Source organism: Ambystoma mexicanum, chromosome 1p (genome assembly GCF_040938575.1).
Source record: "Ambystoma mexicanum isolate Mex_15411 chromosome 1p, UKY_AmexF1_1, whole genome shotgun sequence".
Lineage (NCBI taxonomy): Eukaryota > Metazoa > Chordata > Amphibia > Caudata > Ambystomatidae > Ambystoma > Ambystoma mexicanum.
The window spans coordinates 1,104,595,832-1,104,667,920 of NC_090921.1; positions in this window are offsets into that span (position 1 = coordinate 1,104,595,832).

Here is a 72,089-nt window from a genome sequence, read left to right on the forward strand (position 1 = left end):
AGTTCACATCAAGGCTCTGGTACAAGTGAGTTTTATAATAAACCTCAAACCCTATATAGTGAGTCCCAGATTTTCGGTTGAACCCTTGCATTGAAAACTGACACTTGTTGTTGGTGTGTTTAATGTGTTGCTATCCATTGTCGTGTACCACCATTAGGACTTGCCCATTACTCGTACATCTATGACGAAGTTAGGGGTTCATAAGTGATATGAGTCTGGGCACTATGGCCAGTCATGGCTCCTTGGTGAGTCCTATAAATATAAAAGGCTAAGGATGTCTGTGCAACCTCTGATCCCCGGCCACTGCTTTGCTCCTCACAGGGCATCCCCACCTCTGCCATCATACACAGTGAGGAAAAACAAATGGCAGCACACACCCAACATTGAATGTCAGCACAGAGTCAGACACCCATCCACCAACCAAAAGATGGAAGCAAACACTTGCACACAACAATGGATAGCAACAGGCATACAACCGCAAATCACAGCACCCACCGAAGCAAATACACTGGATTGAAGTGCACACTCACCAAAAAAGAATGGCAAACAAAAGCAGAGGATGTCAGAACACACATACACCACCACCACCAACACAAGAGCGTGGCAGCACACACACCAACACCCGTACACAACTGCTGCTACTGCCTAAGACCTCCCAACAAGCACCCTCTGCCCAGCTACTGCAGACTGGAAGACGGATAGGCGGAGTGAACTATGCCTAACCCGTTAACAGGACACATGCCGCTTTATGAACGTTGAGTACGGTGCTGGCAGCTAGTCATTATTATTAATTAATTTCTATTTCAGGATTTTGAAAAAATCATGCCACTATGTTAAGTTCATAATACAGTCAAATATGTCCTCTCGTACCGAAACCAATGAACAATTCAATGTCAGGTTATGAGAAGTTCAGGTTAACACATTTGACAGCAGGCACATTTAAATAAAATGCCTGGCTGTAGGATACATCAATACCATACACAAAATGCAATCACATTGTTGAGTCACGCATACTGTGTGTAAAAGCATTGAAAATGCAAAGTTATGCATGCAAGTAATTCTGTTTTCATGTATATTCACCTTTAAACACGGGCGATGATCTAATATCCGTGTTACAGAAATGAATGAAAGAAAAATAAAAGCACACTGATAATAAGTTGCATAGTTGACAGACAGCTCCACAGATAAATACACTGATTCTTTTACTCACACATACAATATTCAAAACACCAAAAAAGAGCAAGGTATTACTGATTTGGATAACTCCGATGACATAAACCTACACACCATAAATAATCCATTTTCTGAAAGAGAACAGAGGAATAAATGGCGGCCTCTCTGGTGGGTGCATTTGCTCCACAAATAAAACACGCATTCATTCGTTCCGTCATGACGTCAGCATTCCTTTGTTGTACGTTTTCCCTCTCAGAGTTCTGCTGAGAGCGCCTTTAACCTCTTTGTTTCTGAGACAATAGATGAAAGGATTTAGCAGAGGTGTGAGCAGAGCATAAACCATAGAGAGGAGACTGTCTACATCTTGGGAGTAGCGGGACACAGGCCTTAGGTAAATAAAGGAAACTGTGCCGTAGAAGATGGTGACAGCAGACAGGTGCGAAACGCAGGTGGAAAATGCCCGGCGCTGCCCCACCTTGGATGGAATTCTTAGAATGGCAGAGAGGATATACCCGTAAGAAACAATTGTGAAGAGCGAGCAGGGGAAGCCAACAAATCCACCTACCAGGAACATCGCAAGCTCGTTAGGGGAGGTATCAGTGCAAGCCAGCACCAGCAGCGGAGGGATGTCACAAAAGAAGTGGTGGATGATGTTAGACCTACAAAAGGGCAGCCTCCATACAAGTGCAGTCTCTATCAAGGAAATGAAGAACGCACACAGCCAGGAAACTGTAGCGAGCAAAATGCACACTCTGTGGTTCATTACCACCATGTACCGCAAGGGGTTGCAGATGGCCACATAACGATCATATGCCATAGCAGTCAGGAGGAAAAACTCCACCCCCACAGAGGAGAGCAAGCAACAAACTTGGGAAAAGCATCCTGGGAATGAAATGGCTCCATTTTCAGAGACTAAGTCATGGAGCATCTTGGGCACAGTGACTGAGATGTAACAGGCATCCAGCAGGGACAAGTTGCACAGGAAAAAGTACATTGGTGTGTGAAGGAGTGGATCTAGGCAGATTATAAGAACTGTGGTCATGTTCCCCAGCACTGTGACCAAGTAAATGTTAAGAAATAACACGAAGAAGACTATGCGGAAATCCTGGAAGTCTTTAAGTCCAGAGAGGATGAATTCAGTCACTGTGAAGTTCTTCCAGTCCATGTTTGTTTTGGTATTTTCACCTGTAAGAAAAAGAAATCACGATAAAAAAATCAATAATTGTGTATCTTTTCTTTAACCATAGAAAAGGTCTATGTGTTTTTTGACCAAGGAAATCCATTATGTCAATGGGCCAGGTGCAATTGTTTTCCTTACAAGGCGATATTTACATAAACTGGGCTGGAGCACCGGTACTCGAGCAATGTCAGTGTGACTGCATGTGTGCTACTGTAAACTCCCAATGTTGCAGAAGGTGGCCATACTGCACATTCCAGCAGCAGCCGAGCCGCGTGCAAATTAGCCCTGTCCACTTATGCACACTTCGATTCATTGGAGTCGCGAGCTATGCACTGCGGACTGCAGACATTGGAATATGGGTCAGAGAGATCCAGCAGACCTCCTGGAATGAAGGGGTGGAAATAGAGAGAACAATCTGCTTTAGCACTACTCTATCACTGTGCACTTGTTCAAGTCACCAGGCAGGTGCACTCACATGTGCACAAACACACGAAACAGTGCATTTCTTAGAAAATGGCAGTTTATGTAAAAGTGACATAGATGTGTCACAAAAGTGACACATTTCCAACCTCAAAAGACAGGTCCATTAGCTACCCGTGAAGGAGAGAATCATCTTCAAAATTCTCTCCCTCACGCACAAATGCCTCCATTATCTTGCTCCCTCCTATTTGGCTCAACGCATATCCATGCCTAACCCCTCTAGGCCGTCCAGACTGGCCTACACTAACCTGATCTCCATGCCCAAAACCCGTAGAGTAAGTGCAGGTGGCTCCAGCTTCCCAGCCATGGGTGCCACACACTGGAACGCCTTACCTACGCACCTCAGGAGCATTGTCTCTCACCTAGCCTTCCGCAAAGCCATCAAAACCAGGCTATTTGTTTGATCGGTTCACATCAGTGCTCACTGAACCTCACCTAACTTTTTTGTATTCTTTTGCATTTGTGCACCTCTTATCCTCCACTTTGTAACCGTAATCTTCACCATGTATTTTTGTCTCTGTAACTAAGCAACTACAGTCTGTAACCGCAATCTTGACTATGCACATTTCCTGCAAAAGCACCTCAATGCCTGTGGGCTGTAGTGCGCTATACAAATGTAAAAATAAAAAAATAAAAATAAAGATATGGCGTCTGGCGTCCAAACAATAATCTTTAGGGTGCTCTGCCCCTGAGGGCCCAGAATGCCAGGGCTGAAAAAATGTTTTGCTTGAGCTCACCATGACTTGTGTGGGGTGTAGGGTGTGGGGGGTGGTGCATAGCTTTCTCTCCCCAATAATGTAGGGTCTACATATATGTATCTTATTATACTCTTCGGGATGTAAAAGGGTTACGTTATATGTCACACTGAGCATACATAAAAGATATTTATGGAAATTACCTCTGGAACTTGACACCTCTTGCTCCCTCTACCGGCCCCTTTCACATTCTCTCCCACGTTTCCCCTCTCACTTTCTTGCATGTGTTCCCCGCTTTCTTCCTCTATTCTCTCTCTCTCTCCCTCTCCCTCCTTCACTGTCTCCCAAAATTCTTTCCCTTACAACCCAGAATTGCATGTCAGTAATCAGCAAGATTGTTGATCTCAAACTTCCTATAACTATTTAAAGGGGCACTGACATGCATATTGCATTTGAAGAAATCATAGGTTGCACCATGGCAAAGAGCACATACTTGTAAAAATGCCTTAATATACTTCAGAAATAAGCCCTCTGGTTTGCTTCTATTGGAAGAGATTTTGAGTTAATCTTTCTCTCTTCCTAGTTTCTTTTTTAAACAAAGGTTAGGGCTGTGGAGCTCATGTTAAGAGGCATCAAACTAGATGTGACTTTACTGCACTTCAGAGATAAGACATTATTTCCCACAATCAAGTCTTTTATTGGTTCTTTGTGACATCGGCTCCAGGCCCCTACTCTTTGTTATAGGGTACACAGCCTGTGAGACGTTATTTTTCCTCACAATGTTGACGTTGTGCTCCAGAAAGGTTACTTGTTTTTTAATATATAGCACTGTGTGTACAACTCTTTTTTATGCTCATGTACTAAAGGTGCTAATTAAGCGCCAGACTGGGGGGCGTACCTACCAACTGCGAGAGTAACGAAGGGGGGCGGTGGGGGCAGCTACACAGAAATGACCCAGGTATTATAAGCCACAGACACCCTGTAAAAAGGGTTTCACTGGGAACGGTAGGAGGTAACAATGCATTGGGTGTATAGATAGTCCAAGAAGGGGAAGGACAAAAATAGCGGCATCATAAACACACATCATGGGAAATCCTTTGGGCGGGCTGGACCTGGGAAACCTCGATCTGAAACATGTGACCAGTATTACAGGGATCTACAAAAGGGGAGTGGGGCTCAAGATGGTCATCACAAGAAAACTAACATAGCTAGAACTGGGTGATGTAACTACAGGGCAGTCAGAAACACTAGCCGCCCTACACAACAGCGGGGAAGTGGCGCTGTACCAGTGCACCAGTTACATGACCACCAATGCCCATCGGCAGGCGGATGTGGGAAGTAAACACGTGTCAGAGTGGCATTCCTGGGAGACGGTAAATTCTCAAGCTCTGGGGAGGTGGCCAGCCTCCAAAGTATCTACTACAGAGATCACAAAGGTCATCATACAACAGGTATTGTGTGAATGTCCCCTTTCCCACCAGCTGCAGGGTGTCTCGTGTTCCGTTCTCAGTGGTGCTGACCAATGGCAGTGTATTAACGTTCCAGCCGTCAGCACAAATGTTACTTCATTAAAGGAATGGTTGAGTCAAAATTTTTTATTGCCCCTACGGGTCGGCCATGTGTTTTTAAGCCTAAGTCGCTCGATTTTAGAAAAATTTCCTATGGACCTTATCCGAGTTTTCGGCCATTAAACGCATGCGAAAACAGGCATCAGGGAGCTGCAATTTTGTGATAATCCTATCATTTCCCACATCGCCCTGGCTGACCTGCTTTTGTGGCACTAAATCATATCCCTCGCCCCTGAGCCTGACATTATCAAAACATTCATATTGCCCACCTCTCTCCATGACATTTCTGTGCTGCGTAGGCAAACGCGCCCAGTCGTCTTCTATGCGACTTCACACAGAACCCGGAAACCAACACAGATCAACTCACAACACAGCGCGCCACAATTCGGAATATGAAACTGTACTTTAAAATCAAACAGCAACACAGTACATTTGGTAAAGTACATTTATTTGACATTGAATGTTTATAGAATATTCAGCAATTGCCATATGAACTCCGAATGCCATTTATTTTCTTTTATCTCTATCCGCAAATCCGTAAAAGTTTATCGTGAGTCACGCGCTGTTCCTTTATGGTACAGAGGGTGTTGGTTTTCGTTAAAAGAAGCACTTTGGTCGCACGTTGAACCGCAAGGCTGTTCCATCAAGTAGGCACTAGGCCAGCGTAAAGATTGATATGTTGCTTCTAGCCGCTAGTACCGCGTAAGGGCATATGGGCCCTTGGCGATCGTTCCATAAATTCATCAAAATTGTGCAGTTGTTTACATTAAGCTGCAGCTGGCGGTTGAAAAAACCATCTGCCGGTGTCTGAAACTGGTGGCAGTAGCAATAGGGAAGGATATACCTGTTTTAAAAACACAAAATGTATAATTAGTCTCACCAGCCGATCTTTATTAATATTATTCATTTTATTTATTATGGCCGAGCTGAAACTATTTGCTTTCAAGGATAGTGCAATGGAGTATGTTTGGCTCTAAAATCAATGCGAAAAGTAACGAAATAAAGGTTAGTACACAATGAGAAACAACTTTTTGTCTACATGCGTGTGGAATGTGGACCTGCATGCCCATGTGCCCGCTACAAGGACGATCCCACAAACGTTTTCCAAGCTCTTCATTCATTCATTTATTCATGCATCCATTCATTAATTCTTCATTCCGGTACATTATATTTGCAATTTCCATTGTGTCTCTGCGTAATGCAGTCCGTAAATCCCACTGTGCTCTTCACAACGATTTTTCGTATACTGAACTAACATGAAACTCGGTCTAGTTTCAGAATTTTCTGCCTTATCGTCTCTTACGATATTGCACCCCCCCCTTCAAATGAAGTTCTTTCGGCATGGTCCCTGTCTCTCAAGGTCAAAAAACAATAGAACCTTATACTGCCAGTGCGAGTTGTGGGCATCTTCAGGGCGCGAGCTGAAAATCAAAGCCGCTGACCTTCACTAGAAATGAGCATACATTCTTTCTTTGCAACATCCCGTAGTAAAGCCATCTGTGAGAACTTCAAGTTTCGAATCCATCTATGTACTGCGCCTCAATGTGCAAATGCAAACTGGCTTCTCTCCCATCTGCAACGGCTCGCTTGGCGCGTTCTATGGCACCCAATTTTGTAATCGTTGTCTGCGAGCTTTGAAGCCCCAAAGAACCATAACTATTGAGACTTTAATTTTTTGTGGAAGGTCAGGGAAAGTATAAAGTACCCAAGGAGTTGAGTTGAAAGTGAGATTTATTGTTTGTTTGTTTTATTATTTGCAATACGCAAGCCTCCCCTTGGTTAACAGTGCGCAGCATTTACAAGAGATTGCGAAAATTAGTTACATCAACAAAAATATATACATACACATATAGACAAGGTCAGCAATATGAGGTGAATAGAGAGAGAATTCAAAGATGACACCCAGGTTGTTCGCCACCCAGGATGGTGAAGGTAGGGGTTAGGGTTAGCGTACTTTGTATGCACACTGTACAATAACATTTATTTACAAAAAGACAATCGTATTACAATTATTTAAACTGGGATTTGTACTTCACAACCAGCTCTCCTTTGGGTGGACATGGCACAGTGGCAATGTTGGGTGGCAATGGATCAGTGCTCTGCACAGAAACATTCAAAATTCCATATCTGTGCTTCTCTAATACAGCAACAATAAGGCTTTTGACAAAGTCGAACTCCATTTCCTCATCGACTGGTTTGATCACCCATTGCTTACTTCTTTTTGAAAAGGCCTTAGTGTAGCGAGGCTTCCTTACATTACCCGTAGTCCTAGATTGTTCACGGCCGAGATTCTCGTTATGGGCCAAGACGGCAAGTAGAGTCCTATGTCTCATGCCCTGTATGCTGAAATGCAAACGCTTTGGCCTATACTTTAGGCACATATTGTGGAACACCTCCAAACCTCCTGTGTGACAGAATTCTGTCAGTCCCCTCAAATCTCTTGATAGAGTTTTATCGAAAACAATCTTCTCAATGGCTTTGTGTGTCGGTGAAGATGGATTCAACCACTTCTTCTTCCGTGCCTCCACTGGGGACAAAGGGCCATGTTCACATTGGCGGAAATGTAGGTTTTCTGACCAGCGGTACACGTTGGTACAGTGGTGCATCAGTGACCGCCATTTTTCAAGTAGTATTTCCACTGACCCTTCACAAGTTTTGGAGCTCCACCAAAGATGGTTGCTGATAGACTGGGACCACTCTGAAATACTTTGCAAACCTTTTTTTTCCCTGCAGCCGAGATTTTCTTATTGATTGATTTAGCAAGATGCCATACGTCAAATTGATGTTTAATATGTGGGAACTGCTCTCTCATTGTCTTGGCAAATGAAATGTGTCTGTCCGTGGCTATGAGGTCAATGTGCATTCCCCTCGATTGTAGATATTCCACTGATTTTATAAAGCCTAGTTTCTCCATGGCCACTGAGGATGTACATTGTGTTACCTGCACGACCACCAAACTCACGATTTTCTTACTATCCATGTCCTGAAAGTGGTAGGTGCAGTACTTGGCAGAAAATCCAGGGCTGTCGCACTGTCCATCGCCAGCTAGCCTGAATCGTTTGCCTTTGAATGTACTTGCTAGAGACAATTGTTCAATTTTCCAAGCATCACTAATGGCCGGAAACAGATAATCATGTTATCATGTAGTACTGCGTTTTTTAAATGAAATGAAGTCCCACAAACTGAAAGAAAGACTCTAACTTTCTAAAACTGGAGCCACTAAAAAGTGATGCAGCTGCACACAGTAGATTGTCTGCTGGCAGTTTCCCCAGCATCGGTTGTGCAGACCATGAGAACGTATGATGTAATCTACAGGCGGCATGTATTGTGACGTTACTGCCTTGTTTTTGACGAGTCACATGAATCAATGGCTTCCCACATACTTTCCCTCTGACGAAAATGCCCACATTTCAGCATACTTATAATATCCATCAAACAACTGTTGAATACTATGTATTTGCCCTCTTTCATTAGACTGTTATCCTGCGTCAAAGTTGTTTCGGCCTGTGACATTGAGGACATATCACCACATTTGAAAGAAATATTGCTGCTATCAAGTTCTGATGCGTCGGTGAATTCTGCTGCTGGTTCATTCTCTGTCATTTCAACATATGCTACCTCAACATTGATGGGAGACCACAACAATGTCGACAGCTTTTTTGGTGGCAATTTTTCGGCGGGTGTAGATTGTGTGAATTGATCTGCGACTACTTCAGAGCTATCTTCAATACATCCAGTATCATGTTGTTGCGGTGGTACGGTCGGACTGTAGCAATGGTCCAATACAACTTTGCTGGATTTTCCGGACACATTCATTTCATGTACTGGCCATTGGACATGAGCATCCTAAGTCTCAACATGCTGCGTCTGAATTAATAGTTCCTCCATAGCCTCCATAGTGTAAATGGTCTGGCAAGCAACATCTCTCATTCGCTTCACTGTCTGTGTATTTATAGTTCGTAGACCCACGGGTAACTAGAGGACAGATTGGAAAAGGGATGTTCAGTTTAAACACAAGATAAAGTATAGTACAATTGACTGGAAAAAACATAAAATAGTCCCCAGCACAAAGAAATGTCTAAAGTTATGAACTGTTTGTAAATAACCTTATTTTTGTTTCTTTTCTTTGCAACTTTTTTGACTCGACCTTCAACATCTGCACGCTGTTGCTCCGATTCGTATCCGCATGTCTCCCCTTCCTCTTGCGCTGCAACAACTATATTTTCTGTATCCGCATAGACAGCACGGAATGAGGCTCCATCGACTCCCTGAAACATAGTATTTTCATTACTGTGTATCAAAATATTGTTAGCATAAAACACACGTGAGGACAAACACACATGTACATCTCAATAGCCAAACACGATTTAAACATTGTGTGGAACAATCAAACGACAAGTATTCGAGCTCTGATGACCTAGTTCAATGGAGCTGTCAGTATCCATACCTCTGGCTCTGCATGGACTGCCACGAATGATTGTATTGAAGAGGAGGCATCAGCAACTCCCTGAAACACAGTACTTGCATTAGTATGGTTTTCAATATTGTAAAGATAACACACACTTGGGGTCAACGGCACAGGTACATATAAAGAGATAACCACAAATGTTGCATTGTCTAAAAGAATCAAGGAATATTTAAATATGATCAGATTTAATCGACTTATTTCTCCGATTTCTTTACATCTGCATCATCTAAATGGGATCTTGTGATTGCATGGACTGCCACGAATGATTGTATGGAAGAGGAGGCATCAGCAACTCCCTGAAACACAGTACTTGCGTTAGTATGGTTTTCAATATTGTAAACATAACACACACTTGGGGTCGACGGCACAGGTACATATAAAGAGATAACCACAAATGTTGCATTGTCTAAAAGAATCAAGGAATATTTAAATATGATCAGATTTAATCGACTTATTTCTCTGATTTCTTTACATCTGCATCATCTAAATGGGATCTTGTGATTGTAGTGGAAGCTCCATCGTCTCTCTGAAACACAGTACTTGCGTTAATAGGGAAGAAAGTATAGCAAATGGAATCACATTATATGATCACGCTCGATGGAGCTGTCAGTATCCATACCTCGTGCTGCTGAAGAATATCTATGGATGTTGTAAATGTGGTGCGCACTTCTGAAAGCTGTTGCGCCGATTCGTATCCACATGGTCCCGCTTCCCCTGGAATTACCTGAAAGTCAGGCTCTGCATCAAGTGCGTGGGTTGACGCTTCAACAACTGCCTGAAACATAGTATTTGCATTAGTAAGGATTACAATATTGAAAACACAACACACACTTGGGGTCGACCGCACAGGTACATATCAATGGCTAACCATGAATGAAACATGGTATAGAACAATCAAACGATAAGTGTTCCAGTCCTGATGATCACGGTCGATGGAACTGTCAGTATCCATATCTCGTGCTGCTGAAGAACATCTAGGGCTGTTGTCAATGTGGTGGACGCTTCAGCATCTCCCTGAAAGACAGTACTTGCATTAGTATGGATAACACTAATTATAACTGAAAACAAACACCAGGGGACGACAACTAAGGTGTATATCAATTGGAAAGCACTAACCAAACAATTGGTAAAATAATCACACGATACATAAAAACTATTACTTGACATGCATAAAACAAGCCTGTAGCGGAATAGCCAAGTATGATTACCTGATACGCGCTAGAAGTGGTTGATAACTGCGAGCACGTCACGGAAGTAGAATGTTCTTGCTTCAGATTCAAGGGATAGTCAAGAAGTTGTAAAGGTAAATTATTGTTTGATAATGAAATGCCAATATTTAAAATTGCCATGTAAGGAGAAAGAATACTTGAGAGTAATGCTATTGAAAAGGCGCAATATGGCACAGTTACCTGTGACCATATATAGATTTCCTTTGGGGGTTATAAAATCGAAAAATAATTTATTGATAAATGTCATTATTCAAAAAGCTATACACTTATATCAATATCGAAAGTATTACAATGGAGTATTGCAAGGGACACAACACCTAAAATATCATTTAATCCATTCGGCTACCTACACACTACCGCAAGGCCTAAAGCTAAATCCGGACACTTGACTCACCAGTGGTAGAATGTGGACGAATAGAGTTGGAATAGCGTTTGCGAGCAATTTTCGTGTCGTTCGCCGTTTATTCTTCTTTGTTACCCAAGATGTGGCGTACATGTTCGAGGAAAAGTGCCGGCTGCAGATGCGGTATCGATCACCCCTCTTGTCTTCTAAGACTTGTTGGACTCTACTTTCCAGCTCATCCAGTGGATATCCGCAATGTCTGACCCATTCTCTTATTCGATCAACAGTTTTCGGGAATACATGCATTGTAGTGCCTTCAGATTTAGCATGGGTCTTCGAAGGGCAACCGCTAATCGAACAGGCAGGCATTGTTGAAAATTTTGAAAAGTAAATATCAAGATTATTATAAAACCTTGATGAATAAAAATGTAATAAAAAAGTAAATGAACCATACCATGCTCAATGCAAGGTTTGTTTTGGTCGCCGGAACTATACCAGTTCATCATATGCGGCTTAGTATTTGCATAAGTTACAGAAATGTTTTAAATTATGTGACTAAACTCTGACCATGTGACTCGTCCCTTGGATGTTCTGTCTTGCACGAAAAGGAAACATGCTTACATTATAGACTGGACCCCCGAAAGGATGCAATTCGATGACAATTGACACAGATGAAAATAAATAGATCTATTGATAGCATAACAATTGAAACTCAAGTCAATAGCAATGAGACCAATGACCATAGCTCTATTGGGTACTGTAATCGCAAATAGATTGAAATGTAAAAATTACCGAAATAAGACTACGATACATGGCCTTACCTTGACCAACAAACAGTTGGATTCAGCAGGCCGAGCAGTATGTTGCAGGAGAACAGGTAGATGGCCACAGGTAGCACACTGACGAGTTTGCTCGAAGCGGTCACAGATAACACGACGACGAGTAGATTGGCATAGATCTCAGTGCTTCTCAGGTAGAAGGTTCAGGAATTGACTTGCAAAGCACAAAGATGTTCTCATGAGACATATCAAGTGGTTTATAAAGTATTAGAAACAGGGGTCTGTTTGTGAAAGAATGACGTGTGTATGTCGTGGTATAATGTGGTTTGCAGGGGGCGGCCTGCCTCAGGGGAGGCCTGCCTGGAGACACGGGGTCTGAGGAGGCCATGTGAGCGATGGCCCCTGGGTGTGGGATACCTTTTGAAGTGCACATGCTGTTTGGCACCTTGGCCGTTTGCGCCCGTGACAGCCCCCCATGCCAGCGCTCATCCCCGGGTGCGAACCGCCTTTGATAGAGGGGGTGGGATGGATGGGCCTGGGGCGTGCAGATAAGGCACAGGAAGACTGCTGAATGGAGACACACTTATGTGGATTGCAGGGGGGCGGCCTGCCTCAGGGGAGGCCTGCCTGGAGACACAGGGTCTGAGGAGGCCATGTGAGCGATGGCCCCTGGGTGTGGGATACCTTTTGAAGTGTACATGCTGTTTGGCACCTTGGCCGTTTGCGCCCGTGACAGCCCCCCATGCCAGCACTCATCCCCGGGTACGAACCGCCTTTGATAGAGGGGGTGGGATGGATGGGCCTGGGGTGTGCAGATAAGGCACAGGAAGACTGCTGAATGGAGACACACTTATGTGGATTGCAGGGGGGCGGCCTGCCTCAGGGGAGGCCTGCCTGGACACACAGGGTCTGAGGAGGCCATGTGAGTGATGGCCCCTGGGCGTGGGATACCTTTTGAAGTGTACATGCTTTTTGGCACCTTGGCCGTTTGCGCCCGTGACAGCTCCCCATGCCAGCGCTCATCCCCGGGTGCGAACCGCCTTTGATAGAGGGGATGGGATGGATGGGCCTGGGGCGTGCAGATAAGGCACAGGAAGACTGCTGAATGGAGACACACTTATGTGGATTGCAGGGGGGCGGCCTGCCTCAGGGGAGGCTTGCCTGGAGACACAGGGTCTGAGGAGGCCATGTGAGTGATGGCCCCTGGGCGTGGGATACCTTTTGAAGTGTACATGCTGTTTGGCACCTTGGCCGTTTGCGCCCGTGACAGCCCCCCATGCCAGCGCTCATCCTAGGGTGCGAACCGCCTTTGATAGAGGGGGGTGGGATGGATGGGCCTAGGGCATGCAGATAAGGCACAGGAAGACTGCTGAATGGAGACATACTTATGTGGATTGGAGAGGGGAGGCCTGCCTGGAGACACATGGTCTGAGGAGGCCATGTGAGTGATGGCCCCTGGGCGTGGGATACCTTCTGAAGTGTACATGCTGTTTGGCACCTTGGCCGTTTGCGCCCGTGACAGCCCCCCATGCCAGCGCTCATCCCCGGGTGCGAACCGCCTTTGATAGAGGGGGGTGGGATGGATGGGCCTGGGGGGTGCAGATAAGGCACAGGAAGACTGCTGAATGGAGACACACTTATGTGGATTGCAGGGGGGTGGCCTGCCTCAGGGGAGGCCTGCCTGGAGACACGGGTCTGAGGAGGCCATGTGAGTGATGGCCCCTGGGCGTGGGATACCTTTTGAAGTGTACATGCTGTTTGGCATCTTGGCCGTTTCCGCCCGTGACAGCCCCCCATGCCAGCGCTCATCCCCGGGTGCGAACCGCCTTAGATAGAGGGGGGTTGGATGGATGGGCCTGGGGTGTGCAGGCAAGTGTGTGGGAGCGAGGGGCCATCAGGCCCCTCTCATCCTTTACTTCTCAGTAGAAACTCGGACCAAGTGCCTCCAGTAGTGGGTTCGCCCCTTGCCCTTATGTGATGTTAACTTTGGTTGACAATCGCGTAGATGGGACCACTGAGCAGGACACGGGGCATCCATTTTTGTACCCCCTTTGCACTCCATCTTGGTGACCAGGCCTCACTGCGCAGAGCACATGGCCCCCACCCTCGTTCCCACTCTGACTGGAAAACTCCAGAGGTATTTGCAACAGCTAATAAATGTAACACATCACTCTTCCTCTGAGATCACTGTCCTGCATGTGAACCAGCCTGAACTAAGCACATAGCTCGTTCATCTCCACAAACGTGTCCTTGCCCATGCATCCTCGCCAGTGGAAACTTACTGCCATTCTGACCCTGTGTCCCTGCAAGGTATTTGTAACGCTCACCTGATTCCCGTAGAGGCGCCGGTCTTGACTGGGCATATACCGTATCTTCAAAGGTGATGTGTAACACACGGCTGGCTCTTTGGGCTGGACCTTTGTGCACTGCATGTCTGACTTGAAGGGTAAGATGTCTGCAGATAGAAAATATGGGATTAAGGAACTGGGTTATTGAATGTCTCTCTCTTCTTCCCTTTCTCTTCTCCTGTAGAACCCCAAAGGTTAACGCTCTCACCTTAGGTAAGTGAACGCCGTGCTCTCCATCTGCCTCGGGGCAGGGTGCTGTAACCAGTTTCTTCACTGGATAAGGGGAGCAGGCCTCTATACTTCAGAGGACTGCTGTCCGTCGTTTACTGCACGAACGGTAAGTTTCGAGTAATTCTAATGTCTTTAAAGTCTTTAGTAATGATGTTTCTTGTTTTGCAGGGTTCCGGCGATGGCAGATGACGGGCTGAAGTGAGTTGAAGATGGAGCCCGTGTGATGAATAGAAGCGCCTGGAAGCACGTAAGTAAGCGCTTGTTGTCTGCTTCACGATGCGCTCTAACTGTCTTTTTATTTTGCAGGTACAAGTTCGGAGCGGCTGCAGGGTGCCGGAATACCCACTGGGTTAGATGTGAAAAGGAGTAATGGCACGTGAGTATTAAAGTTCCCCAATGTCTTTAAACGCACCTTGTTTTGTCTTTCAGATGCGGGATGCAGCGCCGAAGGCCTCCGGAGCGTGCGAAGAGTTGGTAAGCTTTTGTCTTTCAGATGCCGGAATGTAGTGTGAAGACCTCCGGAGCGCACGAAGAGTAGGTAAGCCTTTGTCTTTCAGATGCCGGAATGCAGCACGAGGCGTTGGTGACAGCCGATGGACCAGGTAAGTGAAGAGCTGTCACTGAAGACCGTAATGCTAACCTGTTCTTTCTTGTCTTTATAGGTGTTGCTGAAGACTGGATTCAGGATGGTAAGCCTTTTTCCTTAGGCCCAGGATCAGATGCAGAAGACACGATGAGCGTTCTGCTGCAGAGGATGCAGAATAACGCAAAGCAAGATTCATCCATCGGGTGTGGTTTAAATAGCCTCCTGTAGTGCTTAGGTGTCTCCTTCCACAGCCACGCCTAGGTAAGAAAAGAGTTCCTGCTTTCCAGAAGAGTTCCAGTGTTCTGAATCTAGGGAGAGGCTCCTGCCCCATCCAACAGGAAAAGTAGTTCCAAACAGAAGAGGATCAGAGGCTCAACTGGCAGGCAAGTAAGCAGCATGGTCTGCTGCAGGTAAGTCCACCCAAGCATTATGAGCCCGGCGCTTCCAGCGCTGGGACTGGGCATATTTATGAGCCTGGTGCCATTGGCGCCAGGACTGGGTCCAAAAGGTCCCAATTGGGACTGGTTGGCACTCGGAACCTGGGTTATGGGTCTGCTTCCAAGGGAGTTGGGAAAACCCTGACCTTTTGGAAGCAAAGATCATGACAGTACCCCCCCTCAAGGCCCCTCCCAAACCGGGCTTCTCCGGGGGTTTTGGCTTGTCAGGAAATGTTCGGTGAAATCTTTTGATTAGGCGAGGAGCGTGGACATATTCAGCAGGTTCCCAGGATCTCTCTTGGGGGCCGTAGCCTTTCCAGTCAATTAGGTAAAATAGTTTAGATTTGGAGATCTTGGAGTCCAGAATGCTTTTGACTTCAAACTCGAGTTCTCCATCAACTAGGATAGGTTTTGGAGATTTAGTTAGTCGGGTTTGAGGTTGCACGGGTTTTAATAGAGAGACGTGGAAGACCGGATGTATCTTCATGTGCGGGGGCAAGTCCAACTTGACCGCTACTGGGTTTACTATGGTAGTGATGGAATAGGGACCAAGGTATCTTGGGTTAAATGTGCGTGGCCCTTTTAGAGGTAGATATTTGGTGGATAACCAGACTTGATCCCCTACTTGATATTGAGGGGCTTCCTTCCGATGTTGATCTGCTCCTTTCTTGTATTGTTCTTTAGCCCTTTGAAGGTGAGAAACAGCTTCCTTAAAGGCTTGGGTGATTGTAGAATGCAGGTAGTCTACTGCTGGTGTTTCAAGATCTTGGAGGGGATCCAACTCCGAGGTTCGAGGGTGACTGCCGTACAAAAGAAAAAACGGGGTTTTCCCATTTCCCGAATGGACAGAGTTATTGTAGGCATATTCGGCTATCCAAAGGATGTCTTTCCAAGTTTTTTCAGTTTGTTGCAGCATGCAGCGTAAATACTGTTCCAGAGTTTGATTGGTCCTCTCGGTTTGTCCGTCGGTCTGAGGGTGGTGACTGGTCGATAGTCTCACATCAATTTGAGCCGACCGACAGCAACTTCGCCAAAAATGAGAAATAAATTGACTACCTCGATCCGAAATTAGAACCGAAGGAAAACCGTGCAGTCGGACGATGTTTTCGAGAAATTCTCGGGCCAGAGTTGCTGCTGTTGGCAAGCCTTTGAGCGGAATGAAATGCGCCATCTTGGAGAATAAGTCCACGATTACTAGAATCGTATTGTATCCGGAGCATGGAGGTAGATCGTTGATGAAGTCCATAGAAAGCGTATGCCAAGGGCGAGGTGGGATGTCAATAGGGCGTAAGAGGCCTGCTGGTCTTTCCTTTTGACTCTTGTTTTGGGCGCATACTCCACAGGACATTATAAAGTCTCTGATATCTTTTTTCCAAGACGGCCACCAGAAGTAGCGCTTGATCTTTTCTGAGGTCTTGGCCATACCGGGATGTCCTTCCATTAAAGAATCGTGATAACAAGAGATTACTTTTTTCTGTAAATCTGTGCTGGGTAGGTATAATCGTTCTTTGAAATACAATAAGTTGTCCTTTACTGCAAAGTCCTTTCCCTGCAGATGCCAATTCTGTATGTCTGCCGGAGTTACAAGTTGCCTGGCTTTATCCTTAACTTCCTCTATGGATTCTGTGGCGATTACACCCAGAATTCTTTGTTCGGGAATGTTTGGTACAGGTTTAGGGTTGATCAAGTGTTCTTCCACTCCCATCCGAGAAAGGGCATCAGCTTTACCGTTCTTTGTACCAGGTCGATAGGTAATTATGAAGTCAAACTGGGCAAAGAATAATGCACAACGGAGTTGTCTAGAGGATTGGGCTTTTGCGGTTTTCAAATATTGCAGGTTTCGGTGATCCGTAATCACAGTAACGGTGTGTCGGGCCCCCAGCAGATAATGCCGCCAAGCCTTAAAGGCAGACTTGATAGCCAGAAGTTCCTTGTCAGTAATCGTGTAATTAATTTCAGGAGGCGAGAATTTGCGGGACCAAAATGCCACGGGATGCAACTGATTGGTTACCGGGTCCTTTTGTGATAGAACTGCCCCCATGGCAAGGCTTGAAGCATCAGTTTCCACGATGTAGGGGAGTTCGGGGCGAGGGTGTTTTAAGATTGGTGCACAGATAAATTTAGTCTTCAAATCCTGGAAAGCTTGTTCCGCCTCGGTAGACCATTCAAAACGTTTGTTTTTCTTTAACAAGGCAGTGATGGGCTGGACTATTCGAGAGAATTGGGGGATAAACCTGCGGTAAAAGTTAGCGAAGCCTAACATGCTTTGCACACCTTTTACGGAGGATGGTGATGGCCATTTGAGAACTGCATCGACCTTCTTTGAATCCATACGCACTCCGCCAGGTGATAATATGAATCCCAAGAATTCAACTTCAGTCACGTTGAAAACACATTTTTCCAACTTAGCGAAAAGTTTGTGTTGACGCAATCTTTCGAGGACCATTTTCACGTGTTTCCGATGTTCAGATTCCGATGAAGAATAAACGAGGATGTCGTCAATGTAAACAACAACACACACATCTATGAGCTCTCTGAGGACATCGTTCATAAAATATTGAAAGGCGGCCCGGGCATTGCAAAGTCTGAAGGGCATGACCTGATATTCAAATAGCCCATACTTGGTGCGGAAGGCCGTCTTCCATTCATCGCCCTCTTTTACTCGTACCAAGTGGTAAGCTCCTCTAAGATCCAGCTTTGTATATATGCATGCTTTTCTGACTTGGTTCAGGAGTTCAGGGATCAAAGGTAACGGATATCTATTCTTAACGGTGATCTGGTTCAGGGAGCGATAATCTATACAAGTTCTAAGGTCTCCTTCCTTTTTTGGAACGAAGAACAAAGCTGAAGAAGCAGGGGACTTGGAAGGACGAATAAACCCATTTGCCAGGTATTGATCCAGGTATTGTCGAAGGTGAAGGTTCTCAGGCTCGGTGAGGGCATAAATTCTACTACAAGGAGGAGTAGATCCAGGTATCAGGTCTATCTGGCAGTCATAAGACCTATGAGGAGGTAGAGAGTTAGCCTGATCCTTCCGGAAAACATCTTGGTATTCTAGGTATTCGGGAGGTAACTGGGGAGTCTCTGAAGAAATTGCTGCCAGTGCAACACCAGGTGGAGGGTGACAAGTAGAGACACATTCTGGAAACTGGACCGTTCTTGCTCGCCAATCGATCAGAGGATTGTGTTTCTCTAACCAAGGTATCCCTAGAATAATCTGAAACTGAGGGGCCTTGATCACATCAAACACGATCTTCTCATGGTGTCCATCTTGACTTACTAGCGTCACCTCTTGAGTGGTATGCGTTACTGGCCCGGAGGCTATCTCCGTACCATCCACCGTAGTAATGACGTCCTTTACAGCCTTGGGACAAAGAGTTAGATTCATCCTCAAAACCATTTCATGATCCACATAATTGCCGATGGCACCGCTGTCGACGTAAGCTTCAATTGCATGTAATCGATCCGGATTATCAGGGCTAATGAGGACCATAGGTATCACGAAATGCGAGGTCACGGAACTGGTTTTCACGCTCGGCAAGAGGACCTCTATTCTTGTCGGGCGAGGTCGTTTCCCTGCTCAGAGTTTGTAACTTTGGTAACTGCAGCTCCTACTGCCTTCTTGGCAGGTTTCACCGGACAGTCTCGAAGAAAGTGCCCTGAGTTTCCGCAATAGAGGCATAATTGCAACTGTTTTCTCCTTTCCCGCTCCTTTTGTGTTAGAGGACCTTTCAGACCCCCTATTTGCATGGATTCCCCGGAGTCTACTCCTTTGGAAGGAGTTGGCGGTTTGGAAAATACTCGAGCATCAAACTTGGAACGATCGGCCTTCCTGTTCTGCAGTCTGTGATCTATTTGAACGACTAAGTCTATATAGTCCGAACAATCTTGTGGGGGATTCACTACTTGGGCTAACACATCTTTGAGCTCTCCACGTAGACCTCTATAAAACAGCGTAATCCTTTTGTCCTCAGGCCATTGAGTTTCCACTATCAGTCTGTTGAAAGACGCAATATAAGCCAAAAGGTCTTGATTACCTTGTCGCAACGAAAGAAGCTCATTGTCCAAGGCCTGCCCCTGTGAATGTCTTGCGAACAGTTTTTCCATACTGAGCTGAAAAGCTTGAAAATCATGGAGGACCGGATCATCTTGATTTACTAGAGGGATCGACCAGTCTGCCGCATTGCCACTAAGGTACGAAAGCACGAAAGCTACTTTAGCTTGATCAGTTGGAAAGGCTGCTGGCCGGCATAAGAAATGCAACCGGCACTGATTGATAAATACTGCAAACCTCTTTGGGTCACCAGAAACTCGTTCGGGCGGAGCCAGAGGTACATTCCCAGGTAGGTTGATCTGCACTGGATTCATAGAGGATGTAGAAGGAAGATTTCCCCCAGATGCGGGTAACGGGGTCTGTCCGGCTTGTGACTGTAGCAATTGTCTAGCGAGATCATCTGTTCGCTCCTTGGAAATAATCAGTTCCCTTCTTAGAGCGTTCGTTTCCTGACGGGCTGCATGCACTTCTGCCCTTAGTTCCCCAAGTAACTGGGCTAGCTGGTCCAACTTAAAGTCATTTTCTGTATCGTTATGAGCTAACAAATGGATCACAAGTTTACACTGCAAATTACTAGTCCTACTTTTGATCTGGGTTCATTAGGTCTAACACAAATCTTTATAAAAGCCTTTCCCCATGTAGATTAAATTACAAGAGCATTTCAAATAACAGATGACATAAGGCGTTTGACAATTTGAGAAAAAGTCTAATCTTAACAGAACAAGTAGCACATCTGTAATGTCCTTGAACTAGAGAAAACATTTTGAGATGATGGCATGATATTTTCATTCCGGTATGTGTTACTAATGATTGACATGAACTTTGCCTTCGTTGAGGCAAAACAAGGTTTAACTCTTTTTCTTTAAGAGTAAAAAGGGTTTCACGAAATGTATGCCAAGTCCACTTCCTAATTTTTATATTTTTATAAATCCCTGATTGATTAGCTGGACATTGCTGTTTAAAATAACTTGCACTAGCTGAGAATGAAAACCAGATCTCCCCTTTGTCAGCATCAGTGCTATGTGGTATGGCACTGGTCCATCAGAGCTTGTTGAAGAGAAGACACTGTTGAAGAGAAGATGTTGCATACAGCACTTTCCTACTGCCAATGTTAAACAGACTGTATATGCTCACAATCTTTAATGTACCAGGACAGTTGTTATTGTGTGGTGTCTGTCTCATTAGGCCTTTATTGGCCCTATTGGTAAGGTTCACATATTTTAAAATAAATGCCTAATGAGACAGACTCAACACAATAACAACTGTTCTGGCAAATTAAAGATTGTGAGCATATACAGAAATTTGAGGCTCCACAACTAGAAGGAATATTTAAACACAGCAAAATATATTTATTGTGAGTGTCAGCCTAAATCGCATAGAAATGTTAACTTAAGAATATACACATTCAATATACTTCAGCTACACAATCAGGTGGGAGGTGCAAATTGTACTCGATGGGATATTTTTATGAATGCGATGATGGCTGCAGTGCTACAGGCAAGTTCGGCACCAGGCATTTATTGATTGATTGTTTATTTATATAGCGCATATACACAATGTGTTTCAAAGCGCTTCAAGGAGGGAGGGAACATGGGAGAATACAATTACATTCTTACAAATCCTTGAAACAATTCAGAATGTGAAATAATCAGCCTGGCGACATTTCCGATAGTGCAGTGCAAGGAACAATTAGGGAGGAGAAGGGAGGGGAAATGAGAACAAGACAAGCAGTAACACTACTATGCCAGATGACAATTGATGTAGTGAATGAGTATAACAAGGAGGGGAGTGAGGGGTGGTATTGAGTGAGGGGGAAAGGAGAGGAACAAACAAACGACTATCATACAAGGTCAGAATGACGATTCAGAATAGTGATGGGGGAGTGGGTGGAGAAGACAAGGATGGAAGGGGGGAGAAAGACAAGCTGCTATCAATGATCACATGACAAATGATAAGAGTAAGTGCTAATGGACATAAAAGGGAGGGGGGAGGAGGAGAGGGCAAGGTGGCTGCGAAAGACAGGTGCCTACGATTACTATGCCTGATGGCAATTGAGGTAGTGCCAGACTTTAACAAGAGGAGGGGAGGGGTGGGGGGAAGAGAGGGTAGGTGGCCGCTAAAGACCGGCAGCAATGTTTACTATGCCTGACGGCAATTGGGGGAGTGCCAGGCTTTAACAAGAGGAGGGGAAGGGGTGGGGGAGGAGACGACAGGTGGCTGTGCACGACCGGAAGCTATGATTACTATGTCTGACGGCAATTGATGGTAGTGCCAGAAATTAACAGGAGGGGGAGCGGGAGAGGAGGAGGAGAGGAGGGAAAAGGTAGGTAAGGATTAAAGGAGGGGATGCAAGCAACAACATGCAAAGTTAGAAAACCTATCAAGTCATGCTAGGGGGGAGGGGAAGGAGAAGAACAAAAGGGGGAGTGGGACATAGACATTCAACCATCATACAGGTCAATACAATAGACAAGTAAGAAGTAGCAAAGTGCTGGAGAAGGAGAGGGGGAGAGGGAGGGAAGAACCACAAAAATGGAGAACAAACACGGGGGGGCACAAGGAGAATAAAGGGAGGCAAGTGTGGGGGGGGAAGGAGACAGTCACAGGGGCATGAAGGTGGGGGAACAGAGACAATCACGAGGGGCATGAGGGTGGGGGGAGCAGAGACAATTAAGGGGGTAAGGGGGAGGGGGCAAGAGGCAGTCACAGGGTCATGGGGGTTGGAGGGGGAGCAGAGACAATCACGGGGGGCGTGGGGCTGGGGGGAACAGAGACAATCACAGGGAGCATTGGGGTGGGGGAAACAGACAATCACAGGGTGAATGGGGGTGGGGAAGCAAACAAAGACAAATTGGGGGCATCATAGCAGGGGGAGACGGGACACACCATTTTGGGGGCAGGGGACACACACACACACACACTGTTGCGGGGGCCAGGGGACACACCCACACCATTGCAGTGGCAAGACACACAACACACACCATTGTGGGGGCAGGGGACACACACACACCGTTGCGGGGGCAGAGGGGGACAGACCATTGTGGGGGCAGGTGGGACACACACCATTGCGGGGGACAAGTGACACACACACACCATTGCGGGGGGCAGGGGACACACATACACTGTTGCAGGGGGCAGGACACACACATACACACTATTGCAGGGGGCAGGGACACGCACATACACTGTTGCGGGGGCCTGGGGACACACACCATTGCGGGGGGCAGGGGACACACACACAATTGTGGGGGGCAGGGGACACACACACACCATTAACGGGGGCAGGGGACACACACACACATTATTAAGGGGGGCAGAGGACACATACACAACATGCGGGGGGCAGGGGACACACACACACCTTTGCGGGGGCAGGACACACACACACACTGTTGCGGTGGCAGGACACACACACACACCATTTCAGGGGGTAGCGGGGAAACACACCATTTCAGGGGACACACACCATTGTGGAGGCAGGGGGAACACACACACCATTGCAGGGGGCAGGGGATACACACACACCTTTGCGGGGGAAAGGGACACACACACACCGTTGCAGGGGGAAGGAGGGACACACACACTGTTGCGGGGACCAGGGGGGGGACACACAACTGTTGCAGGGGGCAGGGGACACACACACACACCGGTGCGGGTGGCAGGGGACACACACACACCATTGCGGGGGGGCAGCGAGGCATTGTACTGTGGTGACAGTGGAGGACAGGGCCTTAGGAGTGGGCCAAATGTAAAAAGCCCCAGCCAATCCGGTACAGCCAATGAAAATGGCCATCTTAGATTGGCGGAATCAACGTACAGATGGCAGGTGAAAACAGCGTGGCACAGAAACAGAGCGATATCAAGGCTAAAAAAGTCAAACATTGTCGATGGTGCAAATGTCTAAGCAGGCAAAGTTCAAACAATGTTCATCAGAATTCCGTGCACTGTCGCGCGCCTCTCTTAGTAGCCCAGTGGTGTGGGGCTTACCTTGCAGGGAAGTCCATGTCGTGCATGCAGGCACAAAGAAGAAGGCAGGAGAAGTGAAAGCTGCAGCCGCTCGGGCAGCAGCCGCAGAAGGAAGGAAGGAGAGAGGAAGGTGCACAGTGAGAGAGCCAGGAGTTGGCCTTGTGAGAAGGACCCTATGTTCTGTCACCTGCAGAATTGCAGCAATGGAGGCTCCTGCATGGCAACTGCCTCAGGACTGACTGAAGGGGCTGCTTCCCGCTGTGAGGCATTTCTTCCTCTCCTGCTAGGCCCTGATGACTGACTCTTGATCCCATGTTAGGCCCTGGAGACAGCTCCTCTTCTCCACCTCCTCCATAACCCAGTGGACACAGCCTTGCTGGTGCTACTGGGGCCTACTAAATATTTAAATAAGTGGTTTAATTGTAACTAGAAATAGATGGAGGGTGATAGCGAGTGCTTATGCCCTTATAGGCCTCAGGAAGGGTCATTATTGCTTGGGATATTGAGCTTCCCCAACTTATGGTACTCGTCTTCGCCTCAGGCGTCACTTGGTGGCCATTCATTACCCCATGAAAATGACCCTTCCCTCAGGCTATGAGGCTATATTAACTATATTAATAGTATGCCAGGGTGTATCATAATTACAAAGACATCAGACATCCCCAAGAATACATGTAAACAAGAAAGGATACAAAGATATACATAGTGTGAAAAGCCTAAGGGTTTTTCCCTTCCCACCTCCCGGGGATCTTCCAAACAGGTGGCCAGGGCAGGGCCATCGCTTTTGGATCCACAGAAAGCCAGGAAGGCAAAGGAGAGTTCGAGAAGAAGAGATGGTGAGCAGCTGAGCAGAGGCTACTGAGAACCAGGCTTGAGAGAATGGGATGAAGAGACTCTACAAGGCTGCAGGTTAAAACAGGAGAAAGCATGGCGAAGGAGCCGTGTCTCCAAGAAGCTGATAGGGTTTGTCAAAGGGAGCTGAGAAGCTGGCTAATCTCTACGAACATTGTGCCAATAGATTGCTTGTTTCCCTGGGACAGGAAAGCTGCCCAGGAAGTTCTGAGGTGCAGGAGGGGAGAGACCCTGACCTCGGATAAAAAAACCATGAAGGACACAAGCAAGGATATGCTTAAGAAGCGAGACACATTGAAAGAAACCTTTGATTGTTTTGAACTGTGATGAAACAAAGTAACAGAGTGGTCCTTTGGAATACTGCACTGTGGAAAGTCTCTGTGAAATGCGAAAGTTAAACAAAGTATCGCTGAGGTAAAAAGCGAGCTGAATATAGTTAATGGAAGTGAAAACCAATGGGAAAGGATAAGGAATAGAATATTGAGTAAATCAAGATCCCAATAGGGATTGGATGAAACAGAACTCAGTGATTAAATGAATTGACAAGAAAGTGGAACTTGTAGGGGTGCTAAGGAGCACGGTTGAGATGGACACAAGGAAGTAGAACTTCTTGTGGTGCTAGAAGGTACGCTTGATGAAAGACTAAAAGAGTATAAGGAATACAATAACCAGAATGCAACAGTGTCGGACTGGTCAGGCATGGGGATAAGTAAAGCTGTGCAATTTGGAAAGTCTTTGACATAAACCATATCAAGATGATGAAATGTTGTAATGTAAAATACTAAAGAGTTGATGTAAGCTCCAGTGAGGAAAACTGGAAAGATCCACCCAGGAACATTATTAAAGTAAAACTGTGTTATGCTAGAAAGCATTAATTTAGGCGAGGTAAGACTAAGAAAGAGAAAATCATTAAAGTAGAAGTGTGTTATGCTAGAAAGCATGAATCAGGCAAGAGAAGCCTGAAGAAGAGAACATTGTTAAAACAGAACTGTGTTATACTAAAGAGCATTGAATCAAGCAAGGGAAGCCTGAGAGAAGTACATGAACTGTGCTGAATGAGAAAACTATTGAACTGCCTTTTTGTGAACTGTTTGGAGAGAACTGAACTTTTGGAGATCCCGAGTGACTTCAGGTTGCTGAAGGGAGTTGAGAAGTGTGAGAAATCTGAAGGTGCCTCACCCGCTAGTCCCCGGGGATCTATTATCCTTGTGGCCAAGGCACCACCATCGCTATTGGATCCAGTTCCTGGGGGTGGACCAGTGAGGGAGGATCACCTAGATGTGGGATCCTCGGGAAGTTGAAGTAGGACACCGACGGGTGAGACATGGTACCCCCTTCCATATGACACCTTTTCCCCATCCTACCCCGTAGGATATTCAGAAGTTCTAACCCCCCCCCCCCTTTTCCAACACAAACACTTTCTTACACTATGACAGACAACAGACCAACACCAGAGCCGTTTACCTCACATGTCTCAACACAAGGGTCAGGCAGAGTCAGGCAATTGACCATAACTACGCACACCTAATGGCCCTTTCCCTTCCCCACAGTGATAAAAGACAGAGTATGAAAGCACACTTTGAGCAAGGCTGAGCGCAAGAGGAAGCAGCTAATCCGGACCGGCAGTTCAAACGGAGGAAAAAGTCAGAGACACCCGGAGGGATGACGAGGAGGGAAATGCCCTTACCCTTTTCAAATCAGACCCGAAAAGCCTCCGAAAGGGAAATCATGAGACCAGGAAGTTCAACTGGCGTGTGGTGTGACAGGTGTCAATGGCACACTGGGCCCTCCCGCGCTGATAGCGAAAGAGATGTGAAGCGATTGCTGCCGATGGGCCATCCTTGACTCCCGTGACAAGAAACTCCAACAGTTCAGTGAGTCTGAGAAGACTGGTAGTAAACTGAACTGTGCTGGGGTCAAGGTTGCAGGCGGCAACCTTGTTGAACAAAGAACTTGTGTAATTGATCTTTAAAGATACCCCAGTAAAAGGTTCAGAAGCAGAGTGGTCCGGTATCGTGGGGGCGCTCATTCGAAGGACTCTGACTGAAGCCTTTTTGGGTTATGTTGTTTTGTTGAAACTGCGAGAGCCAAGAGGCCGGTGGGAAGTGTCAAAGTGGTCCTACGAGGGTCGAGCAAAACCCCTCGTACATTCGAAAGTCTATGACACATTGGAGAAAACTGATCGAACTGTGAATGTGTGAAGCCTGACTAGGGACTAAGAGAAAGCCTTACTGGGGATTAAGAGAAAGCCTGACTAGGGTATGGAAAACCAAGGGAAGTGAATCTCGCATAGTGTTAAAACACCTGTGAACATTGTTAGTTGTTAACAGTTGTTAGTTGTTAATAGTTGTTAACTGGCAAATGTGAACCCGACAGAGGGATGCCTGCGATTAAGGGCAAACAGTGATATACCCGTGAGCATTGTGGCGACAAATGTGAACCCAGGATGTCCACAATGAATAGTTGTTTAAAAAGACATTGGGCCTCATTACGACCCTGGCGGAGTGGGTTTACGCCAGCGGTATTCGCGGCGGACCCGTCCGCCCTACTACGAGTTCCCGTAGCGCCATGGAGCCGTTTTCCGCCTGGTTTTTCCGGGCGGAGAAATCCATGGCGCTACGGGACCTTGTTGTTAATTACGCCACCGTATTTTACGGTGGCGTAATTAACGCCTTCCCCACTCCCATTATACCCTATGGGGCAAAAATGGGAATGGGGAAGGGTAAAATGGGGAATGGGGATTTACCGCCCCGCCAAGGTCGGAATGGGGCGGTAAATCCGCCAACCCCCATGGCGGTATCGGCAGCTTTCCGCCGTGCTCCATGGTGCATTTTGCACCGCGATCCCCGCCAGGGTCGTAATGAGGCCCATTGTGACTTTTGAATGATACGATTTTGAGTGAAAGGCCGTAGTGAACACGATTGAGAGAGGCCAACGTTGCAAGAAGGATCATAGCACTGCTGAGAGGGATCCAAGAGGCGAAGAGCAATCGCCCAAAGTGAAAGATTACCAAAGGAACTTTTGTTTTGTTTATTGTTTATGGTTCAGCAGGCCTTCTAAGGCAAAAGACTTTGCAGGAAAGAAAGTTGTCCCCAGAAGGTCCTGACATCGTTGAAAGGAACTGTAACCTAGTACTGGCGTGGCCCAGGAGTGTGCTGTGCTGAAAGGTCCTGCCTTGTCCTGTGCTAAACACATGGGGAAGGGAGACCCCAGCCATACCGACCTGACTTATAATTTGGTGAACACTTCTTTCTTTTCTTGAGAACATTATCCCCCACTATTTTGTAACTTAGTTGTAAGGATTGGCAATAGTTTTTTTTAGTGTAGGCCCTTTTTATTTTACAAGACACCACTAGGACTGCCTTATTATTATTTGTTGGTCGTAGCTTGCTCCCATCTTAGATTTAGGTTTAGATTAGGTGTTTTTCTCACCCATAATACAGTTTAATAAACACCCTTGAACTGTGATCACTTGTGTCTGTCTTTACTGTTGCCACCATGAGTACCTTACAGAAGAAACTAAACTCCATGACCGTCCTGATATTCTTTTGTTATGTTATGTTAGGTTATGTTATGTTAGGTTATGTTATGATATGATATGGCATTTGTAACGCGCCTATACACAAGTGCTTCAAGGCGCGACGAGGCAGGGGGGGGGAACAAGGGGAAGACAGACAACGATCCTACTAGGCCAGGTATCATTCAGACCGCGCAAGTGCAGGGGTAGGGGAAGGGAAAAGTGCAAGGGGAAGGGGAGGATGAAGTGCAGTACAAGTAAGTAGAATAAAAATAAATAAATAAATAGGGCCAGCTGGTGGCAAGTGCAAGGTAAGTGCAGCCAAGTGCTAGGAAGGGGGGGCTGTAGGGATACAGAGACAGTCCCGCAGTGCAGGGGATGCAATGCCAGGGAGGCAGTGCAAGTGGAGAGTGGCTGGGCCCAGGACCGAGGTCGGTGAGAGTGGCCCAGTTGCAGATTCAGTGCAATTTCAGTGTAGAATTTAGCAGGGGAGAGGGACAGAGAGGGATGTTATGTTAGAAGTTTTCGTACCAAGGTACAGCGAAACCAACACCAAAGGCAACCTGGCGCTAAAACTGAGGCACTAATATATTTTCTCCAATACCCTACACATTGTTTAGTTAGAACATGAGGGCAAGCACAGGTTTCACACAGACGTATTCTTTTCTTTTGACGGACAGACTTTTGGGCTATTCTTTCTTCTTATTTTTAATGGTTGAGACTACTCCCATTTATAAATAGGGCAAGTTAGGCATTCTTCAAACCCCATTATTATAAATAAAGGTTTTCAAAACGTGTATCCTTGTGTCTGTGTCTACCTCTGAGCACTGTGTCTTTGACACAATAGCCACACATTAAGAACAGGTACTGTAACATAGAACGTAAATCAATTTCTCTGTTAGCAACATTTAAATCATATTTTGAATACACAGTCGTTTTGATAGTTTGGAGTCCTTATCAGAATACCTGGTGTTTCTACCCAGGTCAACAGTCCAGTGAATTAATTAAGGGAAATATTCTCATGTGGGCCATCCTATGCATCCCCACAACCCACATAAACCAAATCCATCTGGCAGTATAACATCTAAATCTGTTGTGTAGTGAAACTAACATCACAGAAACTAATAAACACGGTCTGTTCACCGATGCTTGTGTGGTGTGTCTGTAGATTTCTAAGCGTGGCCTATTGCTCAACTCAGGTTAGGATGACACAGGAAATCATGGTTTGGTACACAGTCACCTAATAGTATTGGTGTAGGACAAGTGGGCCACACATTCTAGTAATATCTTTAATTATCAATACAATGTGCTGTTAAAATGGTTTAATTTCCAGACACTCTCACCAGATATATACCAGAGTTCATCCTTAAAAGCAATCCCTCCAGCATAATTTAGAGGCGTTGGGTAAGATTGTACCTAATCCAGTTGCAGTCAAATATGAATGTAGGAGCATCCTTTATACATTCTCCTTCCATTGTACATATGATGCCGATCTCATCGCTCTCAACCATATGTTATGACATTGTTCAGAGTGGAATTTGGTCCAGAGATCCCTTTCTCATTTACGCACATAAGGGAGCTTCACTTCAACTTCATCCCTATTTTGATCTGTGTACAGTTGTGAGGCTACTCTCAGAAGAGGATGAGTCTCCAGAATATTCTCAAAAGAAGATATGTTTCAAGTAACCTCTTTGTTTCATCTCAGGCTGCAAAGCCATACAAAAAATATAGAAGCATTGGCACCTGCCGTGTTCAGTAGGATTGACTTTTCTCTTGCATGCTTTAAAGTCTAGTGGGCTTCAGTTTTCATATAACTGGATTATTTTCTGCACGGCTCCATCTTTTCATCTAATGAGGTAGGGAACTTCTATGTCTGCAGAAAAATCTGGGTTAAAAAAACATGTGCGAAAGGTAAGGACCAAGAAAGACCCTGATGGGCCATCCTGATGGATACCCACGGCTAAAGAGCTGTCTTCTATATATCATTGGATGACATATTAGATACTTGATTGTTTGGCATAGTACATGGACTGTCATAATAACATTGATGTTCAAGTTTGTTCAATAGTGGCCTATGATTTAATTTTCTTACCTGTGTTATACTACTTGACAAGACCCGGTATTTGTTTCACTCAAACCTTTCTAATAATATCTTGGACTGCTAGGCGAACTAGGGAAAATACCTCATCATGACCCTCTTAGTGACCCTAGATGGTTTAAGAGCCCAGATATATAGTAAGCTCTTGATATGAACACATATTCCAAATCCTGTCAGCAATTATGTAGACAAAACCTATAAAAACATATAACCAACTTCTGCCATCTCTCTTGATCTTGGACAACTCACTTTAATTAATCTTTTAAAACATGCTTAATACCAGAAACCAGTCTCTAAGCGTGGGACCGGGATTTGAACCTGTGTTGCTCTGCATTGTCTTGCTCCTAAGGCAAATGCGTTGCCCTTGAGCTATCCTCCAGCATAGTGAGCTTTGGATAGAGAATGAAAAGAAGAAGTAACTTTAATACCTACATATGTAATTTTCATCTCTTCCCACCTAAAGAAATGGCCACAAGCCAGCCTTCACATTTTTAGATATTACTCAAAAATATTCAAGGCATTACATTTTTGAAGATTTACATTAAAACTATAAATCTGAGCAAACAATCAGAATCTGGAATATTTCAGGTAAAGAAGTGATGGGATTACAGACCATACAAATTGCATCAGCTGCAAAAAGTGACGTTTTAGGAGCTTTTTATCCAAGCACCAGACGTTCAATATCAGTGTTATCCTTGATTTTCTGGACCAATGCTTGAAAAAACAAATTAAAAACAACAGTAGATGAGGACATCCCTGTCTCATACCTCTGAGTAGTGCTATACCCTCACATAGGTTACCATTCCATTCTTTCTGATTTTCCTTGTGGGAGCCTGAAAATTAGCAAAGACAAAATGTATTACTTTGGGGGCCAAACACAAATTTAGACACTACCAATTGTTTTATTCGATCAAATGCTTTTTCAGCATCAATGTATCAAAGTTCCTGGGGCATTTTGGACTTTTGATAATTATATATTATACAAGCACTCTCCGAATATCGTGAAATGTCTTTTGCTCCACTGTAAAACCTGACTAGTCCTGATTTATGATTCCCGGTATAACTGATTCAAGACAGTTTGCTATTATTTTGGAATACTTTTTGACATTGGTGTTTAATAAAAGTATGGGTCTGTAAAATAAGTACAACATTGGGCCCCTATCTAGCGTGGCCAGTAGAGTTAGAGGGGGCTCCATCATGGAAACAACTTGCTTCGCAATTGACACTTATGTAATAGCTTTGTCTACTCTGACTCTATTATGAACGGAGATTTAGAGTCAGAGTAGGCAAAGCTATTACATAAGGTTGCCAAGCACGGTGAAAGGTGTGTTCTACTCTTTTTCTATAATGCATCAATGACACCATCTAGGCAAGAGACCTTATTGTTGGGAAATTCTTTAATGGTTTAATCATTTCTTCTTCCGGTATTTGTTGTCTAGATGTTCTCTACATTCCTTTCGATCGTGGGATGCAAGATGCCAGATAGAAAATCTTGTTGAGCCCTAGAGTGTCGAGATGAGAATAAAATTGCCTAAACATATAGAGCTTGCATACTTGTTTTATTGCCCAATACAAATGAAATGATTTGCTGTTTGCTTGACCAATGCTGTTATATCTGTCCTTGAGGTCTTTGAATTTTCCTCATATAGGTGTCATTATGGACTTCAGTGTTTCATAGTTGTCCCTTGAGTGCCTGAATTTCTGCTTTATTAGCCGTGCAAAGAGAAGTTTTAAGGCTAAATCAGTCCCTTCTGAAAACATAACTGCATTCCATGTAGTTACCCCAAAATGTCAGCTTTGATATTGGTTTCAAAATATTGTTGAATGTTGTCGCTGTCCTTGGAACACACAACTGAGACCGCACAACTATGGATGTATTCTGTAAACTGGATATATGGCATGAAGAATTAAAAAAATATTATAACTTTGAGTATAATTGGTGTACATATGATAAATAAGTGCATTCACATTCCCATGACCAAACATCTGTCAGATTGAGGTTGGTACCAGGTAATATTATCCCCACCAATAATATTGTCATTTATATGGTCATCGGGAACGGCCATGGGTGATATTATTAGTGTGGATAATTTTTGGGCTAAATGGGAGCAAGGGTTGAGGGGGTGTCCCCTTTTCCCTTTAAAATAATATGGGGTGTGCAGGGGTGTCCCCTGCAGGTTCAATGGGGATAATATCACTGCAAAAACACAGCACCATTCTTGTATGGCAATATTTTTGCGGGATATTAACACATGGAACCTTCTGGTTGTAGGACAAGATTCCAGTCGACTGCCATTTTCATAGTTCCCTTTGCAAATTGAGGTATAACAGGAAAGAAACTGTTGAAATGGTTCCTGATTTTCTTTGGCACCATACACTAAAATAGGGAATTATCTTTTCATTCAGATATCCAATGATTCCCACAAGGCGGCTGTTCATTCCTTTTATGGTGCTTAAGGCATGAAGTCAAATGTAGTTTTAAATAGAATTGCAATACCACTTTTCTATACTCAAGTGGAGGAAAATGGATGGACAGGAAATATTTTAGTACTCAAACGATATTCCTCAACTTTTTTAAGATGCGTTTCTTGTAACAAAATTAGTTCTGCATCTAAGAATGCTAACTCCAGAAAGATGGGCTTCATCTTATGTGGTGCATTGAGGTCCTGTACAGTTAAAGATGTATATTTGTTAGAGTCAGAATCCTTCATTACAATGAAAATGGGGTGCGTAACTTTAACTCATTGAGAACTTCATAGGGTCTGAAGACAGAGGCCAGTAGTCACAATGGGTACCACCAAAAGCCACCAAAAGCCCAATATGGCAAACATAAGGAAGTGACAAGATATATTAATATATCCCTCCCCTTGCAGAAATCACTTCTATCCTCCCCATAGGGCCAAAGAAAGTGCCATATTTCTCAGACAGAAAAGTGAAAGAAAACACTAAATACCCCATTTCAGCTCACTTTTGTGGCTGCGTCAGAGTGTTATTAAAAGGACACATAGGGCAATCCCTACTTGTCCTCCTTTACAAACATATCATGCCATCATTCCATTCATTCCATAACCCTAAGAGAAACAAATCCTGACATACAATAAAACCCCATCAGACCGGGAAGGCAAACTTTTCCTCAATTGCAGTTGTGATGAATCCTGCAGTTCCCTCACAAATACCCCACCTAAAGTCTCCTCCCAGGTGGTCAAGGAAAGGCAGATGCTTTCTGATCCTGGCCTTGCAGTGTTGTGCAGGAGGATCACCTGGGAGGAGAAAGTGCCCAGGGGAATAAGAGGACTCTGTTTGGTGAGACAAAGTATTTGTCTTCCTTTAGGGAAGAAAGTTCAGTGATGCCAAAATCTGTAATGGCTTGGAATCAGAGAAAGCTTTTACTCTCCCAAGTGGAACATCTTAATTCAGGTGAAAACATTCATAAACCCTCAGGCATTGGGAGAAATAAAAATCCTTTTAAAAACAGGGACACTCATAAAGCTGGATGCTCCCCTACTTCCCAAAGGAATGGGAAATATAAGTCTGCAAACAATAACAATTAAGACTCTGAAGATCTTTATTTCTCTGTAAAGCCAAGTGTAAAGGAGCATCTGAATGCCTCTACAAGAGGCCCCACCCCCTTACTACCTGTATGTTGGAGGCCTGAAACTGCACCATGTTGGACACCAGTAATTGTAACCATACCGTGACAAATGTTCGAGAAAAGGTATACGTTAGGAAAGCCATACCGATGTATGCCCGAAGAGATGATAATCTCTTGGAGAAGGTTCCCAAAGGGATATGAAAACAAGAAGAAGAGAAGCTGGTGACTTCACGAAGAAGAGCATGACGCACTGAGAAAGGTGGATGAAGAAGAAGATGTATGGACTCTATGGAATCTGATGACGAAATAAGGAACCGAGTAAACGTTCCTGTGCAGGAAAGAAGACTGCATGCGTACATGTCACGCACTGAAGGCAATGTAAACCATTTAAGAACTGTAAAGATGCCATAACGCAAGTAGATTAAGTGATCATAGAAGCTGTCTATATGTAGTGAATAGATTGCAGGCGAAGCCGCCATTATATATATATAAAGGAACTGGACATCAGTGTCACAATTTCAGTAAACTCATACCCAAGGAGAAAAAGGATCGAAAACTGTGTTGCAGCAAATAATTAGCTGGGAGCATGAAGGAAGTGAGAAAGGATGCTTGGCCTGATGTCAAGACTGGAAACAGCCAAGAACTGGTTTTCTGTTCTTAAAGGCAGAAAACACGAGAAGCCGGATCATCCCTTGATTAAGGCATATGAAAGGAACACCATGGGTATCAAGTTTATTAATTCAAGATAATTAAATGCTATGAAATGGGCCGAATCTCGGTCTCCTGTCACGTGATCCAAGGATTAAAATAGGAGGTGGGCATGGGTAACAGAACTGTGATAAGCCATACTCCGTTATATTCCCAGAGAAGAGAAACTACTACAAGGCAGAGTTCAAAGACAAGTCTGCAAGGCAGAAAGCATGGGCGATGAGAGATGCAGGGCTAATTGGGTGGGGAGGTGATGTCAAATTCACCCCTGGAACCTGGGTCTGAGCTTAAGTGCTGCTAGTGAGCCGGATGTTCCAGACATGATATGAAGCATGTTAACCAAATGTAGAGGGGCATATAACGAAGGGCCTTATAGTTTAAGGACCTATAATATTCTGTGTACTTAATAAGTGTTGAGGATGACTTGCACTAGAGGCAGAGTTAAGTTGTCCATCTGATAATTAATATCCTATCACAACCCATTCCCATATAGAAAGTATACTTAGATGTTCCATTTGAACCAACCACAACTCTGCATACATTTTTCTTATTTGCCACGTAGTATGACATCATGTATGATGAATTTTTACTATAAAAGTATTTTTTTTTAATGAAATGCTTTGAGAGAACTCGAGCGATCGTCCGTTGATGTCCGTTGTAACTCCCTGTTTTAGATAATTGATAATAAAACAATCAGATGAGATTTTTGCCAACTTCCTGAGTCTGTCTTATTATTTGGTGTAAGATTTACTCTGCATCCCATCCATTGCATGACGTGTTACTGATTAAGGACACTAAGTTCACAAGTCTTTCAAATTATCCTTATGATATTCCTTCAAGGAATATAATAATGAAAAGAAATGAGCACGCAATCAACATTCCCATAAGAAAAACTGATGTTTCAATTATGAACTCTGTAAGGAAGGCATGGTATCAAGAATAGACAGACAAAAGTGTTCATTAAACTGTAAATCTAAGATGGGAGCAAGCTACGACCATTAAATCAAAATAAAGTAGTCCTAGTGGCGTCTTGTAAATAAAATGGGCCTATAAGAAGAAAAACCTATTGCCAATACGTACGCTAAAATACAAAAGAGTATGGCACAGGGCTCATAAGAAATAAAGAAGTGTTCACAAACAATATGTCTGGAGGCAGTAGTCATGGTCTCCCCTCCCCAAGTTTTGAGACAACAGTTCCGTTTACAGCTTTCAGGATCTTCGATGGCCAAGTCTCTTGCTCTATAAAAAGCCTCTTGCCCTTGAGGGCCTGATGCGTTCAAAATAACAACAAAGGTTCCTTTCTGCTTGTACGTTGGGTGATGCTTTCACCACTGGGCCCCCCCTCTTCTAGGTGCAGACCCCTCAAACAGTTCCTATCAATATCAGAATCTTCTGAGGTTGTCTCTGCTGCTTCCGAGGATCAGATAGTTCAAGTAATCAAACAAAAAGTTCTTTCGGATTGCACTTGGGGTGACGATCCTTCACCCTTGGGTCCCTCTCTTCCAGGCTCAGACCCCTCTGTGGTATTCACAAATCTTATTGTCTTTTCAAGCAATTCAATGTGGACCACTCTCTGCCGGGTTCACTCTAGTCAACACACTATTCCTTTGAGACCTTAGACTTTGCCCCTTTTAATCGGCATTCCACCTTCGACTTCACTCTAGCCAATTTCACAGTTCCTTTTACTTTTTTACGATGTGGGATTCACTTCCCTTGTTCACGATCATCTGCCGGTCAAAGACTTTTGACTGCACAGAGCATTTTACTAGACCCGTATGACCACTTTGATCCTCTTCTCGCCTTTCCCAAGGCCTTCTGGTAGTAGTAGTTTCAACAATCGGGTAATCGGCCAGCGTTTCTCGAGTGAGCACCCACGTGGTGCCTGGCTCATCTGAATCTGGCTTTCCCCTTTTACATCAACAGTTCTTTGCACATTCTGCAATCAGCTGTTTGCTACTTTTGTTCAACCCAGTTTGGTTTCTTTATTGGTCCTCCCCTCGAGTCACCAGCTGTGATGAACCGCCTGGCTTTCTCCGTATCAGGAGTCAAGGCCGGTACCATGGTAGCAGGCATCTCCCTCTGTCCTGCTTATCAGTTTAGGCATGCTCTGGATACTGTTGACATCTGCTGCAACACACTTGTGCTATTGTTCGTGGTCATACAATTTGTTCCACGGAGGTCTCACAGGCCTTGGTCAGAAAGAGCAAGGTTGCTTCTCTCCTTGTCACCCTCTCGGTTCGTGCTGTCTTTCTCCTCCTCTTGAACTGCAATGCCTGGATAGCTGTCTCGTCGTGCGGTCTGCCTTGCTCATCTGGTGCTCTTGTGCTCCACCTTTTATTCCTGTGGTGAAGGGAAAAGGTCTGTCAGTTGTGTGTGTGATTTAGGTCAATTGCCTTACTTTGCCTTACCCTTGTGTTGGGACACATCAGGTAAACGGCTCTGGTGTTTGTCCATCGTCTTTCATGATGTGCAATAGGGGATGAAGGCCATTAGCACCCAAAATGGGAACACAGGGTCTAAAAAATATCAAAGGATTTTCCTTCCTACAGTGGGACGCTGTTATGCTTGAGCTAAAACATGGCGCTGGTGCGCAGTGCATTCTGGGGGCACTCAGAGCCATAATGGATATTTATTCCATGCCTCAGTGAAAGGCTGTACTTACTTTGCTGAGAGATGAATTTGCTTTGCTGAAAAAAACATGCTTTCCAAACCTGGTATGCAGCCAGTCAAGGACATTCTGCTGGGAAAGCTGGTTTTGTTATGTCTTGCTATGAGTTATGGAACTGTTTTCCGTGGTGTTTGTTCTTAGGAGAGGAGTGAAGCGCTTTGCTCCTTGAGGTTACTGTTGGTTGACCCAGCTGGCAACCAACGGTCACTTATCAATGCGCAAGCGCATTGCTAGAAGTTTCAAGAAATTGCCACCCCTGTTTGAGGAGTGCATATATGCGGAACCCCTCAGCGGTCAGACGAGATAAGCACAAAGACCTCAGTCGGAAGGGGGACGCCTTTGTCCGACATACCTGTGGGTTGTTGTGCTCTTGGCCTTCCTGTACCCAGGGTTTTCCAGCCACTTCTGGCGAGATGAGGGATTTATTTACGCCCACGGTGATGTATTTTCTTTTGAATTCTCTGTCTTTTCTGTGATTTATTTCTGTGTTATCACTTGTTGCTTCCAAGCTATGAATAAATAGCCATATAAGTGCTCATTATTTCACTAGCTGCGTATTTGGCTGTGAGTTATTGCTTCGCCTACCTGCGTTCAAATTATATTTCTTTGCTCTACTCATGTACTGGCGATGAAGTGTCCGTGCGCATTTGGAGAGCAAAACAGACACTGGAAGGAAAATCCTTTTCCAAGATGGCCACCATGGAAAAGGAAGGCATATGGCGGCCTGCAGGAAGTGAAGAGAATGAACGAATGCAGCAGCAACACCCGCCGCCGCCGAAATAAGGAAAGTAGGGGGCCTAAGGGTGAAAAAGAAAATGCAACGCAGGGTGGGGGGTCGATGGTGGCGGGGAGAGCCGGCCATCAGGCGGCTTGAAACGCAGGCTTGTACCAGTGGTTCAAGCCTGCATTCCTAGCCACCTGATTAGCTGGTTCCCCCGCCCAGGGTGCTAATGGACAATTGTATACTAGAGAAAAATATAAAAGTACAGAAACAATTTTCTGTCCAAAATACTTTTCTCTAGAATACAATAAGGACCATAATCGAGGAATCTTTATACCTTTCCACGGTCTCCACAGTCCCCTTTCCAGGCCATGGATCATTAAAAGACCCGGATGGCACATGCACACCATTGCACAGGGCAGCCCTTCTACCCTTTTTCATTTTATATTTGTAATACTCCCTAAATGCCTGCTTTCAAACAGTCACACATCCATCCACCAATCACTTCCAAAAACTATACATATTACCATATGACCATTCTAAGCTTCCACACACCAACTGCTACTTAACAATTTTCTACAAATCCTTTGCATTTCCATTTCCCTTACTTATACAAACAAGTGTACACAATGCTCCTATACATCCACATATGCATTTTGCTGTGAGAAGAGGACATAAATAGAAGGGGCAGTACAAATGGGCAAGTACTCATGAGAACCCAGGTGTGAAATCCCAAGGGATGCCAAGGTGGGGCACCACTGGCTAACTACTGGAGCAGAGGGGGGGGATGCATCTTAACTGTACCATCCCTTTAACAAAGTGTTCTCTGTCAATTTAATAGGGTTTTGTAAGTCAAAATGTTTCATGGTGGTACATCACTGTATATAAGTTATTATTGCAATAACCGCCGAGCCGGTGGACCATTACCACCTAAGGTAATTGCCTGGGGCCTGAAGTTACAGGGCTGAGCGTAGCGAGGGTCTAACGGTGGCCCTGGGGGCATTACCTTAAGGTGGTAATGGCCCGCCGGCTCGGCGGTTATCGCCATTAGTATTCCGAGGTGTGCAGTCTCAGGGATACTAGTTTTCCTGAGTTTGGAGCCCCGGAATACTAATGCGCTGACAAACCGTTTCAAGCAGCATTTCTTTTGCCGTTTGAAAAGGTGTCATTGCAGTACGAACACTAGGAACACTAGAACGCGCATACTGCTTCATTAGTACAGAGCAACAGGGCGCCATTTTGGGCCAACTTGCTCCCTACTAATGAATGGGTGGACACTGGCCACCTTGGAAAAGGGAGAAGGGACTACGTGTGGTCCCTTTTCCCTTTCCATGGTCGCCAGAAAAAAAAAGAGTGTACCCGGCGCGATGAACGTAAGTGCATTGACAGGATTACACTGTGGTATGGCTCTGAAACGAGCCAATCCACATTCAGTGCATCCCGTGAATTTGCTGCACCGCGTACTAATAATAATTCCTCTTTTCATATATATGAAAGAACTATAAACCTCCTTTAAGAAACATATTTTTTCCAACACATACTTAAATCTGTCATTATCAGCAGAGCATGCTGGGGATGGAAATCTTCGTTCACTAATTGCCTACGGCATAAGGCTCCACCATGAGCCCAGCCTAACCAAACAACCCCTATTATTCGCTGCACGTATCATGCATCCCAGCACAGTGTCCACCTTAAGGAACTCATGGTGACAACAGTAAAGACAGATACAAGTGATCGCAGTTCAAGGGTGTTTATTAAACTGTAAGTGCAGGGTGGAAAAACGCCTAACCTAAATCTAAGATGGGAGCAAGTGTCGACCATCAAATGAAAAAAAGGCAGTCCTTGTGGCGTTTTGCCAAAGTAAAATGCCTATACTAAGGAAAAGCTATTGCCAATTCCTTAAACTAATTACAGTGTTGGATAGGGTATTCAAAATACGGAAGAAAGTGTTCACAAAGAATAAGTCAGAATGTGATTGCCTCGTGCTATCCCTTCCCCACGTTTTAGCACAGGACAAGGTGGGACTTTGGAGCACAGCACACACACGAGCCTTCCCAGCACGAGCTAACAGTTGCGTATCAGCTATCACATTCTTCGATGGTTAAGTCTTTTTATGCTGAAAGTCTCTTGCTGTCAAGGCCTGATGCTCTCAACAAACAAACACAAAGTTCTGTTCTACGAATACTTTGGGTGATGGCTTCACCCATGAGTCCCCCTCTTCTGGGCACTGACCCTTCAGATGTATTCAACAAATTAACAAGACAGTTCCTTTCTCAGCGAAATTTGGGTTGTTTTTTTTTTTTTTACATTTATAAAGCGCTCACACAGCCCGCAGGCATGTTACAGGAATTGTTTGTTTTTCTTAGTTGTGTTATTGTGGTTTTTTTTTGTCTTAGTTACGTATTTATAACGCGCTTAAACACCCAGAGGTTTCTAAGCGCGGACCCGGGGATCGAACCTGTGTTGCTTCGTGTCGTCTTGCTTCCAAGATGCGCACGCTGCCGCTGAGCTATCCTCCCTAACTTTTCACCCATGGATCTCCCTCCGCCGGGCTCAGATCCCAGAAAACAAGGGGGACCCTTTACTTTCCTTCCCCTTGTTTTACAATGCTTCTTGCTTTCACAAATCTTAATTTCTTTTTAAACAGGTTTTCTGCCTTTGCCTCTGTTTGTCAGTTTCCCTCTCCAGGTTCATTCTCGTCGACTTTTGGCTGTTGGCTTCCCTCTGCCGGGTATGCTCTCGCCAATGTACAAAACTAGAACTCGTTGCAATGCTGTCTTTTGAACTATATACCACGTGATACACAGTATCAACACATTAACAGCACAGCATAAGGCCTTAAGAATTATATCTAAACAAGCCCTCCCCCCTTTCTTTTGCTCTATTTTCCTCTATTAAAAATACCCAGATATGTGTGATTTTGACTAAAACACCCCAGTGACCATCTACATGACTGCCTCTGTTGCCTGATATCTATCTCCGTGTGGCCTGTACCTGAGCACTTGGGATTTGAAGCACCGGCAGGTAAGCCTCCCGACCGTTGCTGAGAGTTTTTCATGAGTATACTAATGCCCTACTATTACGGGCATTCGCATCCCTAACCCACTCATTTGATATCCATATATTCTCCACAGGGTCCCTCTATCGGAGCCCTGATGAAGGCGGACCTATCTTAATAGACTACCGCCGAAACGTGAAGAAGACTGGGAACCCAACTGAACACATACATCCCTGCCCTTTGGAATTCATCCTTTTGTTCCAACAATCAACCTTCACATTGTCAAGAATAAAAGATATCTTATACCTAAAGACCCTGCAGCGTTAATTGCTCTGCACAGAAACAATCATTGGGAGCCATGATGCTACATATCTATTGAATCATTATCAGGCATCTGTTTCTTTTTTTGCATCCCATCATTTGCTGCATATGTTTTTTAGTGAATCAACTAAATGACATTGTTCTTTTGTTTACTGTTTCTGCTTTTGTCATATGTTTGTCTTACAATATTTCTTTGTACTTTTTGAATTATTCACTGTATGTACCATGTGGATGTATTTATTTCCTTCTATGCCCCTGGTTGAGATTATAATCACATTGATTTTTTGTTATACCATTTGCTAAAAATATATGATTTATACTTTTTATGAATTTAGAGTCAACTGTTTTTTTCTTCCTATTCTTAGTGGTTATTTATTTGCTAATAACTGTCATTATCATTTACATGCTTGTCGTTGAAACATACAGCAAGTATACTTCACGAGTGGAAATTTCTGAATTGCGGTTGATTTAGTCTTAGGATTTCCATACTATGGAAACCTTACTGTGTTAAAGTTAGTTGACAGATTTATAGAAGTAGATCCCTGTTCACCCTACATGTCTGTGTTTACTCTCTTAAAAGAATAAATATTAGTAAGGGTACATTCCTATGTTTAGATGTCTCGCCAATGTTTGTAACACACAGTCCTTGTACTCATCTTCACCATGCTGGACTCACTTTCATTAGCTTTCATAATTCTCTGTCGGTCAAAGACTTTTGACCGTAGAGGGGATTTTTATGGGACCCCTGTATGACCACTTTTACCGTTATCTGCCTCTTCCCAAGGCCTTCTTGTTTCAGTAGTCTTTAGCATTGGGTAATCACCCAGAATTTCCTGCGTAAACACCCATGTGGTGTCAGGATTCTCTGTATCTGGTTTTCCTCCTCTTCCTTTAATTGTATCCTTTTGCTTTTCAATTTAGCCTTTGGCTACTTTTCATTCAACACAGTTCAGTTTCTTATCGACACTCCCTTCGACTCACCGGCTGTGATGAACTGCTTGCCTTTCTGATGTCTTGGAGTCAAGGTTTGTACCACTGAGACCAGCGCCTCTCTCTGGCTTGGTAATCAGCGGAGGAGGGTCTTGCGTACCAGGCACATCTGTTGCAATATTCGTTGGCTATTGTTCGCAGACTTATCGTTCCCTCTGTGGCAGTTCCACAGGCCTTGGTCGGAGAGGGCAAGGTCGACACTCTCCTTGTCTCCCTCTCATGGTGTGCCGTCTTTTGCCTTGCTCGTCCTGTGCTCTTGTGCTCCACCTTTTATCCCTGTGGGGAAAGGAAAGGGCCATCAGGTGTGTGTGATTCTGGTCAATTGCCTGACTCTGCCTGACCCTTCGGTTGGGACATGTCAGGTGAACAGTTTTAACATTAGTCTGTTTTTTATCACAGTGCTCAAAAGTGTTCGTATTGGAAAAGGTGGGGGTGACATGAGGATTGATATGCTTCATCCTAGAGATTTTGTTAAACTAAGGAGATTCAGATTGGTAGGGTTCGTGAAACAAATGAAACTGATCAAAGTTTTTACCGTGATCTGAACAGGGGAGATTGTGGGAATGGTAGTGTGTTGTCTGAACAGATTGAGAGTGCGGGAAATAATATTCCAAGGGATGGGAAGGAGAATGACTGGGAATATTTGGGTAGAAAATTACTGGGAGATAGGGATTCTGGGAGTTGTGGTTTTCGAGAGTAACAGGGTATGGGCTTCTAGGGGATTTGCAAGATTTGTAGGGGTGACTGGACTTGAGTAAGGGATCTTCATTGGAAGGAAGAGAAGTAGATGTAGCATAGCCAAGGAAAACCCCCGGGACTTTGTTCTCCTCACTTTCCACTTCGGTATTAAACTGCGTCTCACCTTGGATATTCACCCAAGCATAACCCTGTGCTCCCCTACCCAGGTGATCCTCCTTCGCTCATCCATGGGATCTGAGAGCCCTACACCTGAATAAGGGATTCCAGAGGTCTACTTAGGACATACCCTCAGGTTTCTCACACCACCATACCCTAATGATGTAACCAATGGTCAGTGCTCATGGCTTGCAGCAATGGGCGGTTTCCAAATCCATGGGGCATAGGCTTCGGACATGCCACATTCCCCTGTAAGCAAATCAGAGTACACATTTGTGTTTGCCGAGGGCCAGGCCCAATAACCACACACCAAATGTATATCACTTGTTTTTCTACTTACATTCTTACACTTTTGAAAAATAAAACACACAACATGTTTCCAAAAACATGCTTTCAGGTCCTTGCTAATGCTCATTGCGCAAGTTTGTTGTAATCTAGTCCACCACTTCCAGCTGTTACTGCAAGCAGAATATTTTTTCCCATTCAAACATACCGCTTCCACCATGCTGCATGCCTCAATAAACAAATGACAGTACACATTTCTCCTTGCTGATGGCCAGGCCCTTTGCCCAGACACCAATGTCAAAATCACTGTAATGTGTACTTATATTTTAAACTTTTGAAAAAAATAAAAAGACAGGACATATTTGCAAAACCATGTTTCAAGTTCTTGCTGACCCTCCTCGTGCATATTTCTGCAATCCCATCCAGCACTTCAACCTATACCCACAAGAAGATTTTTTTCCCATTCAAACCTATCCCAATTTCGCAAAACTTGACCACATAGTAGGTCCCTGTTGGACATGCCCCAGACAATCAGGCCACTGCCCATGGCCACAGGCTATACCTCAGTCACCAAAGGTATATCACTATTTGTTGTACCTACATTATGACACTTTTCAGAAAATAAAACACAGACACATTTGCAAAACCATGCTTTCAGGTCCTTGCCAATGCTCCTTACACGAATTTGCTGCAAATCAGCCCATGTTTTATTTTTTCAAAAGTGTCAAAATGTAGGTACATACAATAGTCATATAACTTAGCCCCCACTGAACAAAATCCATTCAGACTTTCCACAAACATTCAAGGTTGGGTCTATAATCTTTCTGAAAACATTTGTCCACATTTCTCAAACGGCAACAAAGTTATAAACAATCTAAAAATGTTGAGACCCCCTCTAATTTTGCCCCCTCTGGACAAAATCCCACCAAACTTTGCAAAAACATTCATATTTCGGTCTACAATCTTTTTGCAAACTGATGGCCAGATTTGTCAAATGGCACCACATTTATAAGCCTTTCAAATATTTTGGGACCGCCCCCTCTAATTTTGTTCCCTCTTGGCAAAACAGCACCACACTTTGCAGAACCATTCAGACTCAGGTCTAGAATGACATTCCAAAATGTCAATGAGTTTCATTGAGTGGCACCAAAGTTATTAGCCATCCAAAAACTGATTTTCACCAACCCTGTGATGCACAAACAAGCAGAGATGTCCCCAAACATCTCTGATGTTCGCCGGAAACTTTGCAGGACTGCCCCAGACTATTTGCAGACATCGGAGAAGAAACAAGTCAATTTTTTTCATTTTTTTCGTTTTTTTATGGCCATATTCCATCCCATCCTCATCATCCCAGAGATTGTTTCATTAGTTTGACAAGTGCAATGTTGTGTTTTTTAATATGGTTCTACTGCGATGTTCACGGACAACGGGCGCTGTCCGTGAATCCAACATGGTGGGGTTTCCCCAAAAATATGACGCACCTCAAGCTTTCACCATCCAATCAGCAGGCACGTCTGATATCCGCGGACCTCACGCCGCCCTCTGGGCCAATCAGAGGCCGTCCGCAGACCGAACATGGAAGTGAGTCTGCGGACAAACCCAGATATCACAAATCTTTTTGTACCTACTTTTTGGTCGTTTTAAAAAAAAAATACTGGACGGATTTACACTAAATTTACAAACGCACACTTTCGGGATGAAGCTGTCACTCCTGCTGCAAATTTGGTGAATATCCGTTCAGCAATTTGGGCTGTAGGTATGAGGACATTTCTTTTCTCCATTTTGTCTATGGGAAACATCACACATTTTGGGACCCCTCCTATAAGTTTCCCCCCCCTCTCCCTCCTTAACGAAAACCTCACCAAACTTTGCAGAATCAATCTAACTGGGCCATATACTTTTTGTATACAGTTTTGGGAGGATTCGTCCAGCAGGGCTGAAGTTATAAGCCACCCAAAAAGTGCTCTTCCTATGGGTTGAGCAAATAAACCATAACTACAGGGCTGCTACTGCAGGCCCTGTAATATATATATGTATGTATACCGCCCCCGTTGCTACCGTACCACCATACTACGAGTTGTGCTTGTGGGTCATGTAACAGCATGGCTACCGCCGAGGTCGTAATGAGGCCCAATGGGCCTCATTATAAGTATGGCTGTAAGGCAACAACGGTGCCGGTAGCGCTACCGGCACTGTTGCTACTGTACCGCCATACTACGAGCTGTGCTTGCGGATGCCTGTCAGTCCACCAGGTCTGACCTGGGGGGCAGTGCGGCACCCGCGAGCACAGCATGTCGGATGCACCGGCACTGTTGTAAACGGTGCTGGTGCATCCGACGTCCCTATTGCCATTGAGCCCTATGGGGCTCAAATGGGAATGGGGATGTACCGGGCCTGGCACTCATGAAAGGGCAATTACCGGGTCCGGCTGGGCCGGAATAGCCCGGTAATTGCCCATTTGCGGGTGCCGGACCCGGATGCGAGTTTGGAGGTAGCCTTGGCGGTTTTACCGGCAAGGCCACCTGCAACCTCGTAATGAGGCCCAGTGCTTTCTGGTGTGTCAAATATGCACAGATGTAAATATTGGAGACAGTTAAAAAAGGGATTTTGTATGACACATTATCATTTTCTTAAAAGGAGGCACATGGGGTGTGGCCATGCAAGCAACTGGTTGAACCTAAAAAGTGCTATGGCCACTTTACAGTTATTGAAAGCCTCTGGCTATTAGAAGGATGTGAGGTGTGAGAAACCACTAGCCAGAAATTACAGAGTTGTAGCAGTAACTTCCTCAGACATTTTGGGGGTCCGGAGTAAGTAGCGAGGCATTGCAGGAATGCATGCATTCCTGTGTCTATGTGTGAAACCTTCTGCAGAGCTAAGGCAACACAAACCATACTCTAAACCAAGGTTTAACCTCCTTTGGAGAACAGGGACATCACAGCATCAGTTACAGCAGAGTGGGAACCCTTTATGTGGCTCAACAAAGGTGTCCCTCATGTGACAGTCTCTCTCACTAGGACTTTATTAAGTGAACTTTAAGTGAGATAATCATCAACAGCATTCAGACGCGTGAACTGCTTCAAATGATTTGGCAACTCTGGCATTGGTAGTTGCGTTCTATTGCAATGGAGATTGTGGTAGAATGTTACAATATCAAAAAAATATATTTTTTTCCAATCTGTAAGTGATTGGGCCCCATTCCGTTTGGAGGTAACCACGGCACTATTTGCGGCATGGCTGCCTCCAAAGTCGTTCCGATTCCGCCCCTTGGTCCATTCCAAGGTTGGCGGGACCGGTAATTCCCCATTCACCAGGGCCCTTCGCCATTCCCATTTGAGCCCCCATAGGGCTCAATGGGAATGGGAAGGCGCTAATAACGGTACCGTAAATTACGGTACCGTTATTAGCTCTAAAGTCCCTTTGCGGGTCCTGTCCTTAACGCCTACTAAAAGCAGGCGTTAAGGAAGGACCCGCAAATGGAACTCGTAGTAGGTCAGTAAGGGTTTAACGGCACCGGTCTCGTTACCGGTGACCGTTACCCCTTACCGCCCTACTTTTAATGAGGCCCTTTGTCTGCTCACTCTTATCCGAGCTGATGCATGTTTGCAGCTAGAATCTAGCACTGTGCCCTCAGGTCTTTCACCCCACAGTGCCTCGAAAAAAGCAGGTCTCACCCTATGTAGTGCCACAGAACAGTATATGGTGTGTGCCCTGGCCTGGCCTGCACTCCATGCTCAGTGAGACTCACAGAACTCTAGGACAGCAACAGTTATCAGGTCTGCTCTGCACCTGCCATCTTCTTGGATGCATCTTTTCTTTCATGGAACACCCCTGGTAAGCACTCGTTCACTAATTCTGTGAGTGCCACTGAGTAAAAACTGAGCTACTGGTGTGTAATCAAGATACATGTTCCTGCACATTTTTAATCATTACTTTTATTCATAAACATTCATCAGAACAACCTACAAACATATGTACATTACATGAGGCGTAGACAAAATTATAGAGAACAAATATATGAAGAAGGAATATATAGCATTATTATTGGCAGAAACATTCATCTTTTTTATATTGTAGTAGTCCCCAGTTCCTAGCCCAATAGGGGACACAACTGAGTACAGAGACTCTGAGATACTGGTACTGAATCAGGCCACACAGGAAAATCAGAATATGTTAGCCAAGGGTTTCCCATATTTTCCTCCTGGCTATTTAGCAGTTTGTATATTTGCTGTGGTGTATTCACCACTGCCGTTTGCGACGCTTTTTTTTGATGGGAGGGTCCCCCAACTCCCCTCTAACCCACCCTCACCACCTCACTCTATTACCCGCTGCTCTAATCCCCTATCCCAAACACACAAAAAGGGGATTTTTTTTAAAACGCAGTGGAAACGGCTCAGGTGAAAACACCACAACAAATATGCAAATGGCCAGTGCTTCAAGTGGGCCATGGCGAGCCAGGATCGAGCACTGGCAGGCTCCAAAAACCCACCTGATATTATCCTGGCATGGCCACAGCTGCGATGGGAGATGAGCACGCTGCGCAACTTCCTTACGAAGTTGCAGTTTGCGCAATGCTGTGGCTGGCTGACACTTCTGTCAATCACAGCTGCAGGAAACACACAGCGTCTCTAACTGTAACTTCCTCTCGCGGTCCCTCGTAAGGTATTGCGAGAGGAAATTACAGTCAGTTTGTTGCCTGTGGGTGGATCGGGCTGAATCATGCCCGCGCCCCCTCCCCACATCACTGTGGCCTTTGACCGTCAGTCGAACAAGGGGACTCAGTGATCTAATCTGCTCTGCAGCGCAGAGAGCAGATTAGATCACCAAGCTCCCAGCTTCGCCGACAGACAAAGAAGCCTCAGGCTTGGAGATCTAGGAGGTAATTCATAGAATTCAGCGCACAAGTGGCGCACGCGGCTGGTGCACAGTGTGCGCGTGCGACAGTCTGTGCCAGCCGTTTGCGCCAAAATCCATTTCCGTGCACAGCATATTCATGGATTTTAACATCCATTACCAGCCGTGGCGCAGAGTGGCGCAGCGACCCTGCAGCAGCACCAGTTACGCCCCCAACCCCTCCCTGTGCGCCATGTACAGCGCACAAATCCAGTACATGATGCACAGGCCAGTGGACCAGCATACAGGTCCCCAACCACGAAAACGCCTTTAAAACTCCTTGCGCACCCCTCTGAACACACATACCCCGCTGCACGGGGAGAATCACACGCGATTGGCCCTGTGCGAGCATGGTACGTGTATTACTGGGGTTCGCGGGGAGTTTCACACGCGATTGGCACTGTGCAAGCGGGGTACGTGTATTTCGGGGGTGTGCGGGAAGTTTCACACGCGAATGGCCCTGTGCGAGCGGGGTACATGTATTACTGGGGTTCGCGGGGAGTTTCACACGCGATTGGACCTGTGCGAGCGGGGTATGTGTATTTAGGGGGTTCGCAGGGAGTTTCACACGCGATTGGCCCTGTGCGAGTGGGGTACGTGTATTTCACGGGGAGTTTCACACGCGATTGGCCCTGTGCGAGCGGGGTACGTGTATTTTGGGGGTGCGCCGGAAGTTTCAAACGCGATTGGCCCTGTGCGAGTGGGGTACGTGTATTACTGGGGTTCGCGGGGAGTTTCACACGCGATTGGCCCTGTGCGAGCGGGGTACATGTATTTTGGGGGTTCGCAGGGAGTTTCACACGTGATTGGCCCTGTGCGAGCGGGGTACGCGTATTACTGGGGTTCGCAGGGAGTTTCACACGCGATTGGCCTGTGCGAGCGGGATAAGTGTATTTCGGGGGTTTGCATGGAGTTTCACACTCGATTGGCCCTGTGCGAGTGGGGTACGTGTATTTCGGGGGTACGCGGGAGTTTCACACGCGATTTGCCCTGTGTGAGCGGGGTACGCGTATTTCGGGGGTTCGCAGGGAGTTTCACATGCGATTGGCCCTGTGCCAGCGGGGTACGTGTATTTCGGGGGTTCGCAGGGAGTTTCACACGCGATTGGCCTGTGCGAGCGGGATAAGTGTATTTCGGGGGTTTGCGGGGAGTTTCACACGCGATTGGCCCTGTGCGAGTGGGGTACGTGTATTGCGGGGGTGCGCGGGAAGTTTCACACGCGAATGGCCCTGTGCGAGCGGGGAATGTGTATTACTGGGGTTCGCAGGGAGTTTCACACGCGATTGGCCCTGTGCGAGCGGGGTACGTGTATTTCGGGGGTTCGCAGGGAGTTTCACACGTGATTGGTCCTGTGCGAGCGGGGTACGTGTATTTCGGGGGTTTGCCGGGAGTTTCACACATGATTGGCCCTGTGCGAGCGGGGTACGTGTATTTTAGGGGTGCGCTGGAAGTTTTACACGCGATTGGCCCTGTGCGAGCGTGGTACGTGTATTACTGGGGTTCGCGGGGAGTTTCACACGCGATTGTCCCTGTGCGAGCGGGGTACGTGTATTACGGGGGTGCACGGGAAGTTTCACACGCGATTGGCCCTGTGCGAGCAGGGTACGTATATTTCGGGGGTTCGCAGGGAGTTTCACACGCGATTGGCCCTGTGCGAGCGGGGTATGTGTATTTCGGGGGTTCGCAGGGAGTTTCACACGCGATTGGCCTGTGCGAGCGGGATAAGTGTATTTTGGGGGTGCGCAGGAAGTTTCACACGTGATTGGCCTGTGCGAGCGGGATAAGTGTATTTTGGGGGTGTGCGGGAAGTTTCACACGTGATTGGCCCTGTGCAAGCGGGGTACGTGTATTTCGGGGGTGCGCGGGAAGTTTCACAAGAGATTGGCCCTGTGCGAGTGGGGTACGTGTATTTCGGGGGTGCGTGGGAAGTTTCACACTCGAATGGCCTTGTGCGAGCGGCATACGTGTATTACTGGGGTTCACAGGGAGTTTCACATGTGATTGGCCTTGTGCGAGCGGGGTACGTGTATTTTGGGGGTTCGCAGGGAGTTTCACACGCGATGGGACCTGTGCGAGCGTGGTACGTGTATTTTCGGGATTCGCAGGGAGTTTCACACGCGATTGGCCCTGTGCAAGCGGGGTACGTGTATTTCGGGGTTGCACCGGAAGTTTCACACGCGATTGACCCTGTGCGAGCGGGGTACGTGTATTACTGTGGTTCACGGGGAATTTCACACGCGATTGGCCCTGTGCGAGCGGGGTACGTGTATTTCGGGGGTTCGCAGGGAGTTTCACACGTGATTGGTCCTGTGCGAGCGGGGTACGTGTATTTCGGGGGTTCGCCGGGAGTTTCACACATGATTGGCCCTGTGCGAGCGGGGTACGTGTATTTCAGGGGTGCGCTGGAAGTTTTACACGCGATTGGCCCTGTGCGAGCATGGTACATGTATTACTGGGGTTCGCGGGGAGTTTCACACGCGATTGTCCCTGTGCGAGCGGGGTACGTGTATTACGGGGGTGCACGGGAAGTTTCACACGCGATTGACCCTGTGCGAGCAGGGTACGTATATTTCGGGGGTTCGCAGGGAGTTTCACACGCGATTGGCCCTGTGCAAGCGGGGTATGTGTATTTCGGGGTTCGCAGGGAGTTTCACACGCGATTGGCCTGTGCGAGCGGGATAAGTGTATTTTGGGGGTGCGCGGGAAGTTTCACACGTGATTGGCCTGTGCGAGCGGGATAAGTGTATTTTGGGGGTGTGCGGGAAGTTTCACACGCGATTGGCCCTGTGCAAGCGAGGTACGTGTATTTCGGGGGTGCGCGGGAAGTTTCACAAGAGATTGGCCCCGTGCGAGCGGGGTACGTGTATTTCAGGGGTGCGTGGGAAGTTTCACACTCGAATGGCCTTGTGCGAGCGGCATATGTGTATTACTGGGGTTCACAGGGAGTTTCACATGTGATTGGCCCTGTGCGAGCGGGGTACGTGTATTTCGGGGGTTCGCAGGCAGTTTCACACGCGATGTGACCTGTGCGAGCGTGGTACATGTATTTTGGGGATTCGCAGGGAGTTTCACACGTGATTGGCCCTGTGCGAGCGGGGTACGTGTATTTCGGGGTTGCACCGGAAGTATCACACGCGATTGGCCCTGTGCGAGCGGGGTACGTGTATAACTGGGGTTCACGGGGAATTTCACACGCGATTGGCCATGTGCGAGCGGGGTATGTGTATTTTGGGGGTGCGTGGGAAGTTTCACACGCGATTGGCCCTGTGCGAGTGGGGTACGTGTATTTCGGTGGTGCGCAGGAAGTTTCACATGCGATTGGCCATGTGGAAGTGGGGTATGTGTATTTCGGGGGTGCGCGGGAAGTTTCACACGCGATTGGCCCTGTGCGAGTGGGGTACGTGTATTTCGGTGGTGCGCGGGAAGTTTCACACGCGAATGGCCCTGTGCGAGCAGGGTACGTGTATTACTGGAGTTCGCGGGGAGTTTCACATTCGATTGGCCCTGTGCGAGCGGGTTACGTGTATTTCGGGGGTTTGCGGGGAGTTTCACACGCGATTGGCCCTGTGCGAGCGGGGTACATGTATTTCGGGGGTGAGCCGGAAGTTTGACATGTGATTGTCTCTGTGCGAGCGGGGTACGTGTATTTCAAGGGTGCGCCAGAAGTTTCACACGCGATTGGCCCTGTGAGAGCGGGGTACGTGTATTTCCGGGTCCCGCGGAAGTTTCACACGCAAATGGCCTTTGTGCGAGCGGGGTACGTGTATTTCAAGGGTGCGCGGGAAGTTTCACACGCGATTGGCCCTGTACGAGCAGGGTACGCGTATTTAGGGGGTGCGCGTGAAGTTTCACACGCGAATGGACCTGTGCGAGTGGGCTACGTGTATTACTGGGGGTCGCGGGGAGTTTCACACGCAATTGGCCCTGTGCGAGCGGGGCACATGTATTTCAAGGGTGCGCGGGAAGTTTCACACGCGATTGGCCCTGTACGAGCAGGGTACGCGTATTTAGGGGGTGCGCGTGAAGTTTCACACGCGAATGGACCTGTGCGAGTGGGCTACGTGTATTACTGGGGTTTGCGGGGAGTTTCACACGCGATTGGCCCTGTGCGAGCGGGGTACGTGTATTCCGGGGGTTCACGGGGAGTTTCACACGCGATTGGCCCTGTGCGAGCGGGGTACGTGTATTTCAGGGGTTCACGGGGAATTTCACACGCGATTGGCCCTGTGCGAGCGGGGTATGTGTATTTTGGGGGTGTGCCGGAAGTTTCACATGCGATTGGCCCTGTGCGAGCGGGGTACGTGTATTTTGGGGGTGCGCGGGAAGTTGTACACACGATTGGCTCTGTGCGAGCGGGGTATGTGTATTTCGGGGGTGCGCGGGAAGTTTCACACGCAAATGGCCCTGTGCGAGCGGGGTACGTGTATTACTGAGGTTCACAGGGAGTTTCACACGCGATTGGCCCTGTGCGAGTGGGGTACAGGTATTTCGGGGGTTCGCGGGGAGTTTCACACGCGATTGGCCCTGTGCGAGCGGGGTTCGTGTATTTCGGGGGTTCGCGGGGAGTTTCACACACGATTGGCCCTGTGCAAGCGTGGTACATGCGTTTCGGGGGTGCGCAGGAAGTTTCAAATGCGAATGGCCCTGTGCGAGCGGGGTATATGTATTACTGTGGTTCGCGGGGAGTTTAACACGCGATTGGCCCTGTGCGGGTGGGGTACGTGTATTACTGAGGTTCACAGGGAGTTTCACACGCGATTGGCTCTGTGCGAGCGGGGTACGTGTATTTTGGGGGTGCGCAGGAAGTTTCATATACGTGATTGACCCTGTGCGAGCGCGGTACGTGTATTACTGGGGTTCGCGGGGAGTTTCACACGTGATTGGCCCTGCACGAGCGGGGTACGTGTATTTCGGGGGTGCGCAGGAAGTTTCAAACGCGAATGGCCCTGTGCGAGCGGGGTACATGTATTACTGTGGTTCGCGGGGAGTTTAACACGCGATTGGCCCTGTGCGGGTGGGGTACGTGTATTTCGAGGGTTCGCGGGGAGTTTCACACGCGATTGGCCCTGTGCGAGCGGGGTACGTGTATTTCGGGGGTGCGCAGGAAGTTTCACACGTGATTTTCCCTGTGCGTTCGGGGTACGTGTATTACTGGGGTTTGCAGGGAGTTTCACACACGATTGGCTCTGTGCGAGCGGGGTACGTGTATTACTGGGGTTCACGGGGAGTTTCACACGCGATTGGCCCTGTGCGAGCGGGGCACATGTATTTCAAGGGTGCGCGGGAAGTTTCACACGCGATTGGCCCTGTACGAGCAGGGTACGCGTATTTAGGGGGAGCGCGTGAAGTTTCACACGCGAATGGACCTGTGCGAGCGGGGTACGTGTATTACTGGGGTTGGCGGGAAGTTTCACACGCGATTGGCCCTGTGCGAGCGGGGTACGTGTATTTCGGGGGTTCACAGGGAGTTTCACACGCGATTGGCCCTGTGCGAGCGGGGTACGTGTATTTCGGGGGTTCGCGGGAAGTTTCACACACGATTGGCCCTGTGCAAGCGGGGTACATGTGTTTCGGGTGTGCACTGGAAGTTTCACACGTGATTGGCCCTGTGCGAGCAGGGTACGTGTATTTCAGGGGTGCGCAGGAAGTTTCATATGTGATTGGCCCTGTGCGGGCGGGGTACGTGTATTAGTGGGGTTCGCAGGGAGTTTCACACGCGATTGGCTCTGTGCGAGCGGTGTATGTGTATTTTGGGGGTGCGCAGGAAGTTTCATATACGTGATTGGCCCTGTGCGAGAGGGGTACGTGTATTACTGGGGTTCGCGGGGAGTTTCACACGTGATTGGCCCTGCGCGAGTGGAGTATGTGTATTTCGGGGGTGCGCAGGAAGTTTCAAACGCGGGTATGTGTATTTTGGGGGTGTGCCGGAAGTTTCACATGCGATTGGCCCTGTGCGAGCGGGGTACGTGTATTTTGGGGGTGCGCGGGAAGTTGTACACACGATTGGCTCTGTGCGAGCGGGGTATGTGTATTTCGGGGGTGCGCGGGAAGTTTCACACGCAAATGGCCCTGTGCGAGCGGGGTACGTGTATTACTGAGGTTCACAGGGAGTTTCACACGCGATTGGCCCTGTGCGAGTGGGGTACGGGTATTTCGGGGGTTCGCGGGGAGTTTCACACGCGATTGGCCCTGTGCGAGCGGGGTTCGTGTATTTCGGGGGTTCGCGGGGAGTTTCACACACGATTGGCCCTGTGCAAGCGGGGTACATGCGTTTCGGGGGTGCGCAGGAAGTTTCAAATGCGAATGGCCCTGTGCGAGCGGGGTACATGTATTACTGTGGTTCGCGGGGAGTTTCACGCGCGATTGGCCCTGTGCGAGCGGGGTACATGTATTTCGGGGGTGAGCCGGAAGTTTGACATGTGATTGTCTCTGTGCGAGCGGGGTACGTGTATTTCAAGGGTGCGCCAGAAGTTTCACACGCGATTGGCCCTGTGAGAGCGGGGTACGTGTATTTCCGGGTCCCGCGGAAGTTTCACACGCAAATGGCCTTTGTGCGAGCGGGGTACGTGTATTTCAAGGGTGCGCGGGAAGTTTCACACGCGATTGGCCCTGTACGAGCAGGGTACGCGTATTTAGGGGGTGCGCGTGAAGTTTCACACGCGAATGGACCTGTGCGAGTGGGCTACGTGTATTACTGGGGGTCGCGGGGAGTTTCACACGCAATTGGCCCTGTGCGAGCGGGGCACATGTATTTCAAGGGTGCGCGGGAAGTTTCACACGCGATTGGCCCTGTACGAGCAGGGTACGCGTATTTAGGGGGTGCGCGTGAAGTTTCACACGCGAATGGACCTGTGCGAGTGGGCTACGTGTATTACTGGGGTTTGCGGGGAGTTTCACACGCGATTGGCCCTGTGCGAGCGGGGTACGTGTATTCCGGGGGTTCACGGGGAGTTTCACACGCGATTGGCCCTGTGCGAGCGGGGTACGTGTATTTCAGGGGTTCACAGGGAATTTCACACGCGATTGGCCCTGTGCGAGCGGGGTATGTGTATTTTGGGGGTGTGCCGGAAGTTTCACATGCGATTGGCCCTGTGCGAGCGGGGTACGTGTATTTTGGGGGTGCGCGGGAAGTTGTACACACGATTGGCTCTGTGCGAGCGGGGTATGTGTATTTCGGGGGTGCGCGGGAAGTTTCACACGCAAATGGCCCTGTGCGAGCGGGGTACGTGTATTACTGAGGTTCACAGGGAGTTTCACACGCGATTGGCCCTGTGCGAGTGGGGTACAGGTATTTCGGGGGTTCGCGGGGAGTTTCACACGCGATTGGCCCTGTGCGAGCGGGGTTCGTGTATTTCGGGGGTTCGCGGGGAGTTTCACACACGATTGGCCCTGTGCAAGCGTGGTACATGCGTTTCGGGGGTGCGCAGGAAGTTTCAAATGCGAATGGCCCTGTGCGAGCGGGGTATATGTATTACTGTGGTTCGCGGGGAGTTTAACACGCGATTGGCCCTGTGCGGGTGGGGTACGTGTATTACTGAGGTTCACAGGGAGTTTCACACGCGATTGGCTCTGTGCGAGCGGGGTACGTGTATTTTGGGGGTGCGCAGGAAGTTTCATATACGTGATTGACCCTGTGCGAGCGCGGTACGTGTATTACTGGGGTTCGCGGGGAGTTTCACACGTGATTGGCCCTGCACGAGCGGGGTACGTGTATTTCGGGGGTGCGCAGGAAGTTTCAAACGCGAATGGCCCTGTGCGAGCGGGGTACATGTATTACTGTGGTTCGCGGGGAGTTTAACACGCGATTGGCCCTGTGCGGGTGGGGTACGTGTATTTCGAGGGTTCGCGGGGAGTTTCACACGCGATTGGCCCTGTGCGAGCGGGGTACGTGTATTTCGGGGGTGCGCAGGAAGTTTCACACGTGATTTTCCCTGTGCGTTCGGGGTACGTGTATTACTGGGGTTTGCAGGGAGTTTCACACACGATTGGCTCTGTGCGAGCGGGGTACATGTATTACTGGGGTTCACGGGGAGTTTCACACGCGATTGGCCCTGTGCGAGCGGGGCACATGTATTTCAAGGGTGCGCGGGAAGTTTCACACGCGATTGGCCCTGTACGAGCAGGGTACGCGTATTTAGGGGGAGCGCGTGAAGTTTCACACGCGAATGGACCTGTGCGAGCGGGGTACGTGTATTACTGGGGTTGGCGGGAAGTTTCACACGCGATTGGCCCTGTGCGAGCGGGGTACGTGTATTTCGGGGGTTCACAGGGAGTTTCACACGCGATTGGCCCTGTGCGAGCGGGGTACGTGTATTTCGGGGGTTCGCGGGAAGTTTCACACACGATTGGCCCTGTGCAAGCGGGGTACATGTGTTTCGGGTGTGCACTGGAAGTTTCACACGTGATTGGCCCTGTGCGAGCAGGGTACGTGTATTTCAGGGGTGCGCAGGAAGTTTCATATGTGATTGGCCCTGTGCGGGCGGGGTACGTGTATTAGTGGGGTTCGCAGGGAGTTTCACACGCGATTGGCTCTGTGCGAGCGGTGTATGTGTATTTTGGGGGTGCGCAGGAAGTTTCATATACGTGATTGGCCCTGTGCGAGAGGGGTACGTGTATTACTGGGGTTCGCGGGGAGTTTCACACGTGATTGGCCCTGCGCGAGTGGAGTATGTGTATTTCGGGGGTGCGCAGGAAGTTTCAAACGCGGGTATGTGTATTTTGGGGGTGTGCCGGAAGTTTCACATGCGATTGGCCCTGTGCGAGCGGGGTACGTGTATTTTGGGGGTGCGCGGGAAGTTGTACACACGATTGGCTCTGTGCGAGCGGGGTATGTGTATTTCGGGGGTGCGCGGGAAGTTTCACACGCAAATGGCCCTGTGCGAGCGGGGTACGTGTATTACTGAGGTTCACAGGGAGTTTCACACGCGATTGGCCCTGTGCGAGTGGGGTACGGGTATTTCGGGGGTTCGCGGGGAGTTTCACACGCGATTGGCCCTGTGCGAGCGGGGTTCGTGTATTTCGGGGGTTCGCGGGGAGTTTCACACACGATTGGCCCTGTGCAAGCGGGGTACATGCGTTTCGGGGGTGCGCAGGAAGTTTCAAATGCGAATGGCCCTGTGCGAGCGGGGTACATGTATTACTGTGGTTCGCGGGGAGTTTCACGCGCGATTGGCCCTGTGCGAGCGGGGTACATGTATTTCGGGGGTGAGCCGGAAGTTTGACATGTGATTGTCTCTGTGCGAGCGGGGTACGTGTATTTCGGGGGTGCGCCAGAAGTTTCACACGCGATTGGCCCTGTGAGAGCGGGGTACGTGTATTTCCGGGTCCCGCGGAAGTTTCACACGCGAATGGCCTTTGTGCGAGCGGGGTACGTGTATTTCAAGGGTGCGCGGGAAGTTTCACACGCGATTGGCCCTGTACGAGCAGGGTACGCGTATTTAGGGGGTGCGCGTGAAGTTTCACACGCGAATGGACCTGTGCGAGTGGGCTACGTGTATTACTGGGGTTCGCGGGGAGTTTCACACGCAATTGGCCCTGTGCGAGCGGGGCACATGTATTTCAAGGGTGCGCGGGAAGTTTCACACGCGATTGGCCCTGTACGAGCAGGGTACGCGTATTTAGGGGGTGCGCGTGAAGTTTCACACGCGAATGGACCTGTGCGAGTGGGCTACGTGTATTACTGGGGTTTGCGGGGAGTTTCACACGCGATTGGCCCTGTGCGAGCGGGGTACGTGTATTCCGGGGGTTCACGGGGAGTTTCACACGCGATTGGCCCTGTGCGAGCGGGGTACGTGTATTTCAGGGGTTCACGGGGAGTTTCACACGCGATTGGCCCTGTGCGAGCGGGGTATGTGTATTTTGGGGGTGTGCCGGAAGTTTCACATGCGATTGGCCCTGTGCGAGCGGGGTACGTGTATTTTGGGGGTGCGCGGGAAGTTGTACACACGATTGGCTCTGTGCGAGCGGGGTATGTGTATTTCGGGGGTGCGCGGGAAGTTTCACACGCAAATGGCCCTGTGCGAGCGGGGTACGTGTATTACTGAGGTTCACAGGGAGTTTCACACGCGATTGGCCCTGTGCGAGTGGGGTACATGTATTTCGGGGGTTCGCGGGGAGTTTCACACGCGATTGGCCCTGAGCGAGCGGGGTTCGTGTATTTCGGGGGTTCGCGGGGAGTTTCACAGACGATTGGCCCTGTGCAAGCGTGGTACATGCGTTTCGGGGGTGCGCAGGAAGTTTCAAATGCGAATGGCCCTGTGCGAGCGGGGTACATGTATTACTGTGGTTCGCGGGGAGTTTAACATGCGATTGGCCCTGTGCGGGTGGGGTACGTGTATTACTGAGGTTCACAGGGAGTTTCACACGCGATTGGCTCTGTGCGAGCGGGGTACGTGTATTTTGGGGGTGCGCAGGAAGTTTCATATACGTGATTGACCCTGTGCGAGCGGGGTACGTGTATTACTGGGGTTCGCGGGGAGTTTCACACGTGATTGGCCCTGCACGAGCGGGGTACGTGTATTTCGGGGGTGCGCAGGAAGTTTCAAACGCGAATGGCCCTGTGCGAGCGGGGTACATGTATTACTGTGGTTCGCGGGGAGTTTAACACGCGATTGGCCCTGTGCGGGTGGGGTACGTGTATTTCGAGGGTTCGCGGGGAGTTTCACACGCGATTGGCCCTGTGCGAGCGGGGTACGTGTATTTCGGGGGTGCGCAGGAAGTTTCACACGTGATTTTCCCTGTGCGTTCGGGGTACGTGTATTACTGGGGTTTGCAGGGAGTTTCACACACGATTGGCTCTGTGCGAGCGGGGTACGTGTATTACTGGGGTTCACGGGGAGTTTCACACGCGATTGGCCCTGTGCGAGCGGGGTATGTGTATTTCGGGGTTCGCAGGGAGTTTCACACGCGATTGGCCTGTGCGAGCGGGATAAGTGTATTTTGGGGGTGCGCGGGAAGTTTCACACGTGATTGCCCTGTGCGAGCGGGATAAGTGTATTTTGGGGGTGTGCGGGAAGTTTCACACGCGATTGGCCCTGTGCAAGCGAGGTACGTGTATTTCGGGGGTGCGCGGGAAGTTTCACAAGAGATTGGCCCCGTGCGAGCGGGGTACGTGTATTTCAGGGGTGCGTGGGAAGTTTCACACTCGAATGGCCTTGTGCGAGCGGCATATGTGTATTACTGGGGTTCACAGGGAGTTTCACATGTGATTGGCCCTGTGCGAGCGGGGTACGTGTATTTCGGGGGTTCGCAGGCAGTTTCACACGCGATGTGACCTGTGCGAGCGTGGTACATGTATTTTGGGGATTCGCAGGGAGTTTCACACGTGATTGGCCCTGTGCGAGCGGGGTACGTGTATTTCGGGGTTGCACCGGAAGTATCACACGTGATTGGCCCTGTGCGAGCGGGGTACGTGTATAACTGGGGTTCACGGGGAATTTCACACGCGATTGGCCATGTGCGAGCGGGGTATGTGTATTTTGGGGGTGCGTGGGAAGTTTCACACGCGATTGGCCCTGTGCGAGTGGGGTACGTGTATTTCGGTGGTGCGCAGGAAGTTTCACATGCGATTGGCCATGTGGAAGCGGGGTATGTGTATTTCGGGGGTGCGCGGGAAGTTTCACACGCGATTGGCCCTGTGCGAGTGGGGTACGTGTATTTCGGTGGTGCGCGGGAAGTTTCACACGCGAATGGCCCTGTGCGAGCAGGCTACGTGTATTACTGGAGTTCGCGGGGAGTTTCACATTCGATTGGCCCTGTGCGAGCGGGTTACGTGTATTTCGGGGGTTTGCGGGGAGTTTCACACGCGATTGGCCCTGTGCGAGCGGGGTACATGTATTTCGGGGGTGAGCCGGAAGTTTGACATGTGATTGTCTCTGTGCGAGCGGGGTACGTGTATTTCAAGGGTGCGCCAGAAGTTTCACACGCGATTGGCCCTGTGAGAGCGGGGTACGTGTATTTCCGGGTCCCGCGGAAGTTTCACACGCAAATGGCCTTTGTGCGAGCGGGGTACGTGTATTTCAAGGGTGCGCGGGAAGTTTCACACGCGATTGGCCCTGTACGAGCAGGGTACGCGTATTTAGGGGGTGCGCGTGAAGTTTCACACGCGAATGGACCTGTGCGAGTGGGCTACGTGTATTACTGGGGTTCGCGGGGAGTTTCACACGCAATTGGCCCTGTGCGAGCGGGGCACATGTATTTCAAGGGTGCGCGGGAAGTTTCACACGCGATTGGCCCTGTACGAGCAGGGTACGCGTATTTAGGGGGTGCGCGTGAAGTTTCACACGCGAATGGACCTGTGCGAGTGGGCTACGTGTATTACTGGGGTTTGCGGGGAGTTTCACACGCGATTGGCCCTGTGCGAGCGGGGTACGTGTATTCCGGGGGTTCACGGGGAGTTTCACACGCGATTGGCCCTGTGCGAGCGGGGTACGTGTATTTCAGGGGTTCACGGGGAGTTTCACACGCGATTGGCCCTGTGCGAGCGGGGTATGTGTATTTTGGGGGTGTGCCGGAAGTTTCACATGCGATTGGCCCTGTGCGAGCGGGGTACGTGTATTTTGGGGGTGCGCGGGAAGTTGTACACACGATTGGCTCTGTGCGAGCGGGGTATGTGTATTTCGGGGGTGCGCGGGAAGTTTCACACGCGATTGGCCCTGTGCGAGCGGGGTTCGTGTATTTCGGGGGTTCGCGGGGAGTTTCACACACGATTGGCCCTGTGCAAGCGTGGTACATGCGTTTCGGGGGTGCGCAGGAAGTTTCAAATGCGAATGGCCCTGTGCGAGCGGGGTACATGTATTACTGTGGTTCGCGGGGAGTTTAACACGCGATTGGCCCTGTGCGGGTGGGGTACGTGTATTACTGAGGTTCACAGGGAGTTTCACACGCGATTGGCTCTGTGCGAGCGGGGTACGTGTATTTTGGGGGTGCGCAGGAAGTTTCATATACGTGATTGACCCTGTGCGAGCGCGGTACGTGTATTACTGGGGTTCGCGGGGAGTTTCACACGTGATTGGCCCTGCACGAGCGGGGTACGTGTATTTCGGGGGTGCGCAGGAAGTTTCAAACGCGAATGGCCCTGTGCGAGCGGGGTACATGTATTACTGTGGTTCGCGGGGAGTTTAACACGCGATTGGCCCTGTGCGGGTGGGGTACGTGTATTTCGAGGGTTCGCGGGGAGTTTCACACGCGATTGGCCCTGTGCGAGCGGGGTACGTGTATTTCGGGGGTGCGCAGGAAGTTTCACACGTGATTTTCCCTGTGCGTTCGGGGTACGTGTATTACTGGGGTTTGCAGGGAGTTTCACACACGATTGGCTCTGTGCGAGCGGGGTACGTGTATTACTGGGGTTCACGGGGAGTTTCACACGCGATTGGCCCTGTGCGAGCGGGGCACATGTATTTCAAGGGTGCGCGGGAAGTTTCACACGCGATTGGCCCTGTACGAGCAGGGTACGCGTATTTAGGGGGAGCGCGTGAAGTTTCACACGCGAATGGACCTGTGCGAGCGGGGTACGTGTATTACTGGGGTTGGCGGGAAGTTTCACACGCGATTGGCCCTGTGCGAGCGGGGTACGTGTATTTCGGGGGTTCACGGGGAGTTTCACACGCGATTGGCCCTGTGCGAGCGGGGTACGTGTATTTCGGGGGTTCGCGGGAAGTTTCACACACGATTGGCCCTGTGCAAGCGGGGTACATGTGTTTCGGGTGTGCACTGGAAGTTTCACACGTGATTGGCCCTGTGCGAGCAGGGTACGTGTATTTCAGGGGTGCGCAGGAAGTTTCATATGTGATTGGCCCTGTGCGAGCGGGGTACGTGTATTACTGGGGTTCGCAGGGAGTTTCACACGCGATTGGCTCTGTGCGAGCGGTGTATGTGTATTTTGGGGGTGCGCAGGAAGTTTCATATACGTGATTGGCCCTGTGCGAGAGGGGTACGTGTATTACTGGGGTTCGCGGGGAGTTTCACACGTGATTGGCCCTGCGCGAGTGGAGTATGTGTATTTCGGGGGTGCGCAGGAAGTTTCAAACGCGGGTATGTGTATTTTGGGGGTGTGCCGGAAGTTTCACATGCGATTGGCCCTGTGCGAGCGGGGTACGTGTATTTTGGGGGTGCGCGGGAAGTTGTACACACGATTGGCTCTGTGCGAGCGGGGTATGTGTATTTCGGGGGTGCGCGGGAAGTTTCACACGCAAATGGCCCTGTGCGAGCGGGGTACGTGTATTACTGAGGTTCACAGGGAGTTTCACACGCGATTGGCCCTGTGCGAGTGGGGTATGGGTATTTCGGGGGTTCGCGGGGAGTTTCACACGCGATTGGCCCTGTGCGAGCGGGGTTCGTGTATTTCGGGGGTTCGCGGGGAGTTTCACACACGATTGGCCCTGTGCAAGCGGGGTACATGCGTTTCGGGGGTACGCAGGAAGTTTCAAATGCGAATGGCCCTGTGCGAGCGGGGTACATGTATTACTGTGGTTCGCGGGGAGTTTCACGCGCGATTGGCCCTGTGCGAGCGGGGTACATGTATTTCGGGGGTGAGCCGGAAGTTTGACATGTGATTGTCTCTGTGCGAGCGGGGTACGTGTATTTCGGGGGTGCGCCAGAAGTTTCACACGCGATTGGCCCTGTGAGAGCGGGGTACGTGTATTTCCGGGTCCCGCGGAAGTTTCACACGCGAATGGCCTTTGTGCGAGCGGGGTACGTGTATTTCAAGGGTGCGCGGGAAGTTTCACACGCGATTGGCCCTGTACGAGCAGGGTACGCGTATTTAGGGGGTGCGCGTGAAGTTTCACACGCGAATGGACCTGTGCGAGTGGGCTACGTGTATTACTGGGGTTCGCGGGGAGTTTCACACGCAATTGGCCCTGTGCGAGCGGGGCACATGTATTTCAAGGGTGCGCGGGAAGTTTCACACGCGATTGGCCCTGTACGAGCAGGGTACGCGTATTTAGGGGGTGCGCGTGAAGTTTCACACGCGAATGGACCTGTGCGAGTGGGCTACGTGTATTACTGGGGTTTGCGGGGAGTTTCACACGCGATTGGCCCTGTGCGAGCGGGGTACGTGTATTCCGGGGGTTCACGGGGAGTTTCACACGCGATTGGCCCTGTGCGAGCGGGGTACGTGTATTTCAGGGGTTCACGGGGAGTTTCACACGCGATTGGCCCTGTGCGAGCGGGGTATGTGTATTTTGGGGGTGTGCCGGAAGTTTCACATGCGATTGGCCCTGTGCGAGCGGGGTACGTGTATTTTGGGGGTGCGCGGGAAGTTGTACACACGATTGGCTCTGTGCGAGCGGGGTATGTGTATTTCGGGGGTGCGCGGGAAGTTTCACACGCAAATGGCCCTGTGCGAGCGGGGTACGTGTATTACTGAGGTTCACAGGGAGTTTCACACGCGATTGGCCCTGTGCGAGTGGGGTACATGTATTTCGGGGGTTCGCGGGGAGTTTCACACGCGATTGGCCCTGAGCGAGCGGGGTTCGTGTATTTCGGGGGTTTGCGGGGAGTTTCACAGACGATTGGCCCTGTGCAAGCGTGGTACATGCGTTTCGGGGGTGCGCAGGAAGTTTCAAATGCGAATGGCCCTGTGCGAGCGGGGTACATGTATTACTGTGGTTCGTGGGGAGTTTAACACGCGATTGGCCCTGTGCGGGTGGGGTACGTGTATTACTGAGGTTCACAGGGAGTTTCACACGCGATTGGCTCTGTGCGAGCGGGGTACGTGTATTTTGGGGGTGCGCAGGAAGTTTCATATACGTGATTGACCCTGTGCGAGCGGGGTACGTGTATTACTGGGGTTCGCGGGGAGTTTCACACGTGATTGGCCCTGCACGAGCGGGGTACGTGTATTTCGGGGGTGCGCAGGAAGTTTCAAACGCGAATGGCCCTGTGCGAGCGGGGTACATGTATTACTGTGGTTCGCGGGGAGTTTAACACGCGATTGGCCCTGTGCGGGTGGGGTACGTGTATTTCGAGGGTTCGCGGGGAGTTTCACACGCGATTGGCCCTGTGCGAGCGGGGTACGTGTATTTCGGGGGTGCGCAGGAAGTTTCACACGTGATTTTCCCTGTGCGTTCGGGGTACGTGTATTACTGGGGTTTGCAGGGAGTTTCACACACGATTGGCTCTGTGCGAGCGGGGTACGTGTATTACTGGGGTTCACGGGGAGTTTCACACGCGATTGGCCCTGTGCGAGCGGGGCACTTGTATTTCAAGGGTGCGCGGGAAGTTTCACACGCGATTGGCCCTGTACGAGCAGGGTACGCGTATTTAGGGGGAGCGCGTGAAGTTTCACACGCGATTGGCACTGTGCGAGCAGGGTACGTATATTTCGGGGGTTCGCAGGGAGTTTCACACGCGATTGGCCCTGTGCGAGCGGGGTATGTGTATTTCGGGGGTTCGCAGGGAGTTTCACACGCGATTGGCCTGTGCGAGCGGGATAAGTGTATTTTGGGGGTGTGCAGGAAGTTTCACACGTGATTGGCCTGTGCGAGCGGGATAAGTGTATTTTGGGGGTGTGCGGGAAGTTTCACACGTGATTGGCCCTGTGCAAGCGGGGTACGTGTATTTCGGGGGTGCGCGGGAAGTTTCACAAGAGATTGGCCCTGTGCGAGTGCAGTACGTGTATTTCGGGGGTGCGTGGGAAGTTTCACACTCGAATGGCCTTGTGCGAGCGGCATACGTGTATTACTGGGGTTCACAGGGAGTTTCACATGTGATTGGCCTTGTGCGAGCGGGGTACGTGTATTTTGGGGGTTCGCAGGGAGTTTCACACGCGATGGGACCTGTGCGAGCGTGGTACGTGTATTTTGGGGATTCGCAGGGAGTTTCACACGCGATTGGCCCTGTGCAAGCGGGGTACGTGTATTTCGGGGTTGCACCGGAAGTTTCACACGCGATTGGCCCTGTGCGAGCGGGGTACGTGTATTACTGTGGTTCATGGGGAATTTCACACGCGATTGGCCCTGTGCGAGCGGGGTACGTGTATTTCGGGGGTTCGCAGGGAGTTTCACACGTGATTGGTCCTGTGCGAGCGGGGTACGTGTATTTCGGGGGTTCGCCGGGAGTTTCACACATGATTGGCCCTGTGCGAGCGGGGTACGTGTATTTCAGGGGTGCGCTGGAAGTTTCACACGCGATTGGCCCTGTACGAGCAGGGTACGCGTATTTAGGGGGAGCGCGTGAGGTTTCACACGCGATTGGCCCTGTGCGAGCAGGGTACGTATATTTCGGGGGTTCGCAGGGAGTTTCACACGCGATTGGCCCTGTGCGAGCGGGGTATGTGTATTTCGGGGGTTCGCAGGGAGTTTCACACGCGATTGGCCTGTGCGAGCGGGATAAGTGTATTTTGGGGGTGCGCAGGAAGTTTCACACGTGATTGGCCTGTGCGAGCGGGATAAGTGTATTTTGGGGGTGTGCGGGAAGTTTCACACGTGATTGGCCCTGTGCAAGCGGGGTACGTGTATTTCGGGGGTGCGCGGGAAGTTTCACAAGAGATTGGCCCTGTGCGAGTGGGATAAGTGTATTTTGGGGGTGTGCGGGAAGTTTCACACGTGATTGGCCCTGTGCAAGCGGGGTACGTGTATTTCGGGGGTGCGCGGGAAGTTTCACAAGAGATTGGCCCTGTGCGAGTGGGGTACGTGTATTTCGGGGGTGCGTGGGAAGTTTCACACTCGAATGGCCTTGTGCGAGCGGCATACGTGTATTACTGGGGTTCACAGGGAGTTTCACATGTGATTGGCCTTGTGCGAGCGGGGTACGTGTATTTTGGGGGTTCGCAGGGAGTTTCACACGCGATGGGACCTGTGCGAGCGTGGTACGTGTATTTTGGGGATTCGCAGGGAGTTTCACACGCGATTGGCCCTGTGCAAGCGGGGTACGTGTATTTCGGGGTTGCACCGGAAGTTTCACACGCGATTGGCCCTGTGCGAGCGGGGTACGTGTATTACTGTGGTTCACGGGGAATTTCACACGCGATTGGCCCTGTGCGAGCGGGGTACGTTTATTTCGGGGGTTCGCAGGGAGTTTCACACGTGATTGGTCCTGTGCGAGCGGGGTACGTGTATTTCGGGGGTTCGCCGGGAGTTTCACACATGATTGGCCCTGTGCGAGCGGGGTACGTGTATTTCAGGGGTGCGCTGGAAGTTTTACACGCGATTGGCCCTGTGCGAGCATGGTACGTGTATTACTGGGGTTCGCGGGGAGTTTCACACGTGATTGTCCCTGTGCGAGCGGGGTACGTGTATTACGGGGTGCACGGGAAGTTTCACACGCGATTGACCCTGTGCGAGCAGGGTACGTATATTTCGGGGGTTCGCAGGGAGTTTCACACGCGATTGGCCCTGTGCAAGCGGGGTATGTGTATTTCGGGGTTCGCAGGGAGTTTCACACGCGATTGGCCTGTGCGAGCGGGATAAGTGTATTTTGGGGGTGCGCGGGAAGTTTCACACGTGATTGGCCTGTGCGAGCGGGATAAGTGTATTTTGGGGGTGTGCGGGAAGTTTCACACGCGATTGGCCCTGTGCAAGCGAGGTACGTGGATTTCGGGGGTGCGCGGGAAGTTTCACAAGAGATTGGCCCCGTGCGAGCGGGGTACGTGTATTTCGGGGGTGCGTGGGAAGTTTCACACTCGAATGGCCTTGTGCGAGCGGCATATGTGTATTACTGGGGTTCACAGGGAGTTTCACATGTGATTGGCCCTGTGCGAGCGGGGTACGTGTATTTCGGGGGTTCGCAGGCAGTTTCACACGCGATGTGACCTATGCGAGCGTGGTACGTGTATTTTGGGGATTCGCAGGGAGTTTCACACGCGATTGGCTCTGTGCGAGCGGTGTATGTGTATTTTGGGGGTGCGCAGGAAGTTTCATATACGTGATTGGCCCTGTGCGAGAGGGGTACGTGTATTACTGGGGTTCGCGGGGAGTTTCACACGTGATTGGCCCTGCGCGAGTGGAGTATGTGTATTTCGGGGGTGCGCAGGAAGTTTCAAACGCGGGTATGTGTATTTTGGGGGTGTGCCGGAAGTTTCACATGCGATTGGCCCTGTGCGAGCGGGGTACGTGTATTTTGGGGGTGCGCGGGAAGTTGTACACACGATTGGCTCTGTGCGAGCGGGGTATGTGTATTTCGGGGGTGCGCGGGAAGTTTCACACGCAAATGGCCCTGTGCGAGCGGGGTACGTGTATTACTGAGGTTCACAGGGAGTTTCACACGCGATTGGCCCTGTGCGAGTGGGGTACGGGTATTTCGGGGGTTCGCGGGGAGTTTCACACGCGATTGGCCCTGTGCGAGCGGGGTTCGTGTATTTCGGGGGTTCGCGGGGAGTTTCACACACGATTGGCCCTGTGCAAGCGGGGTACATGCGTTTCGGGGGTGCGCTGGAAGTTTCAAATGCGAATGGCCCTGTGCGAGCGGGGTACATGTATTACTGTGGTTCGCGGGGAGTTTCACGCGCGATTGGCCCTGTGCGAGCGGGGTACATGTATTTCGGGGGTGAGCCGGAAGTTTGACATGTGATTGTCTCTGTGCGAGCGGGGTACGTGTATTTCGGGGGTGCGCCAGAAGTTTCACACGCGATTGGCCCTGTGAGAGCGGGGTACGTGTATTTCCGGGTCCCGCGGAAGTTTCACACGCGAATGGCCTTTGTGCGAGCGGGGTACGTGTATTTCAAGGGTGCGCGGGAAGTTTCACACGCGATTGGCCCTGTACGAGCAGGGTACGCGTATTTAGGGGGTGCGCGTGAAGTTTCACACGCGAATGGACCTGTGCGAGTGGGCTACGTGTATTACTGGGGTTCGCGGGGAGTTTCACAGGCAATTGGCCCTGTGCGAGCGGGGCACATGTATTTCAAGGGTGCGCGGGAAGTTTCACACGCGATTGGCCCTGTACGAGCAGGGTACGCGTATTTAGGGGGTGCGCGTGAAGTTTCACACGCGAATGGACCTGTGCGAGTGGGCTACGTGTATTACTGGGGTTTGCGGGGAGTTTCACACGCGATTGGCCCTGTGCGAGCGGGGTACGTGTATTCCGGGGGTTCACGGGGAGTTTCACACGCGATTGGCCCTGTGCGAGCGGGGTACGTGTATTTCAGGGGTTCACGGGGAGTTTCACACGCGATTGGCCCTGTGCGAGCGGGGTATGTGTATTTTGGGGGTGTGCCGGAAGTTTCACATGCGATTGGCCCTGTGCGAGCGGGGTACGTGTATTTTGGGGGTGCGCGGGAAGTTGTACACACGATTGGCTCTGTGCGAGCGGGGTATGTGTATTTCGGGGGTGCGCGGGAAGTTTCACACGCAAATGGCCCTGTGCGAGCGGGGTACGTGTATTACTGAGGTTCACAGGGAGTTTCACACGCGATTGGCCCTGTGCGAGTGGGGTACATGTATTTCGGGGGTTCGCGGGGAGTTTCACACGCGATTGGCCCTGAGCGAGCGGGGTTCGTGTATTTCGGGGGTTCGCGGGGAGTTTCACAGACGATTGGCCCTGTGCAAGCGTGGTACATGCGTTTCGGGGGTGCGCAGGAAGTTTCAAATGCGAATGGCCCTGTGCGAGCGGGGTACATGTATTACTGTGGTTCGCGGGGAGTTTAACACGCGATTGGCCCTGTGCGGGTGGGGTACGTGTATTACTGAGGTTCACAGGGAGTTTCACACGCGATTGGCTCTGTGCGAGCGGGGTACGTGTATTTTGGGGGTGCGCAGGAAGTTTCATATACGTGATTGACCCTGTGCGAGCGGGGTACGTGTATTACTGGGGTTCGCGGGGAGTTTCACACGTGATTGGCCCTGCACGAGCGGGGTACGTGTATTTCGGGGGTGCGCAGGAAGTTTCAAACGCGAATGGCCCTGTGCGAGCGGGGTACATGTATTACTGTGGTTCGCGGGGAGTTTAACACGCGATTGGCCCTGTGCGGGTGGGGTACGTGTATTTCGAGGGTTCGCGGGGAGTTTCACACGCGATTGGCCCTGTGCGAGCGGGGTACGTGTATTTCGGGGGTGCGCAGGAAGTTTCACACGTGATTTTCCCTGTGCGTTCGGGGTACGTGTATTACTGGGGTTTGCAGGGAGTTTCACACACGATTGGCTCTGTGCGAGCGGGGTACGTGTATTACTGGGGTTCACGGGGAGTTTCACACGCGATTGGCCCTGTGCGAGCGGGGTATGTGTATTTCGGGGTTCGCAGGGAGTTTCACACGCGATTGGCCTGTGCGAGCGGGATAAGTGTATTTTGGGGGTGCGCGGGAAGTTTCACACGTGATTGGCCTGTGCGAGCGGGATAAGTGTATTTTGGGGGTGTGCGGGAAGTTTCACACGCGATTGGCCCTGTGCAAGCGAGGTACGTGTATTTCGGGGGTGCGCGGGAAGTTTCACAAGAGATTGGCCCCGTGCGAGCGGGGTACGTGTATTTCAGGGGTGCGTGGGAAGTTTCACACTCGAATGGCCTTGTGCGAGCGGCATATGTGTATTACTGGGGTTCACAGGGAGTTTCACATGTGATTGGCCCTGTGCGAGCGGGGTACGTGTATTTCGGGGGTTCGCAGGCAGTTTCACACGCGATGTGACCTGTGCGAGCGTGGTACATGTATTTTGGGGATTCGCAGGGAGTTTCACACGTGATTGGCCCTGTGCGAGCGGGGTACGTGTATTTCGGGGTTGCACCGGAAGTATCACACGTGATTGGCCCTGTGCGAGCGGGGTACGTGTATAACTGGGGTTCACGGGGAATTTCACACGCGATTGGCCATGTGCGAGCGGGGTATGTGTATTTTGGGGGTGCGTGGGAAGTTTCACACGCGATTGGCCCTGTGCGAGTGGGGTACGTGTATTTCGGTGGTGCGCAGGAAGTTTCACATGCGATTGGCCATGTGGAAGCGGGGTATGTGTATTTCGGGGGTGCGCGGGAAGTTTCACACGCGATTGGCCCTGTGCGAGTGGGGTACGTGTATTTCGGTGGTGCGCGGGAAGTTTCACACGCGAATGGCCCTGTGCGAGCAGGCTACGTGTATTACTGGAGTTCGCGGGGAGTTTCACATTCGATTGGCCCTGTGCGAGCGGGTTACGTGTATTTCGGGGGTTTGCGGGGAGTTTCACACGCGATTGGCCCTGTGCGAGCGGGGTACATGTATTTCGGGGGTGAGCCGGAAGTTTGACATGTGATTGTCTCTGTGCGAGCGGGGTACGTGTATTTCAAGGGTGCGCCAGAAGTTTCACACGCGATTGGCCCTGTGAGAGCGGGGTACGTGTATTTCCGGGTCCCGCGGAAGTTTCACACGCAAATGGCCTTTGTGCGAGCGGGGTACGTGTATTTCAAGGGTGCGCGGGAAGTTTCACACGCGATTGGCCCTGTACGAGCAGGGTACGCGTATTTAGGGGGTGCGCGTGAAGTTTCACACGCGAATGGACCTGTGCGAGTGGGCTACGTGTATTACTGGGGTTCGCGGGGAGTTTCACACGCAATTGGCCCTGTGCGAGCGGGGCACATGTATTTCAAGGGTGCGCGGGAAGTTTCACACGCGATTGGCCCTGTACGAGCAGGGTACGCGTATTTAGGGGGTGCGCGTGAAGTTTCACACGCGAATGGACCTGTGCGAGTGGGCTACGTGTATTACTGGGGTTTGCGGGGAGTTTCACACGCGATTGGCCCTGTGCGAGCGGGGTACGTGTATTCCGGGGGTTCACGGGGAGTTTCACACGCGATTGGCCCTGTGCGAGCGGGGTACGTGTATTTCAGGGGTTCACGGGGAGTTTCACACGCGATTGGCCCTGTGCGAGCGGGGTATGTGTATTTTGGGGGTGTGCCGGAAGTTTCACATGCGATTGGCCCTGTGCGAGCGGGGTACGTGTATTTTGGGGGTGCGCGGGAAGTTGTACACACGATTGGCTCTGTGCGAGCGGGGTATGTGTATTTCGGGGGTGCGCGGGAAGTTTCACACGCAAATGGCCCTGTGCGAGCGGGGTACGTGTATTACTGAGGTTCACAGGGAGTTTCACACGCGATTGGCCCTGTGCGAGTGGGGTACAGGTATTTCGGGGGTTCGCGTGGAGTTTCACACGCGATTGGCCCTGTGCGAGCGGGGTTCGTGTATTTCGGGGGTTCGCGGGGAGTTTCACACACGATTGGCCCTGTGCAAGCGTGGTACATGCGTTTCGGGGGTGCGCAGGAAGTTTCAAATGCGAATGGCCCTGTGCGAGCGGGGTACATGTATTACTGTGGTTCGCGGGGAGTTTAACACGCGATTGGCCCTGTGCGGGTGGGGTACGTGTATTACTGAGGTTCACAGGGAGTTTCACACGCGATTGGCTCTGTGCGAGCGGGGTACGTGTATTTTGGGGGTGCGCAGGAAGTTTCATATACGTGATTGACCCTGTGCGAGCGCGGTACGTGTATTACTGGGGTTCGCGGGGAGTTTCACATGTGATTGGCCCTGCACGAGCGGGGTACGTGTATTTCGGGGGTGCGCAGGAAGTTTCAAACGCGAATGGCCCTGTGCGAGCGGGGTACATGTATTACTGTGGTTCGCGGGGAGTTTAACACGCGATTGGCCCTGTGCGGGTGGGGTACGTGTATTTCGAGGGTTCGCGGGGAGTTTCACACGCGATTGGCCCTGTGCGAGCGGGGTACGTGTATTTCGGGGGTGCGCAGGAAGTTTCACACGTGATTTTCCCTGTGCGTTCGGGGTACGTGTATTACTGGGGTTTGCAGGGAGTTTCACACACGATTGGCTCTGTGCGAGCGGGGTACGTGTATTACTGGGGTTCACGGGGAGTTTCACACGCGATTGGCCCTGTGCGAGCGGGGCACATGTATTTCAAGGGTGCGCGGGAAGTTTCACACGCGATTGGCCCTGTACGAGCAGGGTACGCGTATTTAGGGGGAGCGCGTGAAGTTTCACACGCGAATGGACCTGTGCGAGCGGGGTACGTGTATTACTGGGGTTGGCGGGAAGTTTCACACGCGATTGGCCCTGTGCGAGCGGGGTACGTGTATTTCGGGGGTTCACGGGGAGTTTCACACGCGATTGGCCCTGTGCGAGCGGGGTACGTGTATTTCGGGGGTTCGCGG